The 72,089-nt window shown below is 44.7% G+C and overlaps 2 protein-coding genes across 4 annotated transcripts in view; one reads left to right on the top strand and one right to left on the bottom strand.

The window, feature by feature from the left end:
* The window catches only part of Ush2a (usherin), a 697,985-nt gene extending 679,592 nt beyond the window's left edge, over positions 1-18,393 (top strand). Inside the window, exons 67-71 of the mRNA XM_059281179.1 lie at positions 2,721-2,897; positions 5,065-5,148; positions 9,045-9,289; positions 15,873-16,094; positions 17,816-18,393. Coding sequence (XP_059137162.1) covers positions 2,721-2,897; positions 5,065-5,148; positions 9,045-9,289; positions 15,873-16,094; positions 17,816-17,905 — 818 coding nt within the window. The 3' untranslated portion in view covers positions 17,906-18,393. The remainder of the gene's footprint in view (positions 1-2,720; positions 2,898-5,064; positions 5,149-9,044; positions 9,290-15,872; positions 16,095-17,815) is intronic.
* A 5,562-nt stretch (positions 18,394-23,955) lies between these two features.
* Kctd3 (potassium channel tetramerization domain containing 3) lies at positions 23,956-66,765 on the bottom strand. 3 transcript variants are annotated; one of them, XM_059280319.1, is made up of 18 exons: positions 66,468-66,765; positions 60,835-60,888; positions 60,414-60,459; positions 59,337-59,410; positions 56,344-56,402; positions 56,040-56,120; positions 54,967-55,107; positions 54,121-54,211; positions 49,868-50,058; positions 44,465-44,580; positions 39,458-39,545; positions 39,264-39,380; positions 37,521-37,691; positions 32,998-33,153; positions 30,160-30,256; positions 27,258-27,442; positions 27,034-27,172; positions 23,956-25,254 (listed from the first exon to the last, which is right to left on the bottom strand). In XM_059280319.1, exons 1-18 carry the CDS (start codon positions 66,548-66,550, stop codon positions 24,696-24,698), a joined length of 2,448 nt encoding a protein of 815 aa, XP_059136302.1. In that variant the 5' UTR covers positions 66,551-66,765; the 3' UTR covers positions 23,956-24,695. The 3 variants fall into 3 exon arrangements, with proteins under 3 accessions (XP_059136302.1, XP_059136303.1, XP_059136304.1); XM_059280320.1 differs by having other exon boundaries at positions 27,034-27,166; XM_059280321.1 differs by lacking the exons at positions 39,458-39,545; positions 49,868-50,058.
* Between the last annotated feature and the right edge of the window lie 5,324 nt (positions 66,766-72,089).

The raw sequence follows: 72,089 nt of genomic DNA, 5'->3' as shown, positions 1-72,089 counted from the left end.
TGGTTTTCTTATCTCAGTTGTAAACCTGGCTGGAAGCCTTTCCACTTCATTCTCTCTCTTCCTTTTACTCAACTCCTCCCTTGTCCCTCTCCCCTCTTCAGTGGGGGTTCATCCACTTCAAGACTACACCCCCAAATGAAGGATGATCAGCAAAGGGTCATTTCCTACCCAACCCATTCCTAACCCTCTTCATTCTCTGATCCTCACCTTCTCAGCTCCCATCCTGGGCAAGGTGCCTTCGACTCCCGCAGAACATCATTTCTCATTTACTATAGACAACATTTAGGTTCCTGCTGTGTATATGATAATCAAAGCACACTGCAACAACTCTCTATATTTATAGTGCTTTATGCTATGCCCATGAAGCAACTATGTTGAATATTTCCATTCACTGTCAGTATTGGCCAGAAAGCCAAGGAGCATCTAGATGAGGGCTGGAGGTTACAACCGATTCTTTAGTCATGAAGCTTAGATATTTTGCTTTTGTACTGAAAAAACAAAGTGAATAAAATATTTGGTCTCCCCCACTTCCTTACTTTGCTTCCTGTCATTCTTTCACAGAGAAAAAAATAACTAGATACTAGACCAACACTAGGAAGAGAGGTCCTCTTGATTCAATAGTGAATCCATAGATATGAAAACATGCAGGAGATGACGAAAATGTGGCTCTCTAAACACTAACATGCTACATATAACTCATTATGTACACTGGAAGAAAACATGGACCAGAGAGTCCAAACTAGAATATAATTTTAAATAGTGTGGGCAATTATATAGGGATAAGAGCACATTCATGCTCACCCAACAGCTTGGGGAGCACATCCAGCCTCTGCCTGGACCACCCTTCAGTGAAGAGCAGAATGGTACAGACGAACAATAGTCAGTCCTGCCAAGAGAAAAACGTGCTTGCCCACTACTCCCATAGAGTCCGTGCTCCCACCACTGACGGTTCCAAGTGACAGCACATCAGCACTCAACACACAGATGGGAGGGGATGGGAGGGGATGATCGTTACATAATCTATCATTCTGCTACAATAGGACAAAGAACCCTAGGTGGATGGATAACCGTAAAATGTAATAAATAAGAAAAGTGCCAAGAATTTTAGCATCTATTGCCCTGTAAATGTAATCAAGTTCAGAGAGTTTAATTCCTAGTCATGGCTAACTTGACTTACAGGCCCACATGGGGCACCAAAATGTTTTTCTGATGGCACAGTGGCTGCACGTGAATCTACTGCTGTTTCAGCCAGTAACTACCCACTTCTCAGGCAAGGGCTTTGTGGGACTTCTACATCTGACCAGATCTGCCTCCTGCCACTGCCACCAAATGCAGTTTTTAACTAAATCTCTATCATTCTGTTTACCAATAAAGACTCTGGAGTCAGAGGCTGGGGTGAAAACCTGCTAGCTCAGAGAGGTTGAGGAGCAACTAGCTAACCTTCCCTCTTTGCCAGCATCTCAGAAAGAGAGTATATATTCCATCACTCCAAACCAAAAAGCATTGCCACACTCAAAGTCCCTCCCTCTTACTTCCTGTGAGTGTCTCTGTTTACTGGACTTCCTCTGACTCTCTATGATTACTTTCTGTCAACTAGTTGCTGGATCTGCCTCTTGACCCAAGGGTTGATTTTATTTAATTAACTCAAATGCAAACTTGGGGTTCACAGTGTGACCATATATCCCGCAATACTGTGTCTTTAGAATCTAAACCATATATTACAAAATGTAATTATCGCTTACTTCGTTATAATGCTCTCATCAGTAATGTAGCCAATGTATTCGCACCCACCCTTCCTTTCCTAAAAGCCAACAGGATGTATGTGAACCTTAATGCTTTAGAAATATCTTGATTATTTTGGAGAAAACAAGGTCTCCTGAAGGAGATCTCTTCCACCCTAAAAGGTGATACATTAATGACTCCATTTGTTTCTTCAACAAGTTTACATTGAAGATGAGCTGCAGTCAGGGTTTCCTGTTTTGTTGTAGCAAGGAACTTAAAAAGGAGAAGAGAATACACCTGTTCAATGCACACCAAGTTGCTTCTAGAACTGACATAATACTTAGGAGAGCCGGGTCTGATTATATACTAATGTACTCGGCTATTGATTGATTAGTCAGGGCAATGAATTATTATGCTTGGATTGCTGCTTGCAAGGCCTTTTAACTATCTTAGAAAACAAACTAACAGTTCCAGAAAAAAGCTTTAAAAATAAATGGGTGCCAAAAGGACATAATTCAGCATCTAAGCAGTTTGGTTTGGTGCAAAAAAAAAAAATTAACTTCATCTAGTCCTTGGGGCTTCATAGCAATAAATATTGATTTGATATGAAAAATAGCTATGTACTGTAGTTAATAGTGTTAAGGACACTTTATCCGTTAAAAGAGGGGGAAATACTGCAAAATATGAGCCCCAGGTTATGTTGCTAAGCAAACCCATTGTGTGTTAATAGTTTTATTTATAAAACAGTGCTCTCCATTGATTTTTGGAAGCAGCACAAAGCAGCTGAGAGCGCATTTCACATGTGTTCTGATTGGCTGTCTCCTTGCCTCTCACATCAGTTTATTATTTTTAATGGGTTTCTAGCAACACCCAGGGTTGTTTCTGTTTGGTTGGTTGGTTGGCTGATTTCATCTACTGTTGTTCACATTCTTCTAAAAGCTCCCTGTGCATCCATCCACAAGTCCCCGTCTCTAGGAGCTGTGCTTTCCTCCCCACAGGGCCTCAGTACCAAGTCCCATTCTTGGTGAACAGCAATGAATCCACGGTATGTGTAGACTGGAGTGGTACTTTCCTCCTGAATGGCCAGTTAAAGGAGTACGTGGTCACCGATGGAGGACAGCAGGTGTACAGTGGCCTGGACACCACCATCTACATACCAAGGACAGCGGACAAAAGTTAGTAACTGACTTTCTGCTCTGTGTCAGGTGCTATGGTCCCCAGCTTTATGTTAAACCAGAAAGGTGACCCAAGGAGACTTGTCATCCAAGTTCCTTGGTTTATGTGGCCCCTGGTTGCAGAAATCTTACAGCTCAGAGTAAATATGTGTCTCCTTCCTGTTTGTTACTGGATACCCCCAGTGTTGTCTCCAAGCGAGTTAAGGGGCTGCAGGAAGGAAGGAGGCCAGTGGGCAGGTTCAGTTCACAAGACAAACAGCAATAAGCTAAATCGGTGAACGTACTGAGAACTCAGGGGTTTCCTTTTTGTGGCCTCTCTTGCAAACAGCACCACCATCGGTGTGCTGGTTAGTTTTCACCATCAACTTGGCACACTCTTGTGTCATCTGGGAAGAGGGAACCTCATTGCAAGAATTGCCTCCATCAGCTTGGCCTGTAGGCATGTCTGTGAGGCATTTTCTTGGTTGCTTGATTTTCTTGATGTAGGGGCAAGTGGCATGTAGATGGTGCCATCCCTATGCATGGGAGCCCAAGCTATATCTGAAAGACTGCTCAGCAAGCCAGAGGGAACAAGCCAGCAAGCAATATTCTACCCCAGTTCTGCCTTAGTTCCTGCTCTCACGTCCCTCAATGATGGAGTATAACCTAGAAGTATAAACCAAGTAAACCCTTCCCTCCCCAGGTTATTTTTGATCATGATGTTTATCAAAGTAACAAAAAAGTTACCAGAACACCCAATGACCATCTCCAGCCCTAAATCCCTGAGTGAGGGGCTCCCCAAACCTCACAGGATCAGTCGCTACAAGAACCTCCCCCACTTTCTTCTAGGATTGTACCCCATCCCCCTCTCCAGCTGCATCTCCTATTTCTTTGTCTTGATTTTCAGTTGAAATAAGAAAGGCTCCACAAGGTACTTCAGATTTTCAGGTAACCTGTAGGGTCACAGGGCCAGTGGATACAGAATTGTTTGAAAAGTACATTGGATTTATATAGTAAATCAACCCAGGAGTGTTTGGGTCCTTGAAGGGCCTGTTTAAGCTGAAGGACGACTCCCGTTTGCATTTATAGATACCAGGTTTCACCCTGAGTGAGCCACACACTGTCACCGCTCCTGGCCACCTGGGCAGCGTGCTACAGAGGGAAGATGGCCTGACAGTTGGCGGATCTGGGTTCTACCTGAGCAAGCCTCAGACCATCTGTGTGACCTTGAAAGAGGCACAGAGTCCTGGCAACTGAAACAGGAATTTGGATCATGTGATCCCCAAGTTTCCTTCTGAGCTCCCCTGTCCAGGAAAAGGTGTAGACCAAATGCAGAACAAGACTGGCTCCTTTGTAGTCCTTGACTCCTCTGACGGGATGTTGCTTTGCCACTCTGGTGGAAGCTCTGATCTTTCCCTCCACCCTTACAGACACGCTGCCATTACACAATGGCTCTTTGCTGATTGACTTTTAATTAGAAATTTGCATCTTAGATGATAGCTTCTCATTGCTATAACAAATGCCTAAGACAGTCTTATAAAGAGAAGATATTTATTCTGGTTCATAAATGATTCTCATCTGTTATCTGCTGGCCCACAGCTTTGGGCCTGTGGTGTGGGAGCACATGGCAAGAGGCCATGGCAGAGCCTCTTCTGGGTCCCTCTCCCTCACAGCACTGCTCAGGAAACAGTTACCACTGAGATGCCGTTGGCCTTTGCAGGACCATTGGCATCTAAACTGTCGTGCCCTGGTTCACTTCTGCTGCTGTGATTCAAAACAAAAACTACCCTGACCAAAAGGGAGTTAAGGGGAGCATGGTTCCAGGTTCCAGTCCATCCCTGAGGAGAGGTCAAGGCAGCAGGAACCTGATGTAGCTGGTCACATTTCAGCCACAGTCAAGAACAGAGAGAATGAATGTATGTGTGGGGTACTCAGCAGCTTCCTCTACTCTTATAAGGTCCAGAACCCAGAACCAGGAAATGGAAACGGCACCATCCACTTTCAGGCTGGGTCTTCCCACATCAATGAACACCATCATGACCATCCCCCACAGTTAGAACTGATCATCACATGTAACATTAACACTCTGTTCGTTCTGGAGTGGTATTTTCATTGCTCTTTCAAGATGACGCCCCTGTTAGCTGGTGTTAAAGGACTAAAGATTTACCAGTTCTTTCTTTTTGTCTAGCTTTCTTCTTCCAGGTCACCTGCACAACAGACATGGGAAGTGTTAAGACTCCACTGTTCCAGTATGATGCCACTACTGGGTTTGGTAAACATTTCTCTTGTCTTACGTTTAGTGTATCAGCTACTCATTTTCCTCAAGAGACTGGCAGATGTCTGCATATAGACATTGTTGACACATTCATGGTAGCCTTTTTGAAGGAACTGTAGTATGTCATTAAAGAAGAGGAGGAGGAAGAGGAGGAAGAGAAGGAAGAGGGGGAAGAGGAAGAAGAGGAGGGAGAAGGAGGAGGAAGAGGAGGAAAAAAAGGAAAAAAGAAAAAGAAAACTTTCCAGATCCTAATGAAACTTCTACTAGACAAGGAGTTAGTATTATTTTCAAGTCAAGTCATTGAGTTGTCAATGTGGCAAATATTGGGGAGACCTGATAAAGCTTCTCTTTTGAACTAAAAATTTTATCTAAGGAATTTTATGACTTCATGTACACAAAGGTAGCAGAGAGAGAATCCAGGAAGGATGAGAAGATGGGAGACAATAGGTGGCCAATTCAGTTCCTGATGGGCCTAACAATGTCCTAGAGTCAGAGCCTACAGTGGTGAACTGGGGGCATTTCTATCTATATCCTTCACAAGTTAGGATGACTTAAGGAGATAGCGCAATGATGAAGGCACCTAGCACACATTCACAAGGACCTGAGTTTGAATCCCCAGAACCCACTTACAGCCAGGTATGGTAGTATAGTTTGTCATCTCAGTGCTTCCAAGGCAAAATGAGAAGTGGAGACAGGAGAGTCCCTAGACACTCACGGGTCAGCTGGCAAACAACAGGAGACCCTGCCTCAAATAAGGTGGAGGGCAAGGCTGTCCTCTGCCCTCGGCATGGCCCCCTCCAACACACACACATACAGTTCCAATCAACAGCTGTCCATACTGTGCATATTGGGTATACCATATAATCTCTCAGACTTAACATGACCCTCCAATATAGCTAATCTCATTTTATTCAGAGCTGCAAGACAGGAAAGAATCCATTTGATATCTTCAACAAACCCAATTTCCCAGTTGGACAGTGGAGGACACCGGAATTTATTCAGGAGTGTTCTGCAAACATCTATGGATGCTCACTCACCCAAATGTGGTCTTCCTACCAACTCCTGGACCCAGACATTTTCTTCAGCTGTGTTTCTCTGGCTTACATGTTCCTAAGAATCAGCTCTGTATGCCTGTTAATTAGATAGATCCTCAGGTTGCTGGCACATATACAGAAGGGAGGGGAATGGAGATTGTGTCTTGTAAATATGCCCTGCCCAGTGATGGTGACACTGGGGCCCAGTACCACCTGCTGACTGATCCGTACTCCACATCAACCACTGGAGAGACTCATTTGACTCCAGTTACGGACCAGGTTTTCTTGTAGCCAGCTCCCAACCACGAAATTCATCCCCTGACTATGACCCCGGCACTGGATAAGCAAGGCAGGGCCCCTTAAAGTAAAAGTGCAGTCTAAAAGGAAAAGGGGATATGAGCCACGGTCCTGTTTTCAGCCTTTATCACAGGGCAGTAACTTCCAGTCAGCTCCTGAGCACAAATGGAACTTCCCACTGCAGCCGTGGTGCTGAGGGTGGCCCTCTTGTCTAGAGGCAAGCTCTTGGCAGAGCAGAGGGAAGGAACTGTGGGCTGTGCTTGTTCAGAGATGTGCTGCCCAGCTGATCTCTCTAGTCAGTTTTAATTTTTATGATATAATTTCTAAAGAGTTCCTGTTCTGTTGCCTGGAGCAGCCTCCAAGCAGGGGAAGAGGCAGAGACTGTGTCTCCTATTGCGGTGAGCTTTTCCCTCTGAGGTTCCCCTCGGGCACCCTGCCCTTCATTCCCCATGTGGTCCTGTGCAAAGAGCACACACAGCCCATCAGATCAGTCTCTGGGGCCCCAGCCCTGTGCCCCCCCCCAACACACACAGGAACTTAACCCTTCTCGTGCACAGCCAGGGTTCAGTTTTCAAACACCACATGCTGGTTCTCACTGTGAAGGGGCTTCTAACCTGCTGGAGCTTTGTCTTCAACTTTTTCTTTCAGAAGTGAGGAGGAGAGGCCCAGGGCACTGGTGACTTTTCAAACTATGTCACTGATCAGAAGTAGAGTTAGGTTCGCAAAGGTGTACCCTCCTCTCGGGGCTCAAACTTAGTTTGAGTTGCCTTCTACGACTCCCGCTAAGTGTGCACATCAGGCCCTGGCATGTCTTCCCTGCCCTCTGGTCCTGATCTGCTGAAAACAGGAAGGTGTCCCAGGAGCAGATTTCACTGCCATCAGCAAAACTCAGCTGCTGGCATTGGCATTCAGAAGGCAAGGCTTTGGCTCTCAGATTCAGGCCAGCCCGGGTGGTGGCTGCATCACAGCTGTGAGCCTACAAGCTGTTCTCAGTGAAGGGGTGGGTGGCTGACCTAAGACCCTCTCCCACTCAGTTAGCCAGCCCGATGGCATGATTCCACTGCCTAATACCATTCTGTAGGACCCCATAGCCCCCTTTCCCTTGTGCCCCGCTTCGGTCCCCCACACAGAAGATAAGGTAATCCTACCACTGCTTACTTTTCCTATCTAGAAATCCTAAATTCTTATCATGTTGTTCAGCTTTCCTTCACCGCATCAGAAGACCCGAGAAAAACAACGTAAAGAGGAGGCTTGTTTAGGCTCACCCCTTTGAGATTTCAGTCCACGGTCACATGGCCCTACTGTCTCTGACTCTGAACACTGGTAAGAAGCATGTGACAGAGCATAGTTGCTTACCTCATACCTCATGACAACCACAAAGCAGAGAGAGATGGGTCTGAACCAAGTACACCCTTCAAGTCATGCCCACAGTGACCTACTTCCTCCAACCAGGCCTCACCGCTCAACAGCCCACTAAGCCACAAACTCAACAACGGATTTACCCATCAGTGAGGCAACAGCCTTAATGATCTAGTCACCTGTCATTGACCTATCTCTGAACACTGCTGTCCAAGGGAGCAAGCATTCCACACATATCCAAACTGGAACCTTCACTGAATGTGAACTTAGACTGGCCATGGGCTAAGAAGAGAATGCCAGCTTTAGCACACAAATCCAGGAAAGTGGTTTTACCAATACTTCCCTCCATAGGACGCTCCCCCAGTGTACTAGTGTATTTGAGATGACGGTTTGTAGAGCTTTGGGTGATTAACAGAGGCCAGGCAACAAGCCTCGGGAAAGCTGTTAGAACAGGCTGTTGACATTCACAGTTGAAAAGATCTTATGTCTCAAAATCTAGTTTACTGTCTCTTCACCACCAATCATTTTTCTAAAGTGATGGAAATCTGCAGCACTGACTGCTGGCCTCATCCCTGTAAGGTGATGGTGATCTGCAGCACTGTGACTGCTGGCCTCATCCCTGTAAGATGATGGTGATCTGCAGCACTGTGACTGCTGGCCTCATCCCTGTAAGGTGATGGTGATCTGCAGCACTGTGACTGCTGGCCTCATCCCTGTAAGGTGATGGTGATCTGCAGCACCGTGACTGCTGGCCTCATCCCTGTAAGGTGATGGTGATCTGCAGCACCGTGACTGCTGGCCTCATCCCTGTAAGGTGATGGTGATCTGCAGCACCGTGACTGCTGGCCTCATCCCTGTAAGGTGATGGTGATCTGCAGCACTGTGACTGCTGGCCTCATCCCTGTAAGGTGATATTTATCCGCAGCACTGTGACTGTTGGCTTCATCCCTGTAAGGTGATGGTGATCTGTGAACTGCTGGCCTCATCCCTGTAAGGTGATGGTGATCTGTAGCACTGTGACTGCTGGCCTCATCCCTGTAAGGTGATGGTGATCTGCAGCACTGTCCTTGAAGCACCCCAAACCATCACTCTAGCTCACGTAGTTAGAAACAAGTACACAAGACTGCTTCACTATCAAAAAACAGCACCACAAGCCACAAGATTGCCTACTGAAAGAATCTTTTCCTTTCCTGTGTTTTTCAGGCCCAGTGCTGACAACTCCTGGAGAAAAGAAGGGAGCAGGGACCAAAATCACAGAGTTCTACACTGAGCTGTGGTTCATCGTAGTAATGGCGGTGCTGGGCCTGATCTTGCTGGCCATTTTTCTGTCCTTGATTCTACAAAGAAAAATCCACAGGGAGCCATATATCAGAGAGAGACCTCCCTTAGAGCCTCTTCAAAAACGAATGACCCCACTGAGTGTCTACCCTCCAGGGGAAACCCATGTGGTATGTATGGGAAGCAAGCCCTTTCCTGGTGTGACCTGCTTTTCATCCTCATGAATTCACTTATCATTCTAATGCTTTTGGTGACGTATTTATGCATAAAATCATGCCTGCAAACATAGACAAATTAACCTCTCATCCTTTCTGATTTAGATATCCTTTAAACCTTTCTTTTGCTTCATTGTTCTTGCAAAGACTTCCTTTCAGTACTGTTAACAGTGGTGAGGATGGGTATCATTGTCTTCTTTCAAAAGAAAGCAAGCAAGCTTTTTCCTTTTGCCCAAGTATAGTGATAGCTTTATATATATATAACATTTATATATTATATATTTATATATTATATATATATAAATGTTTAGTCCATGGAAGTATGATTATATGTGCAATTATTTAGTAATTTTACCATGAATTTTATCAAACGCCTTTTCTGCAAAATGAACTATACGGTTTCTCTTCTTCCTTCTGATGATACAGTATTGCATTTCTTGATTTGTACATGTTGAACCATCCTTGCATGCCTGGGACCAATTCCACCTAATCATGGTATATGTTCTTTTTGACGTGAAAAGGGAAATGCTATTTCAAGAGGCAATTTCTAATGACTTCTAAAGGAGTTAAAAACCAGTGTCTTATGCATGTTCTCATCTGCATGCAGGCTGGAATATTGGTTCAGGTCTTACTAGTATGTAAGCATCAACTTGAACTTTGATCACTAACATGTAATGAGAATGCTTGCTTCTGTGTCCATTGCGGGGTATGAGTCTACAGTTACTTCTGTGTGCGGTAGCACTATACGCTCTATTGTATTGGGTTTTGTTTGTCTGGCTTGGGTATCAGGGTAATGTCAGCCTCAAAGAATTTGGAAGAGTTCTGGTCATTTGGGATTTTTGGAATAGTTTAAAAGGCATGAGAAGTAGTTATCCTTTAAATACTCTCAGTAAAGCCATCAGAACTGAGACAGTTTAGGGGAAAGATTGAATTTTTTTCAAAGATTTTGACTATATGTTTATGTGTAAGTATGTGCATGTGAGTTCAAGTGCCTGCAGAGGCCAGAAGGTCTCAGATTCCCCTGGAGTTGGAGTTACAGGCAGAAGTGCTGGGAACAAAACTTGGTACTCTGCAGAGCCATGACACTCCTCACAGATGACTCATCTTTCCAGCCCTAAGATGAAAGGGTCTTACTGTTTCAACATCATTTGCTGATTATTGGTCTGTTTGGATTTTCTGTTCACTTTGATTCACTTTGGGGCATATTAGATAGGCTCAAACATCTACCCATTTCTAGTTTTTCCCACTTCTGATAGGTGTTCATACTAGTTTTTATGACTTTGAATTTCTGTGGGACCTCTTGGCCATTAAGAGTATGTTATTCAATTTACATGTATTTATTTGTTCACTTTCCATTGCCTCTGTTATTCTTAGATTGTAGTTTTAATCTGTCATAGTCTGAGTAGAACTGCAATTGTTGAGTCTTGATTTGTGGTTTAACTGCTCTATCCTCAAGATTCTGATGGGAATCTGTGTGCTGCTGCTGGATAAAATGTTCAGTAACTGTTAGGAATGTGTTTCCTTTGAAGTATGGTTCTACGCTGCTGTCTCTTTGATGATTTTGTGTTTGCATGGCATGCCCAGTGAAGAAATTTGGGTGTTGAAATGCCCAGCTCCTATGGAATTAATCTTTTACTTTAGAGCTAAATTTACTTTGTATTGGGAAGCCCCATGTTGGGCATTGTCTTAGTGTTTCTTCACAGCAATAAATAAGTAACTATGACCAAGGCAACTTGGAAAAGAAAGGATTTAATTGGAGGCTTGTCTAACAGTTTCAGAGAATGAGTCCATGATTATCATGGCAGGGAGCATAGCAGCTGGCAGGCATGGCACTGGGAGTAGAGGAGAGCTTACATGTTGAGACAACCAAGGCCACACCTCCTAATCCTTCCCAAACAGTTCCACCAACTGGGGACCATTCTCATTCAAATCAGGACATTTACATATCTTTACAATTCTTTTTTTTTTTGTTTTTTGTTTTTTTTTGTTTTTTTCGAGACAGGGTTTCTCTGTGTAGCTTTGCGCCTTTCCTGGAACTCCCTTTGGAGACCAGGCTTGCCTTGAACTCACAGAGATCTGCCTGGCTCTGCCTCCTGAGTGCTGGGATTAAAGGCGTGTGCCACCACCGCCTGGCTCTTTACAATTCTTATGTCATCTTGAGCAAATCATTTTCTCACTATGATTGTCTTTGTAAAGATTTTAATATCTATTTTATCTGAAATGAATGCAGCTATTCTTGCAATACTTTTTTTCTTTAATACCAGAGACTGAACCTAAAACCTTGCACATACCAGGAAAAAACTTTGCCACTGAGCTATATCTATCCTCCTCTACCCACTCACCCATTTTTTTTTTTTTTTTTTTTTTTTTTTTTTTGGTTTTAAGATTTTCCTTAGTTGCCCAGGCTGGCCTTGAATTTGCCATCTTCTTGCCTCAGCCTCCTAATTAGCATGGATGACAGACCTGAACTAAGAAACTCTTAATTCTGCCAATCTATATTTCTTAATTGGTGAATTTTATCCACTTATGGGCAATGATGTTATTAACTACTTCCTGTCATTTTGATAACTGTATTTTGCTTTCCTTGTATTTGTTTGGCAGCATCTAATTTTAAATTTTTAGGGTGGTGTTCCAATGAGTCTTATACATTGTTTTCATAACAGCAGTTACCACCATTTACCTTCATTTCTAGGTAGAATGTCCCTGTGTTTCCTAGTGTTGGCAAAGAATTTCCTAAGTTCCTTCTTATCTGGAAAAGACTTTAGTATTATTTTAAGCATGTTTCCTCTTCTGTATTTTTAATATGTAATACTATTCTCTTCTAGCTATAAGTTTTCTGTGAAAATTCTGCTGCAAATCTGAGTAGCCCCTTAATGTTTTGAGAATTCTTAGTTATATACACAATATTTACTAAAACATACCATGATTAAGGTCTATTCTGGATGAAGCTAGTTTGGGATCTTTCAGCTTCATAAATCTGGATATCCATATCTCTGGGGATTTTTTAAATGTATTATGTTTATGTATTTATACAATTTATATTAATCATATACATTTACCATTATCTTCCTCTAATCTCCACTACCCCCATATCTTCCAAACTCCATGCTTTCCTTTTTAAATGGCTATTAATACGAACCCCCAGTACACCTAATGCTGCCCACATGTGCATGGGTATATGGGCCCATCCACTGGGGTATGGACCTACCCAAAGAAAAGTATGTTTTCCTTTCTCAGCACCCAGCAACGGCCAATAGCTCTTCTAACAGTGGTGATGCATGCTGGAATCTTGACTGGCAACAGCTGTGTCCTACCCAGAAGTCAGCATTCCACAGATCTCCTCCCCACCCACCAGCTCTTGGAAAATTGTCATTTTGTGAAATCTTTTTTTCAGTACCTTTCCCCCTTCCCTCACTTTCTATAATTCTCAAAATGCAAATACGTCACTATGGGCCTTGTAAGTTCCATCATTCTTGGTCCATTTTCATCTTAATGTCCCAGTGTCAGTAAGCTGTCTCCAAGTTCTGAATTCTTTCTTTAGCTTGTCCTATGCTACTGTGGAAAGTTTCCTTTATAATTTTTCATTTCATTCATGGAAGATTCCCGATTGGTTCTTTTCATGATTTCTATCTTTTAGTGAATTCCTCATTTACCTTCTACATTGTCTCATCATTTCTTTGTAGTATTCGTCTGTACTTAAGTCTCAATTTCTTTAGGATCGTGTTCATTGTTTTAGGCACTTTGTAAATTTCCTTCAAATTTAGATGTATTATTGGAGAATTCTTATTAAGAACTGGCCATATATCCTCTCATTTATGTCCTTAGATTTATGCCTACTGTAACATTTTTTCTTCCATTTTTATAGGAAAAGGGTTTTGTTGTTTATGAGATACTGGATGACAGTTTGGAACATTTGGTTATAAGGGAGCTTAAAAACAGTCTCCAATGCCTAGACTGCAGTAGTTCATGGTGGCACTTATTTGAGTGAGACATAGACTTACAAGGGTATGTGTCTGTAGGCCCAACAGAGTCTGCTCCAATAACACTGGGATTGGTGAGCAGCTGCCAGTCTAGGTGGCATGGGTACAGGGAGGACCAAGTTCCTTGGGGCAAGCACAGGTGATGCCAAGGATTGTGATGCCCTGACAGTTCTTGAGCCACAGGATGTAGGATGGGGCCCTTTGCAGGTACCACAGATGTCCAAAGACGGTGTTAACATCTATAGGCCAAGCAATGCTGGACTTCCCTGGGTCCTGTAGGCAATGACAGTGGCAGAAGACAGGAACAAGCACACATGGCACCAGCAAGTATGGACCCAAGTCCACAGGCTGTGAGGTTCGTTCCCTCAATCAACTAGTACATATAGCATTTTCATTAAGGCATGTGCCCTGCCATATCCACTCCTTGGGAGGATATGCAGGAAACTTCCGTTTGGTTTCACAAGTCGATATGGGCAGTTCTGAGGCTTGTGGATTTGGCCTCTAATACTCCTAGAGCTTCGGAGACTGGGGATAACACTTAGCGTTCAGGATGTAATATATGCAGACTCTTTCCTTGGTCCCCAGGGTGTCCTTGTCTACCCAGAGCTACATGTTACTGGCTAGGAGGAGAACTTCTATAGAGCCTCTTATGAAGTGCAGGTACTGACAGGTTAGAGCCACTGGTTACTATGTTCCTGAAGCCATAAGGCTTAGCACCAAAGGTACAGGTGAAGCTGGCATGTTGCTAATATTCCAACATTTCTGACTGAGAAGGGAACTCCCCTAGCTCACATGCAGTGGAAGATAGGTGTTGTGTTCCTGGAGCTGCCTACTGGGTTTTCCTGGGACTTTTATCAGCTCTAGCTATGTAGGCATGGATGAGAACAGGGATTTTCAGCAGTGGGTACAGTCCAACTGTGTTATAGAAAGATCCTCCCCAATTCATGAGCTCCTGGCCACAGCGGCTACCAGACTTTACACTGCAGGATCCTGTAAAGCAATCTTCTGCCCAGGAAGGTGGAGGTACATACTGGCCCAAGGCTTTCAATGGGTCCTATTATTTGACAGCCAAGATGTCATCAAAAGGGGCTGCTAAGGTTGCTTGAGTTCTGGGGGCAGTTGAGAGTGAGTACATTCCTTGATTCACAGGAATCACTTCTCTTTTTTAATTTGTGCTGAGACTGAACCCAAGGCCTTGTACATGCCAGTGAAGTGTTCTGTCACTGAGCCACAGCCCTGGCTGGGGAGTTGTTTTAACAACCATCAGCTCCCCGAAGTAGATTTTTCGCTTGTAAGTACTGTGGCTGTCTCACTCATGTTTGCTGCTATGGTCCACATTACTGGCACCTGCTTACATGATGCCAGCAGCATTTGGTTCCATCCTGGCCAGGACCCTGGTGACAAGGTCACACATTGCTTTTCCAGCCTCTAGGTCACCTTCCACTGATTGTTCTTGCTCTTTGGGGTTTCCACCACTTCTGATTTCTAGAATTCATTCTCTCTCCTCAAAACAGCTGCCCACTAGTGGCTCAGACTCTCTTTTGTGGTAGAGTTTTTTGAAACAGGGTTTTTCTGTGTAGTTTTGGTGCCTGTCCTGGATCTCGATTTCATACTGTAGACCAGGCTGGCCTTGAACTCACAGAGATCCACCTGGCTCTGCCTCCTGAGTGCTGGGATTAAAGAAAGGCGTGTACCACCACTGCCCAGTGAAGGGTATTTCTTGGCCATCTTGGTTCTGAACCCCTGAAACAGTGTTAAAGACTGATGTACCCATTTGCTTTTTCCTTTCAGTTTGACTCTGTGGCTGACATATCTGATGTGTCCAGCAGTGTCACCCTAAAAAGTTACACCATGCACTTTGAGGTACCTCTGTGTGTTGCATGGATGCCATCTGCTCTTTGTGCATGCTGTGTGGATTGTCCACTGAGAAGCAGAAATATTTCACTGATGGAACCATGAAATCAGAAACTTTGCATGTTTCAGTCAGCTAGAATTTACCTTAAGAGCACATCTTAGATTATAGTTATGGAGATATTTTGCCTTGCTGGTGATAACGACAGAGCTGATGATTTATGGAGTCTGGATTCCTACAAGGTAAATATGAGGAGAGGAAGAAGGGTAGGATCACTTCCTACACCAGTCCAGAACTCTGAAAATAAAATATATATTGCTCTTAGAGGGCAACCATGAACAATATGGTTCACTTTTGACAAGGGAGAAGAGAAGTTCAAGAGGCAGGCTCCATGTCAGTGTGTAGTTAGAGAGCTCCTTAATCTAGCCCCACCTCCCTGGCTTCACTGCTTGGCAGGCCTGGCCCCAGTGGGAGCAACAGCCACCAAGGCAGGACATGAGTGCCCTAGGGGTCAAGAGCACTGCCACTAACAACAGGCACATTTCTCATGGCAATGAGGGCACAGTATTCCACATGCTCATAGCTGCCGAGTTCAAGTTCTGTTGTAGGAGGCTCTAGAACATCACTCCTTTCAAGCATGATGTGTGAAAACCAGTTCCCAACCACGCTGTTACCCGTCCATCTCCAACAGCAGCTTCCTTTTCAGGGATTAGCCGACACCAGAATCCCTCGGTCTGGGACGCCTTTGAGTATTCGAAGCAGCCGAAGTGTGTCTGTACTAAGGATCCCAAGTCAAAGCCAAATCAGCCAGACCTACTCCCAGGGCTCTCTCCACCGCAGTGTCAGCCAGCTCATGGACATTCCAGACAAGAAGGGCTTGGCAGATGACTCGCTCTGGGAAACTATTATGGGCCACAGCAGTGGACTGGTGAGTTGACGGCCTCCTGTACACACGCCGCTGCCCTTGAGCACCCGCCCAATTCTGTTGTAAACCATTGACTTAACCAAAGAGCAGCAGCAACACTGTTAATGGAGTAAGACTGCTGTTGTCCTGCTAGATGATAAGACACTCAGAAAATACAGAAACTGACTAAAAGGCATAAAATGCAACCCTTGGTTTACTTTAAGAAAGCCAAAAACCATGATAACTACATTCCTGTTATTCATCCGAGACAAGGCTACATGGATCTCAGGATGACCTTGAATAGGTTTCTCCTTTCTCCACCTCCTATATGCTGCCATTACAGGCAGGTGCTTCCATGTTCTCCCTTTAAAAACAAACATGCAGCACTGGGGATTGAACCCAGGACTCTTTGTGCATGCTAGACATGCACTCTACCAACTGAGATGCATCACTAGCCCTCAGTCACCATTTATGAGTGCCATCTTTCATAAATTTAGTCCAATAGTAGGAATGACTGGCTTTGAGGGATCACCTGTCATCTTGTATCAGCCTCAAGCTCCCTAGTGGCTGAGGGGATGAACATGGTAGGATTTTTACCAATGATCCCGCTCTGTCATCGTAGACATCTACTGCAGTGCCTTTCCGTTCAGCTAGTAGAAGAAACTGGCAGAGCGCTTAGCTCTCCTCCATGTCCACTGCCTCCAAAGTCCTCTGTACTTTCCCTTCACCGAAAAGTTGGTGGCTTCCAGGAGTTCCTTTCTGACTAATGACAACATGACAAAGGGATTGTTCCTGCCATCACCCAAGTCCTTTGTGGTTATTCCGAAAGATTAAATACATAGTGAAGGTAAAAGTTCTCTTCCTGGGGCTGGGGTGGAGGCTCAGGTGACAGAGTGCTCAACATGCATGAAGCCCTGGGTCCAATCCCAAGGAACACAGTGGAGGATCAAAAGCCGAAGGTCATCTTTAACTACGTGGCAAGTTTGAGGCCACCTGGGATACATGAGACATTGCCTCACACACAAAACAAAAAACCTTTTCAAAAATCCTGATCTTGTTATAACTCAATCACATAATTCCATTCCAGATCTAGGTTTTAAATGGAAGGGACAATTAAATTGAATATTTGCTAAATGAATTTTTTTCAAAATGTAAATTTACTCCCTGTAACAATGAAGACATAGATGGAACATTACAAATAATCTGCACGCAGCCACCATCATTACAGGAGTGTAGGATCAGAGGTGGCTGGGACCTACCCTAGAGCATAAGTATCTTTTTGTGGGATTGTGATCAGAGGCTTTGCCTGTAACAATGGCCAGGTGAGTTTGGTGTTTGGTTCTAGTAAAGGGCCGTGTGCAGGAGTCAGTGGAGTCCTGTGAGGGTGCCAAGACCTGGCAAGTTACTGGTTCATTATGAAATCATAACATTAACTCTGTTGATAAATACAGTACACAGAGTAGAGAGCAACAGGGCGTAATAGCTTGTGTCCTGGCTTTTACTCTTTTAATTCTTATAAACTATATATACACAGATTGCAAATTTCCCTACTCTACAGATAAACTGAGGCTCACAGAGGCTAAGATTGTACAGTGTAACACTCTGAGTATTGAGCTAACTGGAATCTCATGTGATCCCTTCAGTGAAGGGAATTTAAAGGAAAGTCTGTCTCAAACCACATCCTAGTGTTGAACATAGGCAGCTTTTAATTCACTGAACATGATTTATGATTGCTTGCTTTTCAGTATGTGGATGAAGAGGAACTAATGAATGCCATCAAGGGTTTCAGCTCAGTAACCAAGGAACACACCACCTTCACCGACACCCACCTGTAAAGAATGGAAGTTATAACATGGAAACCTGGGGTGCGTGCTCTGTATCCTGTTTCTCCTGGTTACCACATGTCACAGAAGTTGAAAAATACTTAAAGAAAACTTTTTAATTTTTCCTAATAGAGACTTAAGAAATATTTCTCTGGTTTTCTCAAATAAGGAATTCCGTTGCCTTGCTGATTTTGTGGATGACAAAACATTTGGTTCTCTGGGTTCTGCCAGGGACACTGTTAAAGGAACAATCCAGGCCATTTCAAGATGGTGCACACTTGTTATCAGGAATGAGATGTTACTGGTTTAAAACCAGGCACGACTACGAGGAGGGTGAAATCCTATGAGCAATGCCTGCACTTGCGGTCACGGCTCCACACTGAAGCGAAGAACCGGCTCTGCACACACATGGGGAAGGTTCTAGAGTTGCTGCTGAGAGCTTCCCACAGTCCAACTACAGTCTAGCCGCACACAGCTCTCCTAGCTGTTCCTAAGGACTTAGCTCATGCATGCAAACTGGGAATGTTACAACCAGAACACCGTTGCTTGAACCCAGGTCTTGTTTCAGAACTAAAACCTGCAAGATAGTCAATTAGTACTTTTCATAAAATATGAATCTGCTGCTCCCAGAAAACCTCCTTTAGTTTTAAAAGTTTTAGGGCATTTTTCTGAGTTTATGTGACAATATCTTGTGGCCCTTTGCGAGGTACTAACTGCTTATTTTGCTGAAAAGCCACTATTTACCTATGATCCAACAGTCCAGCTGGACTTCTGGGATGCTGAACTGTCATCCAAACCTGTGGCACACATGACACCCTTAAGGGTCAAAGCAAAGAGTGGAATTAAACACTTCCACCCTTTGTCACAACTAAAGTGGCGGGGCATCCACAATGGCTGTACACATCATAACATGCATTTTCCATCTTGCCAAAAGTTTTCTACCTTTTGAAATAGAAACAGAATTGGCCAGTCCACTAAGCCTTATCTCACATCATTATTAGGTTATAGCAAAGGGGGCCTGCCTCTCATGGCTGCAGGTAGGCGCTACCAGGATCATGAGGTCCTACATCTGGGTAGCATTTTTCCAATCAGGAACAAATCATTAGTGAGAAATATTGTCTAAACAACACCTCCTGAGGACTAAGCCTAATATCTAGGGAGGATGATCCCCTGGAGTGTGATACTTTCCTGCTGTGTGTTTAGCACCATGCAGGCAGCCAACATTAATCATTTCTTTTTAACTGTCAAGGCTGAATGAGGGTCTGGTCCTCGGGTCACTGGGGCTTGCCAGTTGTCCCATCTGTGTGAGGGTAGGTCAGAAACCTTGTTCACACATATGGAGGAAATTTCCCTGCTGACATGCCTCTCTGTAGACTCAACTTGAGCTCTAACCAGTCTACAGTCACTGGGTAGCATCTCCATAGTCTCCCTGAACAAGACAACAGGTGATTCCCTAGTTATACCTCAGAGGTCCCTGGGACAAAGCTGACCTTGAGAGGGAAATGGGAAATAGCCTTCCTCTTAATCCCTCTGACCACATTAGTCTCCCAAGTAAGGTTCCCCAACACTTAAAAGTTCCACACTGCCTTCACTGGCCTTCTATCCACTGAGTAGTGTTTAGATAAAGCTTGGGGGCAAGGGGGAAATCAAACACTGAAACTTTGTTTAGATGTGATTCTGTTCTTTAAGCCAATCCTTGGAATTGCTATAGAGATAAAATAACTCCATTGATTTAAGCAGAAATTTGATATCAATGTATTAAACTCTGACCTGTTACATACCATATATAACTTGCCCAGACCCTGGTAACTTGTGTATGCTTTCTAGCTTTCTTATGAGACTTAATGACATGAACAAACCTACCTGAGATGATCTTTACAAGCTGGCTTGGTAGATGCCATGGCAGCTGCTTGGCTTCAAAGATAGTGTTGTGTAATAGCACCTTAATAAAAAAAGGTTGAATCCAAACTACACCTGTAGTAACTTAATACTACCTGTATACATGCTGCTACCCTGAGGGTGGTGAGTTCCCAGGTAAACCTTACAGAAAACACCAGTCTTCATACAGCAGAGTGATCTACCACAACAGTGAGTAGCAGATAAAGCAAACTGCAGTTCTGGACTTAACTACATAGGTGGTTTCTGGTTTTTTTCCCATTAGTTGCGTCATGATGCCTTTACTCTTTGATTCTGTGGCAAGGAGAAACAGCCAGAGGGCCAGCTTATTCAGGAAATGCCGAGATTTGGTATCTCCAGAGCTAGCCTCTCAGGGACTCAAACAGCACAGGAGAATTCAATGCACACACAAGGCATTTATTTTCTCTTCTCTAAAACTGAACAGAGTGGCTTACAATAAATAGACTTGCTGTTGAGTCCATTGACAACTAGCTGGACCCAAAATGCCTTGTCCTTATAACCCGTTGAGACTGGTTCAGATGAGTCTCATCACCTACTGGATCATGCAATGGGTACAGAGATGGAGGGACACAGAAAAGTTTTCTTTCCTTTGGAGCCTTTAAACTTTATAAAACCCTGGGTGGGCACTGGAGCACTGCTTGGAAGCCTGTACCCACAACCAATTTCTGGGTGTTTGCAAATGGAGACAGACAACCTGAAAAACTCAATAACCTGCTTTTCTTTTGGTTCTTCTCATGAGTAGGCTCCATGAACAAAGGTGGGTGTGAATTCTCCCATCATCTCATGCAAGGGAAACATCCCAGAATGAATTGGGGCTATACCTGGCAAAAGGAAATCAGGTTTTGAGTGTCTTAAGAGTCTTGTCATGTCCAGTGCTACAGGAAGCAGCTGAGTGGACGATGGGAGAATCTGGAACCCATTTGTCCTGCCTGCACTGAGACAGAGGAGAGTATTATGCCTTTCTCTGCCACCCTGTTCGTCCTGAGCAGAGGCCAGACTGCGCAGTGAGATCTCCACACCTACCTGTGCCTCAGTCCCCTACAACTCCCAGCTCCTCTCTAGTCTTTGTCAGGGTCATCTTGGCCCCTTGTCTGTCCCTGCATAAACTTGGGCCCAGGTACTCACAGTTCCATTTGCTTCCAAGATGCCACCATCTCTCAGCACACTTGGCTTACCTTAAGAACCATTTTCTATGCCTCAACGTGACATTAAGCCACGGGAGCTCGGTGCACACCAAGTGATACGTGCTGCTCTGTTCTGGCCTCACAGGATCTGAAGGCCAAGGTTAAGACATTTCCAGTGACCAGTAGTTCACCTCAGTGTACAGACCTAGAGGAGAAGCAGATGCAGAAGACAGGCAAAGAGGTTCCAGCCACTGGAGATGCAGGGCAGAAAGAGCAGTTATGAAGACCAACGGAGCCTTCCCCTCCAGCCTCCCAACTGAGTAGGATGACCTTCTTTGTTATCAGCAGCAGCTTGTCCTGCACCTGGCCCTGCACTAATGCAAACTCACATGAGCCAGGAAGGCTCTTAAGCCTCCAGGAACCAGGAAGTACATAAAGCTATGCTGCTGAGACAGGGTCCTCTGTTTCCTCCATGGGCTGACTGTAGCAGTGCTGGGAGAAAAGCTAGCCCAGGGCCTGCTACAAGTGTGTGCAATCTTGCTACTGCCACACCCCACCACAGCTCCACAGCCAGTGCTCTTCCATTGGTGTGTGTGTGTGGGGGACCTCCAGAGCCCGCTGTCTTTCAATGCCAACAGAGCTTTGCACATAGTAAGGACAGGGAGGAGAGAAGGGAGGCCAGTCTGGAAAAGGTATGTGCGTGTAGGGAGCATGGGTGAGGTCAGCCAGGCAATGCAGCTATGGGAGACCCTGTTCCTCAGCCTCTCCACACAGTATACATCTTATGAGTTCCAACGACAACAAAGACAAGCTTGCAGTAGCCACGGTATTCTGCACCAACAGCTAAAGCCCCTCTGGGGTGCCAGCACGTAAAGAAGCTTTCTTACTCAGACAGGACTTTGCCCCCTCCCTCCCTCCTAGAGGCCTCAATGGGAATTTCAGGCCCACTCCACCTCAAATCAAAGCAAGCTCTGTCGGAAATCAAGACTAAGAACTAGAATGGCTCAAGAAACAGAAAGGTGAACAAGTTTCTCTTTGTCTAGCCAGCCTAGGCCCTGGTGCCTGCACTCAGCTTAAATTCTAATGACCCGAGTGACCTTCTCCATGCATACCCAGTGAGGAATTAGCCTTCTCCCATTATTCTTCACCAGGAATATGATCAATGATTATCAATATCATTATTATTGGGGCTCATCGATTGTGTTTCTTGGCTAAGGAGTGGCAGAACTCCCCACTCAGTCACAAGATAACAGCACACCACTCTCCCAACCCACTATTCCCCTTCTCTGGGTGGGCTGAGAGCTGACTGGGTGGAGAGGACCAATGCAGGAAGGGAGCTTCCACCAAGTCCTTCTCCTGATTTTCAGTCAAGTGTACTTGCATAGATGTCACCTCAAATCCTGGATGAGCCCCCCGGGAAATATAACGGGGTGCTGGTTCTTGTCTAGGGGATCACTGAGTACTTTCTCAGGGATAGACAAAGAAGTCAACATCTGGGAAAGGCAGAAGACCCAGCTGCCAAGGAAGCAAACCGAACAGCTTTATCCCTTCAGGCTGAGAGGGACCCAAAGTCTGGGAGTCTGCTGATGGGAATCTAGGTTGTATTTTACAGGGCCCTGGGGTACTCCCTGTCTCCCTGTCTGTCCTGTCTAGACAACCTGCCCACTCCTTCCTGCCATTTCTCCTCCCACTGTCTTCATCTCAGGAACTCTTTTGCCTTCCTGTCCCTTCAACTGCCCTCAACGTGAACTACACCCACAAAGAACTCAGGCATTTACAAGTCTGTTAGAGCAGGTTATGCTGCTCTGGCACTCACGCTGGCATCCACATAACATACTACAGCTGGTGAAGAAAGCAAAGGACAGGTACAACAATGCAGTCGTAATGCACGTAAAGACGGTCAGAACAGATATTTAAATGTGAACGAGGTTTAATATACTTACGAAAGAATATTCTAGCAAGCCTGAGATACTCATAAAAAATGACAGAGGCATACCTATTAAGAAACCAGAATGTGATAAGCATGTTCTGATCCAACGTACACTACAATCAACTGTGATTCCCTTCCCAAAATTGAGTTCACTACGACACTCAAATTCAGCAAGGTTGGAATAGGGCTAGGACAACTATATTTAACACCAGGCCAGGCAATCCTAATGGGAAAGCCAAGAAGGAAACTGTAGGTTTTTCAAACAAAAGACCTCAGTCCGAAAGCTGGCTCAGCCACTGGCTACTATTACCCTCTGTGGTCTGCGCCATCTGTGAGATGAGAACAATACTTACCCCTCAGTAGAACAAAACGGCCTGCACTGTCTTCACCATGAAACTGTTTTTCCTTTTGCAACAGAGTATACAGCTATGTTTCGTTATTGCCCTTTGAGTCACAACCTTGACAAGGTAGGCACAGCGATCTAGACAAGTGGAATCCAGCTCTCCTGTAGATGGGAGACCCAAGGCTAGACCTGCAGAACGCTGCTGCAGCCATGCTTTAATGAGTTACTCTTCCATGTTGAGACAGAGGCTCACGATGTAGCCCAGGCTGGCCTCCAATTGCCAGGTTGAGATTAAGGTTCACACGATCTTTCTATGAAATTTTAGTCCCAACCAACTTTCTCTCTCTTCTTTAGTGATCTTCTTACACAGTAAGTACGTTTCTTTTTTTTACAAACACATGTGGGTACAGCTTAAACATGATACCACTGTTCCGTAAATAACTGAAGACACACTGCCTTAACCTTTCTCATTTGATTTAATTGACAAATAAATACAAGGGAATTTTTGTGAAACCACTGACAATATAGTTAATTTTAAAGAATTTTTCTAACTTCATTATACTTCTGGGAATGGGAGTTATACATTATTCACTCATGGGTTTAAATTTACATTTTCTCCATTTACAGAAATGTGTAAATCATTCCGATTAAATGAAGAAAATGTACAAAAATTTTTCTTTTGCCCTCAGAATTCAAATTAAAGTCAAAACAACAGTTTTACATATGGAAGCATTTTACTCCAAATCCTGTGAGACACTGAAAAGACACAGTGGCTCCTAAAGCGGGCAGACCAGCAAACAGAGGGATGCCCTTCTGGACACCGCTTCCCTGTTGTATTATTTTACCTATTCAGACAGACGGTTGTTCCCACGGGAGAGACTTCGGGTATCAAACACTGGTGGTGCATGCTGCACTACCTCCCAACAACAAGAATCAGAAAATGACCACAACGAAGTAAAACAACCCTAAAGACGTAGTGCACCGTGGAACCTGGGGTCCAATAATAGTGTTTTGAGTTACATGAGACTTTTTCACAACATAGCACCTCAACAAGTATCTAGTAAACACTCCGCAATCACAAGGGTTGGGAGCCACATTCCAAGGAGATTCTGTCATTAACGTTAAGGTACCACTGCAAGACAAGCCTTGGACAACTGGATTAGGAACGGGCCCACTGCCTCACCTGCTCTAAGGGCACTACCATGGTGCTGGGACAGAAGCCCGCAGAGAGGGCGGCCGGACCATGACTCCTGCTTACAAACTGCTCTTACACGTGCCTGCAGGCCTGGGGCTACTTCTGAGCTGTCCAGGAATGCATCACTGCGCCCCGAATATGCTCTGCTCCTGCCTCAGAAGAGTCGGCCCAGAAAACACTACACAGGTCAAACTGTATCCTACAGAGTTTTGATGTAAAAGCCAATGTATGGAAACCCAGGGAGTTTTGTTTTTCATGTACATTTATCAAAACTATCATGCACTTTGGTGAGTTCACAAGCTGTACTCCTGGCCCGAGGAATCACTCTTTTTGTGCCGAGGTGACGGAGTGGTCTTTGTTGGAGATGGGGATGCCGTACCAGGAGAGTCGGTCCCTCCATCGGAGGTACTTGGTGAGGACGCCAGATGGGGAACCTTCTTTCTACCAAGGAATCCTCCTGCTTCAAACCCTTTCTTCCGTAACTCCACTTTATGCTCGTTGTCGTCCTCTGATGACCTTTTCTTGGACTCTGACAAGCCTTCAGCTGCTCTCTGCACTTCGAAGCTGCCATCCAACTCTTTCCCACATCTCAGCTCTGTCCCAGGGGACTTCCTCTCAGACACACTGCATTCCCCGGCTGCCCCTTTCGCTTCCGCCTGTGGTGGACCCACGGGACCGTTTTCTGGGACAGACTTCTCTGAGTTTCTGTTGAGATTGAGAGTCTGGAAGTCCCTGTAGCTGTGGAAACTCTCGGTCCTCCTCGCTCTGGCTAACAAAGGGCTCTCCCGGTAAGGCCGTGTTGCCCCGTAAGTAGCTGCTTCATGGATGGTTTCATGGTGCTGGAGCTGAAGGCTAAAAAACAGATTTTAAAAATGTCAGTTATGATTTTACTTCAAGGTCTCAGGAGCCTATCTCAGCAGTCAAACTGCCAACTAAAACATCATAAAAACAGATAAGGCATATTACTATCCACACCTCTCTGTGAGAATGTATTTGTCTAGTAGACCGTATTACATACAATTACCAACATAATACCATACATGCATTCACAATCAAGCAACAATTCTGAACAGCAGGGAAGAAGGAAAATAGGGTCTAAAATAAGCAATCAATGTAACTCAATATTTGGCTCTTGGATTCCCAGAATTTGAAATGTTTTTGTCAATATGGTGGAAAAGGCAAAGTATTTCATTATACTAAGTACACAATGCCTTACTATGAAATTAGACAAGATAACTTAACCACTTTTCACTAGCACTGAACCTGAGCAATGAGAACAAAAACTCCACAACGTATCCAACTGATACGTGATTTTTCTAATTCAGGGGAAGGGTGACAGTGGTTTTTGGTTGTCAACTTGACTAGATTTGGAATGAACTATAATCCAGAAATGAAGGGCACACTTGGGATCCAGATCTAGCGGCTGGAAGACACAGGCTTTTGATTTGGATCTTGAGGCGGGAAGACACAGGCCTTTAACTCAGATCTTGAGTTGGAAAGGCACACCTTTCATCTGGACCACACCTTCTGCTGGAAGCCTATAGAAGGAGAATGGAAGAAGGAAGGGTTCATTCTCCGCCTGCTTGCCCTGGCCTTGTCAGCACATCCGTTCCTTCACTGGCACTGGAGCCTATTTCTCTGGGATTCCAGCAAGTACAGAAGCCCAGCTCATACACCCAGGCTTGTGGGACTGAGCAACTACTAGATTCCTGGATTTTCCATTCATAGCTAGTCATTGTTGGACTGCAGCCTGTACGACGTTATTCCAATAAATTCCCTTATATTCCGAGAGAGAGAGAGAGAGAGAGAGAGAGAGAGAGAGAGAAAGAGAGAGAGAGAGAGAGATTTTTCCTTCTATAAGTTCTGTGACTCTAGAGAACCCTAATACAGTGAATTACTGATCACATAATTGGCATTCCAACTGCCAGTCATTTCCCGAAGTGGTTGGAATGATAAATGTCCCCCATAATCTCAGGCATCTGATCACTTGGTCCCCAGTTGGTGATGCTGTTTGTGAAGGCTTAGGAAGTGTGGTCTTGCTGGGGGATGTATGTCACTGGGGCCAGGCTTTGGGAATGTAAAGCCTTGCACCACTTTTAGTCCATTCTCTCTGCCTTGTGCTTGTGGTTCAGGATGTGAGCCCTCAGCCTCTGCTCCATGCCTGCTGCCTGCCACCTGCTGCCATGCTTCCCACCATGATAGACGCTTAACCCTCTGGAATCTTAAGCTCAAATAAACTTCTTTTGTAAGTTATTTTGGTTATGGTGTTTTAGCACAGGAACAGAAAAGTAACTAATAAATTTCCAAAGAAAGTTAAAAAGCAAAAGAGAATAAGGGTCAGGCTCAGTTGTAAACAGCATGTTTGGCATGTATGAAATCTAGGGGTCAATCACGCCAAATACACGAAAGACCACAATATTTTTCTCCTTGCACATTATACATGTATGAAACTGTCAAAGAACAAACTCAACAAAAGTTTAAAATGTTTTCCTCTGAAAAGCATGTGCTATGCATACAAATAAAAATTTATTAATATTTGAACAATTAAACTGCACTCTGAAAACCCTAGCTTTTCCAACTGTATGCTTCCAGCACCGAGTCCATGAGGAGGCACCACCCACTCTGACCCACCTGGAGCTGGACTCCCGAAGGCGGCTGTGCTGAAGCACAGACGTGGCAGGACTGATGTTGGGGGTAGCGCAGCGGGACGTGCTCAGGTCACACTGGTCTAGCAGCTTGAGCAGCTCTTCCTCAGTGGGGCCACCTGCATCTTAGGAGAGAAGCACTTGTTCACATCTGAGGTCAAAGGTCAGCTTGTGACAAATATCCTCCTGCGTGGTTACCTACGTACGTACCCTTGTCCTCACTCTTGTTGACCATGTCCATAGCTGTGGTCAGATCCCACATCTGGATGCTGCCGTTCGTGTGGCCTGTGAACAAGTAGCGCCGTGGCCGTGAGCCCATCCTGCTGGAGCCCTCACACTCTCTCACGGTGAACGAGGATATGGTAGTGCAGTCGACAGCCTGGATCTCACAAATCCTGCAACGACAGGATGGTTGTCACCCAAAAGGAAGCAACTGCATACACTGTCTACATGAAATGTTTCCAAATAAACATGTATCTAACATAGTTTTCAAATGGTCCAAGAGAGTTGACAAAAAAGACAAGTCTGGTTTCTCTGAATGAAAAGAGCTTCTCATACATTAGTGTGTTCTCAACTGACAGAAAGAGGTGATTTAGTCACAAAAGCCATCCTGAATGTGGACGTCCGCAGAGGGAAGATGTGAGAAAACAAAGAGAAATGCGCCCGCGGGGGTGGGGGTGGGGGTGGGGGGTGGGTGGGGGTGGATATGAAAAGAAAGCCCACTGACTCTGAAAAAGAATAAGCTTCTGCACAACTTTACAGTGTGAACCACTCAAGTTCCAACAAGTTCCAGAACTGTGAGCAGGAGAAGCGGCTCAGCAGCAAGAAAGGCCTGAGCGGACGGAAGTGAGAGGACAAGCGCCTGAGGGGAGGCGGCATCGGCCACTGGGGGAGATGAGGCCCAGGGCCCACGTCCCATCTCGGGTAAACGTCACTATTTCCCACATGTAAGGTCCACTATGATCACTTGTAAAGACATGATTTCTCCTTTATTTCAGTTGGTACAACTTTAAAAAAGATTTATTTTATATATATGTGTTAGTGCCTAGATGTATGTCTGGTGCCCCAGGGGGCAGAAAAGGTACTTCCTGCAACTGGAGTTATAGATGGTTGTGAGCTGCCCACCAGGGATGCTGGAAACTGAACCCAGGTTCTCTGCAAAAGTAGCAACCATAGCTGCAGCACCCAGGCACTAGTATTTTAAAAACCTGAAATGACTGTGGAAGCATCAATTTCTTTTTTGTTTTTCAGAACAATCTTTTTCATTATTCATATAATGATTAACATTGTATTTATAAAGTGACTTAAATTTTTAAAACATCTGTATTTGTAGTTTATTTTTAAAGTAAAATAATCGATGTTACATGCACGAGAACAAATATGGCTTTGCCATGGTCTCCCGCCATGGTATGGAGTCCTTAGTCTATGGACGGCTCTCTGACCTACTCACTGTCAGCTCCTTCCATTTCTGTCTCCAGGGCCCTGAACTTGTTCTGTTACTGTAGTTTCCCTCTAGATCATAAAATCCATCTTACTCAGAAAACTTTCTAAAATAAACACAGAAGGGGACATTAAAATGGAACATGGATGAAACCGGACCTGTGAGAGCTGGAGTCCAGCTTCAGACAGTTTGCAGCTTCTGCACTGCGTACAAACTAACTACAGTACAAACTCTGGATTCACTTCCTAAGAACATACAATCTGTGGGATGGTTTAGGCACATTAGTCATTTTCTAGAATTCAGTCATTAATTACTAATGACTACATGCAATCTTGATGAAAATAAAACCTATCCACTCTCAGAGTATATTCATGAAAACACCATGTAACAGAGACATGCCAAAGAGAGGCAGAGGGAACTTTAGAGACAGCAGCACCACCAGCCACACTGAAAACAAACCCTGGGTCCTTAATGACTACTCATAGGAATTTTACTTGCTCACTTGTCTGACATGCAGAAGAACAAACAGCAAAACTAGGGACAATCATTTTCAAAGTGAAACAAAATGACAGGAAAGCTCATTTCTACAGCATCCCCGGCAGCCAGTGACTCTAAGGACTTCCGATCCTGTTTTTGTCACTTTACCATAAGGCACACTGCTGTGGGATGTCTTTCGGTATGCTGTGAATGTGTTGCTCTGATTGACTGATTGATAAATAAAACACTGATTGGCCAGTAGCCAGGCAGGAAGTATAGTATAGGCGGGATAAGCAGAGAAGAGAACTCTGAGAAGTGGAAGACTGAGTCAGGAGACACTGCCAGCCACCGCCATGAGAAGTAAGATGTAAAGATACTGGTAAGCCATGAGCCACGTGGCAACGTATAGATTTATAGAAATGGGTTAATTTAAGATGTAAACTAGATAGCCAAGAAGCCTGCCACAGCCATACAGTTTATAAGTATTATCAGTCTCTGTGTGTTTACTTGGGACAGATCAGCTGCAGGAGCCGGGTGGACACAAGAACACTCCAGCTACAGCACACTCTCCAGACAATGGAACCTTAATCGGCCAGGCAACCGATGAGGTCACTTAAGTTGAATTTACATAGCTAATCAAGGGCAGTATTAGAATTTAGTACGTCTGTCTGCCATGAAATCCACTGATCACCATTAAAATTAGACCAAAAAAATCATCTCCGAAGACAAAGGCAGAAAAGCAAGTCCCAACGCACTCAAGACCAGAGTGGCACCCCTGCTGTATAAGCACAGGGCACAGTGAGAGAGGCCATTCCAGGGGAGAGTGAGGACAAATGTGAACTGACACACAGCTGCTAACTGGGAGCTATGGCAGGTCTGCAGGTCACATGATCATCAGCCAAGCATGACCTTACTTTTGTTCCATGTAGAGATGGTCAGGAAATCTGTAATGTCCCATCTGAGAGACACAGCAACGTAGATAATGTTTGTGCATGATGGGAAATGTTTAAATTCAAAGGTTTGTTTTCTTTTCTATGGTGCTCTCAGTCTGTTACATCCTGAGTCAATGAAGATTTTGTGTTTCACCTTTTTAGTAGTTAACTAGCACAGAACTTTTGTCTCAATGTGGTTAGTGCATTCTTCCACCTCTAACAAAGGCAACTTCTGAATACACATCTTTCTGTGAAGTGTTACCTTTTTCCAGTGGACGACAGCCTGACAAACAGCTTGTTAGTGATGGGAACAACTTTCTGGATAAATACTTGTTGATCATCTCGTTCTCCAAAAGGTCCTGTGTCAGAAAATAGGAAGGTCAGACTGGTTGAGAAACGGTTTCCTTTACAAAAGAATATCAATTCTAACACTCTCTCCCCAAACAACCGTCATGCCTGTTGCTGTGGCACAAGCCCTAAATCAGTGTCACACACAAGCAAAGTATGTCTATCTGCACTAAATTTTACAATAGAAATATGTAACATTTGTTTTTTTTTTTTAAAGTATTTCTTTCGAGGTGTGTGTGTGTGTGTGTGTGTGTGTGTGTGTGTGTGAACATGTCTAAGAATATGTGAATGTGTGAGTGTATCTGCATGAGTGTGTGTCTGAGTGTGTCTGTGTGGGCATCTAGTTGTGTCAGTATACCACTGTACGTGTGTGTATGTGTGTGTGTCTGTGTGTGTGTTAGTGTGCCACATGTGAGAACAAGTCTACAGAGGCCAGAAGGCGGCACTGGATGCCAAGAAGCTTCCCTATGTGTACGCTGGAACTGAACTCATGTCTTCCAGAAGAGCAGGGAGTACTCTTCATTGTTAAGCCGTATCTTCAGTCCCACAATACTTCAAAATTGTATTTTATGCATTAAAGACATATAAGCTGAGGACAATCGTTCTTGAAGGATCTGCAGGAACAGTACCAGAAGGCCCCTTTGGTCCCTTTGGTTTAGATTCTGACAACCCAGACAAAGGCTTGGGAGCACGGCCTCGATCCTTAGCTCCGACAGGGCAAGAGCGGATATACACTAAATCACTTCATGTATCCCTACTACTGTTTTGAAAGCCTACAAGCAGAAATGTAACATCTTCTGAAGATTAACTTCAAAAAATGGAATGTAATGGTGCTGGTGAGATGCCCCTGCAGTTAAAGGCACTTGTCACCAAGCTTGATGTCCTGAGTTGGATTCCCACACTCACACAGCGGGAGAGAACCGACTCCACGTGTGTGCTCTGGCAAGATCGAGCACAAACACAGGAATGCCCACTCAAGTGCACACACACAAAATGTAATGTTTTTTAAAGAATTTAAGTAATCAGAAGCCTCCATCAACCACATTGCTCCTTCAGTGTTTTTCTATTTTCTCAGGACACAAAGTAAAGAAATAATTTTGCATTGAGTTCCAGAAAACACCATCAGCAGCTGCCACCAAGCAGGCATCTGCACACAGTGCCCAGCAGCACATTGTCCAGGGCTCCTGGATGACAAATTCTTCAGTTTGGAGTGTTTTGACTTTTGTAATTTTCACATCCAGAATGAGACACCTCGAGGACAGGACATCGGTCTAAACAAAGATCTAACAGGATGAAGGGACCCAAGTTTCACTGTGCGGAACTTTCCACCTTTCACACAGGGCTGAAAGAGCTGTAGAAGACTGGGATTCGGACTTCTGGACTATGGATGCTCAGCCTATTTGGGGCTGCACTCAAAGGTTTTCAATATAAAAATGAAAGGCTTCGGCTGGAGAGATGGCTTAGAGGTTAAAAGCACTTGCTGCTCTTGTAGAAGACCTGCGTTCAGTTCCTAGCTCCCACACAGTGGTTCACAACCGTATGTAACCCCAGTTCTGGAGATCAGCTGCCCTCTTCTGTCATCCAACAAATAAATACAAAATAAAAAAGACATAAAATAAAAAATACATCATTTTTTAAAAAATGACTCAATTATTTCTCCTCTATTATACTTGGCAAGGAAGTGAAGACTGAACCCAACTATAAAAGAAAATCCTGCCATGAGAAACTGAGGAAATTAATAACTCCTTCTTTATTACACTCATTAACAGAAGCTTTTCCATAAAAAGTATGTGGCACGCACAAACTTCCACATAACAAGTTCTTTGTTGTTGCTGATGTGCTGGGGAAGCAGGCTGACACCGAGTTATATCCCCAGCCTTCATCTCACATGCATGGGCACACCCACTTAACAAAAGGAACAGTGGCATTTTCATCACTAGGTGGTAAATGCTGGCTCTGTGCTTCCTAGGTGCTACATAAGGTAAGCAACCATCATCGTCCCCATTTCACAGATGAACAGTACGCAGACCGAGAATCAGGCTAACCACACCACTTTTGCTGGGAGCAGAGTACAGTGATGTGCACAGGCTGATCAAACAACTCCAATTCCATAACAACGCTGACTCTTCCCAGTTTCAATTTTATTCTCAATAATTGTTAAAAACAAAAGAAAAAATGTAAAATTTCAATTATGCACAGCAATCAATTACAACATTAGTTACAAACAAATCTAGCTAGTTAGCATTTGAAGATAACCCTTAAAGGAGGAAATGCTAGTAAGAGGAAATTGTTTATCTCAACTTCTTAAACAATAATAAATGTTTCAATAGTGTAATTTGTGAATTTACAGAACTAATAAGGAAACGACAGGACTGGGAAGACAGCTGCCTCGGTAAAGCACACAGACCTGAGCTCAAGTCCCAGAGTCCACAGGAACAAGCCAGGCCAGGCTGTGTATGAAATCCCCACGCCGGAGAGGCGGAGACAGGCAGATCCTTGGAGAGCACTGGCCAGCCAGTCTAGACTATTTGGTGAGTGCCAGGCCAGCAGAGACCCTGTGTCAGCATCATTCTGAGGTCAGCCTACACCTACACACACACACACACACACACACACACACACACACACACACACACACCTACACACACACACACACACTAAAAAAAAATACTTTGAATGACTTTCAAAATTAAAATATAAAATTCCCATGATAACCCCAGTCCTGGATTTCCAAATCTTGGAAGATGCCTACCTATGTCATTTCCAGAGGAGTAGCTGCCATGGCTTTCTGTCTCCTCCAAGGACAGGATCTTGAATGACGCTAAGGGAGTCGAGCCTGGCTGAGTGGAGATCATCCCTCTGAACCGCGTCACTGTCCACGTACGGACATGGTTGTTGTCGGCACACACTAGGAAAGAACACAGAGTCACCACACCACTCTGAAACATTGCAGCTTCTTCTACAGTAAGCAGATCATAGTACACTGTAAAAGGCAGATTGCACATTTATCTGAAAACTACTCAATTTGTTCTAGTTAACCAAAGTGGGAGAACTGGGCCTGGGAAGATGACTCCGCAGGTGGACACTTGCCACCAAGCCTGACGGCCCGAGTTCCCTCTCCAGGACTCAACGGTCAAAGGTGAGAACTGACTCCTGTAAGGTGCCCTCTGACCTCCACACACAGGCTGTGGCATGTGCAAAAACAGGTACATGCATACACACAAGACCCGTAAATAAATATAATAATAATGTTTGAAGTTAGAGAACCAAATATAATTCTCTTGCTGCAAACATGACAGCATTTAAGGAAGCCTGTGAGCTCCCTTAAAAACAGCAGAGCCAGGTGTGGAGGGAGGCATGGCACCAGGCCAGCCTGGAGACATAGTAAGTGCAGGCCAGCAAGATCTTGTTTGAAACAAACAATGAAACCAAGACACAAACGTGGAAAGTTTCTAAGTTTGAGAAAGAAGTGCTTTATGTCACTCAGACACTGACCAGCCTAAGCCAGGAGCGGCTGAAAACTGGTGACAAGCACTTTTCAAATATCTTATAGGAACCTGTTATTTATTGCTCATTCATAGTCACATTAGAGTCTACACTAGAGCTGGACGTTAGAGCTATAAAAAAGTATGCATTAATACACATATTCCAATTAGGCTTTTAAAATCTTTTAATTAAACCTTTTATTATTTGCATTTGTTGGGAGGGCGATTATGAGACAGGGTCTTTCTATGTAGCCCTGGCTATTCTGGAACTCACCATGTAGATCAGGCTGGCCTAGAACTTACAAAGATCTGACTACCTCTGCCTCCCAAGTTCTGGGATTAAAGGTGTGTGCTACAACATCTGGCTAAATTTTTTAATGTGAATGTCTGTCATGTCATGTGTGCCTACCCTCAGAGACCAGGAGGGGGTGTCAGGTCCCCTGGAGTTGGAATTACAGGCAGTTATGTGTTGCTGGAATCTTAAAGGGGCTTATTAATAAAATCAAACCTGAGGCCAGGTATTGGGGTGAATGCTGGAAGATCAGAGAAGCAGAACAAGCCACAGCTACCTCAACTTGCCATTTCCTCAGCTGATCCTGTTTCCTCAGACTGATTGCCTCTGAGTCCTCATCCAGAATGAATCTCAGCTGAACTGTGCTGTTCGAAAGCCTGAAAGCTTAACCAGCCAAATGCTTCTAGTTTCTGGTTTTCACGCCTTATATACCTTTCTGCTTTCTGCCATCACTCCCTGGGATTAAGGCTCACTTATTGGGATTAAAGGCGTGTGTCACCATGCCTGGCTGTTTCCAATGTGGCCTTGAACTCACAGAGATCCAGAGAGATTTCTGCCTCTGGAATGCTAGGATTGAAGGCGTGTGCTACCACTGCCTATCCCCTATGTTTAATATTGTGGCTGTCCTGTTCTCTGACCCCAGATAAGTTTATTAGCGTGCACAATATTTTGGGGAACGCAATACCACCACAGTTATCAGCTATCTGATATGGGTGCTGGGATCAAACTTGGGTCCTCTGGAAGACAACAAGCATTCCTAAGCATGAGCCCTCTCCATAGCCCCAGGGTGTATTTAATTTCTGACTAGAAATACGAGTTTAGGAAGTGAGTTACTTCCTAACCTTGCTCCACATTTTGTTCTAAATGGGCATGCTTATTACAAAGATATAACCCAAAACATGAAACCATTCAGGCAGGAAATATATTTTTTTGCTTGGTTTAACAAGAAAAACGAAAAACTAACTTGCCATTTTTAATGATTTTAAAAAGCATCTTCTGTAAATACTAGGAATGTAAAACTTCTATACAGAAATCACAGTTCTATCCACTTTGTATTTTGAAGAAAACTGTAGGAAGTAACTCCAGCGAATACCAATAAATAACCAATCTGCACTCTGCAGTAGTAACAGAATCCTCAGTTCTCAGAGGCCGCAGTGAAGAACAGGAGGCACGGGAAGGTGTTTAACCAGTCTCGTGGGAAATGGCCCCGACTTCTCCAAACTTAGCAGGACTGAGAAGACAAATAATTGAAGCGATTCGGGATGATTCAAGTGTCCAAGACAGAACTCTGTGCCTAAACCATCCTGCAAAGACTCATTTCAGACACTAGGAAGTACACCACAGAAGCACACAGCTGCATTTACACCAGTAGCCACCAGGGGGCAGAGGGGATGAGAACACAGAACACTCCAGACTTGTGCTTAAACTGGGCATCTTTCTTAACAACTTGTTCAGACTAATATGTAACATCCCATGTTGAAATATGAATTATTTTAGGCATTGCTTTGGCATCACACGTGACGCTAACACAGCCACCACCATCAGTTATGAGGATCTCAAAGCACTGCCCTTTAACCAGCATGGCACATCGAAGAGCTTAGTGTCACAAGACCACCCATACTGCATACACATTTCCAGCATCTTTGTGTAAAGAGCCACACTCAAGGGCTGAGAGTAGAGAGCAGAACACAAGTACTGCAGCTGCAGAACTGATCTTCTAGGAGACAGAAGACAGGCAAACAGTAACAATCACATGGCAAGCCTGTGAAGAACACACGGGAGACTCTAGCAGACAGGGTAGTTAATTTTACATAGACTGGGAGACCTGATTGAGGAGGTGTGTGAGAGTCTGGAGGACAGAGGGGAAGCATGGGAGAGTCTGGAGGACAGAGGGGAAGTGTGTGTAAGAGTCTGGAAGACAGAGAGGAGGTGTGTGAGAGTCTGGAGGACAGAGAGGAGGTGTGAGAGAGTCTGGAGGACAGAGAGGAGGTGTGTGAGAGTCTGGAGGACAGAGAGGAAGTGTGTGAGAGTCTGGAGGACAGAGAGGAGGTGTGTGAGAGTCTGGAGGACAGCACAACCAAACAAGTTGTGGAAACCTAAACTTGTCAAACAAAATGAACCAGAACAAAATAGTCTAAGGCACTCTTACAAAACAGAAAAGCCAATAGCTCAGAGTGTCACGATCCAAAGAATGTAGGTTGGCTCTAGGACAACATTTAGAAGGTAAATAAATGTAGACTTCATGCTACACAGGAAAGCCAGTGGTATTCCGATCTAGATTGTATTTCTACAGGGCCTGGGATGAGCTGTCCGGTACCTGCCGTAACCAGGAGAGAAATGACTTAAGTCACTGGATTGAGGCAACAGGAGAGATCAGTTCTGCAACACACGCAGCAGCAAGAACCATTTACTGGTGTATTGGGTACATTCAGGTTAAAAGCAAGGGGGAACCCAGGGGAACCCCCAAATTTTGAGTGGAGGTAAATAGATGGTGATGTTGTACATTATGGTGGCTTCTCAGTTCTCTATCAACGATAAAAATCTCTACTTTGCCCAAGTTTGATTTGGGATACCTGTTGAACATAATACATGAGACACAGAAGCAGGACAGGTGAGTTTTCAACTCTAGGTGGAGAAGTCAGAGCAGGACTGGAATGTATGGTCCCGACAAGTAGTCAGATCAGCAGGGAACATACAGAGAACAGAGGCTAAGAAAGCACTCTCAGATGAGCAAGGGAGCAGAGCTAGAAGGGAGAAAAGGACCAACGGCACCGGGTGAGCACTGCTTCATAAAGCACATATGGACCAGCGAGGCGCTTGACAGAGGACAAGTATTCACTCACTCATGGGTCCAGCGTTCACTGAGAACACAAGATCTTTTCGTGCTGTTCAAATAAACACAGCCAGCATATGAAAATGATGCTTATGAACACACAGAGGGCAGGGTTCCTCAAAAGCATGTGCTACAGACAACTCACAACTGAAATGTCACCACATCTGGAAATCATCTAGGAATCCCTTGCATGAATTTCTTCTATGAAACTTTACATTGTTAAAAAAGTGGCCCTTATTAAGCTATGAAATTAACATGTAATATTTATTTCATTATCTAAATATTTAAAGTTTTGTGATTACAGGGAACCATAAACACAAGTTATTTTCTTCAAACAATTTTATGTATTGTTATGAAATTTTAACATTTTATAAGGTAACCAACTATCAAAATATACCTCTAAGTCTGTAACTTTCGCTTAAAACTGAAGATAACCAAAAAAAATTACATTGAAGTTCAAACACAGAAAATCTTCTCAGCAGTGATCTGATATGCATCTTGCCATAAGAAGGAAATATCAGAGAATAAGCAGAGATACCATATGGCCTAAGTTTACATACAGTACACCCAGGCCAAGTCAAAGCCACAACCCTCCAGTCACAGGCCCAGCGTAAACCACAAGCAAAGCAGGCAGCCGAGGCAGGCATCATGGGAGTCCTCTGTACCTGACACCAGGTGCTTCTCGGACAGCATGATCTTTGTGACGGGGCTGCGGTGGACTGTGAAGGTCTGGAAGAGCTGCGGCCCTGACCCGACAGTCTCCGGGTGCTGTACAATCACTCGCACAGCTCCGGAGCTCGTACCGTAGGCGATCTCAATCCAGTTTCCGCTGACACCTAGGAGCCACAGTAAAGCAGTGTGTTGTAATGATTAAGAAAGCTGTACCGCAAGGCTCCCTGTGACAAGAGGCAGAGTGGAAATCAGAGCGCATGACCAAACCACTCACAAACACACCTGAGACTGCTCAGCCGTCACACAGTCTGCACTTCTGTGTAAGTCTTCTTGGACCTTCATTCCACAGTAGAACTGCTCCCGCCCCCCTTCTGCACTGTCGTAGGTGTTGCTGTGGCAATTCCACACTAACTCTATACTCACACATCTACCTACCTCCGCTCCTTACTGACAGAAATTGAGTCACTGGTGCTTCAGAACGCCTGAGATAGCACTAACTCAGTACAGATTAGGAAACTAATAACCTGCTGTGCCAGGCCTACCAGGGACACAGCATCCCCACAGCAGCGTTCCGTGGGACTTACAGATCCGAGTGGCCGTGGCTTTTTACTTCTGCTACAGAACTGAGCCATCCTTGAGTGAGCAAGTATCGCCTACACAAACAGCCTCAGACACCACTAAGTGGGTCAGGCACACCACCCGCAATCCAGCCTGGCTCAGCTGTAGCTCTGCATTTCTTTTCTGTTCCTTCCTATTTGAAAGGGTTCATTTTTACTTTATGTGTACGGCTGCTGCTTCACCTGCATGCATATCTGTGCCCCAGCTACATGCCTGGTATCCCTGGAGCCGCAAGAGGGTGCTAGATCTCCTGGAACCGGGATTATAAACAGCTGTGATCTGTCATCTCAGTTCTACAGACAAAACCTGAGTCCTCTGGAGGAGCAGCGAGCACTGAGGCATCATTCCTGCCCTCATAGCTTTTCTTAAACAGGCGCCACATACCACCACAAATCGAAAAACAGACAGGATCTTGCTGGCCTGCACTCTAACAGACTTCACAGGCAGAGAACTGTGGGCTCTCCCTCGTTCACCTGAAACACCCACCAAAGGGACAGAGCACACAACAGGGACACTCCAGCAAACAGACGCCATTCTCATGATTCCAAAGTATTGCCAACATGAGGAAGGACTTTGATTTCTAAAACTTCCCAAGCTCTACCTTAGTGTAAATCAGACTGGGGGTGGGAATCCATACTTCATTACACTCGTTCTAGAGCAGAGCTCAGCAAGCTTTCTCTAAAGGGACAAGTAGTAATTAAGTCTTTTAACTTCTGCTTCCCACACTGTGTATCACCACCTCTCAGTTCCATCACTGAAAGCAGCTAAGGACAGTGCAGAGAACTACTGAAAAAAGAAAGAGGGAGGCAGGGAGGGAGGGCTAGCATGTATAACAACCCATGGTTTGTGGCCCCCAGTCTAGAAAAATAGGATTTAAATTGGACTAAAACGTCAGCCATTTCAGCATGCACTATCATTCTTTAGTGCTGATGATTATTTTACCTAATAATTTCAGTAAAATACCATGTACAAGCATCACACTCAAGCACATGGTCTGTCCCCAGGTACATGTTAACATGTTAGTATTTCTCAGCATTCCTTCATTACAAGGCATCTTCCAACAGTAAACTCTAAATATACGCAGTCTCAAGAACCCCCGAGGCTGGCCATGTACTGACTTGTTTTGGGGGTGAGGTAAACACTCAGCGCAGTGATGGCATCATTGGAGGGGTCATGATAGAGTTCAGTGACAAGGAGGTCGTTATCCTTCATCCGCAATGGGAACTTCTGCATGTCTGTAGACAAGAACACGTAGTCAGAACTAGAGGTGAGGTCTCTGTGTCCTCATGTAGAAAGCATGCTGGACACTCACCTATGTAATATATCGATCCATTGTTGCATCCCAGGAGAAGGAAGGAGCCTGCCGTGTCGTAACTGGTTATGGGAACAACATCCTGCACCTGATGCAGTAAGGTCATTACACGTTAGGAAGTATCCTTCCTCGTTTCTGTTCCAATGTCCTCAAAACACTGATTCCTTTGGGTATTTAGGAAGCCTTAGATCATGAACTGTCTTTAAGCTCCAATGAATTGAAAAGCACCCACAGCTTTGAAGATACATGTTTTAACATGTTTGCATCCCACAGCAGCCCATACTCTCCCAAGTCAGATGCATCATGTCCTCTGCAAGTGATCACATCACAGCCCCCGAAACTAAAAGACCAAGGCAAACCTCCCCCTTTCCTCCCAACTCACTCATATACACTAAAGTGTCGAAGCCACACAGTGCATAACCAGAACTAGTGAACAGCACAAGTGATTTTCAGACAGAATGCAGCTGCCTGACAACTTGTTACAATTTCTTCAGGTGGACAGCGTCCTGCTTTTACTGTCCTTACTGAAAATTCTTCTGGGAAAGGGCAGAGGCAGGCTCCCGTGTGAATTGTTTTCCAGGTACTAGAATTAAATAGTGCCTCTTCAAAGCAATCAGTCTGCTTTGCAAACAAGGAACTGTGAATCCAAAGACTTAAGTTACCACAAAAAATAAAACCAAGGAAACGAAGTGACAGCAGCAGGCAACAGGATTAAATAAATGTCTACAGCCAGGCCAGAGGGCGTCGTGTCAAAGTCCTTAATGGCCTAATGATGTTGTGAAGCCGGGAGTCAAGAGGCCAGGACAGATGCCCCAGCAGTGAACTCCGCACACCGGCCAGCCCTTCTCATGCTTCTTTCCAGCAAGGGCAAGAGCTGCATGTGTTCTGCTGCATGCATGCACTTTCTTTCTGTGCTACAGCTCATCTAACAAAGCGTGCACGCAACTCGAGGAGCCTGTACCCCTCCCACAGAGAAGGAGAACCAGAAGAGAGTTCTCGAGTGTCAGGCACAGAAGCCAGGTGTGTAGTGTAATCACAGGAGGGGGAGAGAGTGGCACCTCAGCAGAGGTCAGGAGAGAAACCAGAGAGCAGAAGAGCTCTAGGATCCACACAAGAAAAGTGTCTTCCAGAACAAGAAGAGCAAGGCAGAGCCTCTGTCCTCCTCTAGCTATGGAGCAGGCACCTGAAATTAACGATTCCTCTAAGCTCTTCACACACAGGGCCCTCTGCTCTGCACACACATCTTTAGTTCCAGTCAACGCGCTGCACTAGGGAAGTCTGCAGACAACGCCAGCACCTCACCTCCACGCTGGTCAGGCCTCTCAGAGGACGTGGCAGCCTCTCCTGCTGCGGCCGGCCTGTGACTGCCAGTGCTTCCGAGTGGAAGTAAAGCCGTCTGAGAGGAAAGGCATCTTTGCCTGCCACTCACCAGCTCTGGCCCCAGCTGGCTGGATCTCTCCAGCTCCAGTACTACACAAGAACTTCCGCACCTACACCAGGGTCTCCAGAGCAGGGAGGGCAGGGGTCAGGCCCAGACTCCGCTTTGGAGTCACTTCTTGCTAAGATTGGTAGCAGCCTGGAGCTTCTAAGGCTCATCTCAGGAAAACGCTGTCTGCTGTCTACAGGAAGAGGCCTCCCCCCTGCAGGTCCAGCCTCCTCCATAAGGCCGCAGAGTTTACTCTGGATCCTTACTCAGGGTCAGTGTCTCCTCCTCAAGCTCAGCCTCCACTGCTGAGCCATGGCTGAAGCCATCTTCACTGAGTCTCCACCCTCACAATGAATACAGGAAACACTCTCCCATCTTTTCAGAGGCAAAGTATATATATATACCCCACTGCTGCTTTCCAGGACAGACATCCACAGGACTCTCCATGTTCTGATAGGAGAATAAAACGTGTGATCAATCTTAGCTTGAATCTATCTTTTTAGTGTAAGTCGAAATTTCAACTCAAAGAACTTGGGAAATGATGGTACTTAGGTTGAGCTCCCTATTTGACAATACTTATGAATGCTTTATTACTAACCCTTTGTGGCATCATGGTGTATGTGTGTGCTATGATGTATGAGAAGAGAGAGATTAAATTAACAGGGAATAAGAAATAAAGCCCAATTTGTTATCTCAACTAGGTTGGCTTTTATAACATTTCATTGGCATTTTATTAAGGCACAGTTGAGATGCTGATAGAAAACTATGAATTTTACAATGTTTTTTAAGGTTACTTGCGGATGCGAAGCTTAGTGAGTCATCTAACTAACATGTCAAATCCATCCTGACTGTACATTTAAAGTAAAGAACTCAGGGATTGCCCTGTGCACTTCCTCTGCTATTTGTGGCCAGAATGTTGCTAAAGGCCAACTCAGAGCCTAGTCAACTAGTGCTCCAGCAGTCCTGGGAGCCAGCCTGCAGACAGAGCTGTCTCCTGAGATCTGCAGACAGGAGGCTGAGGCTACAGAGCAGGCCATCTCTGAGATGCACTAGGGAGAAATCCAGCTGGGTTCTAAAGCTCGTTTGCTGCACGGGTGCACAACTTTCCCAGGGTCTTTCTGAAATGTGCAACAAATCCTTATGTCAGATATGGTTTTTAGCATGCATGCTCCAGGCATAAAGAGTCAGGTGATACACAGACAAACACCCAAGGCTAAGACCAGCACGACATCCCCAGCTCCAGTCTGGATCTCAAAGCTAGGAAAGCCTTTATGCTCAGTTCTGACATCAGTGAAAGGCCAAGAAGACAATAAACCAGCTGCTCCTTCCAGGGTCACAGGGCAGCGCTTCCATGTGTGGACAACGTGTCACACAAGTGACAGAATACAACTCCCCTAACTCACGCTCTTCTCCACAGGGCTCCAGCAGCAGGCGCTCCTGGTGACTCTCCATTCTGCATCCACTTGTCAATGCCTCTCCCTGTTCCTTGGCCTATGGCATTCACACCGACAGCCACTGCAGCGCCTTTGCTCCATTTAGTATAACCCTTCTATGCAAACCTGACTTCTATGTCTTCACTGAAACTCAAACAACTTCCCAGACTATCACCCCTTAACTGAGACTCATCCAGGGTTACCAGCTCCCCAGTTCCTCAGTCCTAAGATCTGAGGAATGTTCCTCCAGAACCTCATGTCAATCATGTCACATCCTCCCCCAGCCTGTCACTTTGAAATCCACCCTTCACCTCTGCTGAGTATCTTGTCATCTGGCTCAGCTTACGTGTACCTATTTTCTATTCCTGATGCCTACATGCTCACCCAGATGCCCCGAGGGTTCCCATTCATCAGCATGTATGCTGGGTTCAATCCAAGACCCACAACATACCAAAACCTTGGCTGCACAAGTGTAACAGACGCAGTATTTGCAGGTCACCTCTACTCCATCATCTCTAGACTCTCTAGCATTTTCTAATGTGAATGCTATTCCACCAGCTGAGCTCTGTATTGTTAGGAACAATAATAAGGAAGATGTCAATCCTGTTTTAGAATGCTCTCAATCCAGCTGGCTGAATCTATGGATTCACAACCCAGGGATATGGAGAGCTGGTTGCGTTTTCAAGTCAGCTCAACAAGAGATTCAACAGGCTGCAGTGTGAGAATGGTTCCAACCCCTCACTGCCAACGCTCTCTTCCCAATTCCTTCCAAGTTATCGATCTGCTTAAGTTCCCTCCAGTCCCCTGATATCCCATTTCTTTCCCGAGTTGCCTTCTCAGAGCTTCCTTGTTATCCTGGTCCAACAACTCTGCCATCATTCTATTTTCTCAGCCCTTGGTACGCATGCTTCATTCACCTAAACAAAACACTACACTTGCTTGCTGTGGGATGTATGGCAAATGTGTTTCTGATTAATCAATAAAACACTGATTGGCCGTTGGCTAGGCAGGAAGTATAGGCGGGGCAAGGAGGAGAATAAAGCTGGGAAGTGGAAGGCTGAGTGAGAGAGACACTGCCAGCCGCCACGATGAGAAACAGCTTGTGAAGATGCCGGTAAGCCACGAGCCATGTGGCAAAGTATAGATGAATGGAAATGAATTAATTTAAGCTGTAAGAAAAGTTAGCAAGAAGCCTGCCACGGCCATACAGTTTGAAAGCAACATAAGTCTCTGTGTTTACTTGGTAGGGTCTGAGAGGCTGTGGGACTAGCAGGTGAAAGAGATTTGCCCTGACTGTGGCCCAGGCAAGAAAACTCAAGCTACACTTGCTTTTCCCTGTTCCTGTCCCAGTTCTCAGTACTAATGGATCACTTAGCCCATGAATTCTTGTGGTCCTTGGTAACACACTCCCACATACTCTCCTTCCTCACTATCTGTCCCAGAGAACGGAGGGTCTGGATAGCCTCTCTAGCTGAGCTCTGCATCCCACACCCTCCTCACTTCTGCAGAAAAAGTCACGCTCCATCCTTCTGGTCTCCAGTGCTTTCTCTACAACTCCCCTCTCCACCTAAAACATGCTCAAGCTTCTCCTACCCTAGAAAAAAAAACAAAAAGCATAGTCCCTTAGGTGTAGTTAGCTTAGAAAGAGATCAAAAAAACCAACAAACAAACCAAAAGCAAGCAAACAAAAATCCCTGAAAATCTTTCTTGACCTTCACATTATTACTTCTGAAGCCCTTAATTTCTTCCCCCCTTTTTTCAGAATCAACTGTCAGCCACTTTTTCAGTCTGGTCTCATTCTCCTTAAGCCCTGGAAGGTGTTTTTAGCTGACTACTTATTATCTCTGAACAGCCTATCTATGTCTAGATTCAGCTATGATTTCACTCAATAAATGAAGTTTGCTTGATTCCCATGCACACAACATAGCTCTTAAAAACCTCAGGGAAATGGAAACAAAAATTGCCAAGACTCAGTTTAAAGCTTATCATTATATAAATAAAACAAACTCCCTTTAAATAGTACGATTTCTATATAGAAACAAGTCTCCCATTGGCGGGACGTACTCAACCACTGGTGGAAATTCTGTAAGAAGGAGCAGTCAGCATGAAACTGTGTTCACTTCATAATGAGCATTAGTTGAGACTAACCTGCCAATGCTGAGTGACAGCATTCCACACTCCCACTTTTCCTGTGTGACTCGTGGCCACCAATTGGTTCCCAATAAAGAAGAGGGCATCTACAGGAACACCAAGACTGAACACACCTTAAATGGGAAAAGCAAACAGACATTAATCAGGCATCATTTTTATAACCAGCTACAACCTAGATTAAAAGCATCTTTAGGTTACTGACTTAAGCCTACCGACTGTGCTCTATGCTCAATAGGGACCAGAAATAAGGCAGAACTTCGAAGTTCTTAAGCCGTTCTGGAACTCTTGAAGCAGAGGGGACTGACTGCCCAGCAATCTCCCATAGCCATGCTGTCTCCCATTGGGGTCCTCAATCCTAGCTCACCATCACAACCTGCTCGGCAGGAATAGCAAGGACTCTGTGACTATGCAAGACCTGCTAAGATCTGCTGGAAATCCAGAGGTAGCCTGCTCATAGACTAGATCTTGGGGACACTGACTAAGGACATAGACTTGGCAACCCAACTATCCTGAAGGGGTCTAAAAATGCAGAAAGAAGTAAACAGAAGACCAAAAAGTCACACTGTACTCAAAACAAGCACTTAAGCCTTTAATTACAAGCTTATTTTACCCCACCACTGTTTTCCAGTATTTACATTGCAGTCAAACTAGAGAAAAAAGGAACTGTATAAAGCAGATGATTTCTAAAAGAAGATAAAAACACAAGGAGACTGATTTTAACAGGATTTACAGTTAGTAAAGTGCATTCAACTCTAATACAAAAGAAGGATGTACAGGGACAGTAACATTGAGAAGGGTAAAGGAGACAGGTAAAGGGCTGAGGAAAAAGTCATGGGAGTTGGGTTTTCAACGGTCTACAGTGTCATCAACTGGAGAATCAGAAAGGCTAAGTTAAAACTCTGAGAACAGGGCAGTGTGATCTAAGGCAAGAGTTCGACTTCCAGGCTCCTCTCAGGTGCACATGGGGCCTATGCACTGGCCTATCTCCAGCAGTGTCTGGACAGGAAGCCTGGCTCTGATGAGTTACCATCATCGCCACACTTCCTGTTCTTCCTACGTAATCATCTATGAAAAGCTCAAGCCAAACGTCTCAGTCATCATTCTCACTGTAAAAATGGGGTGATGAAACTCGGACACCAAAATGGTGACAATAAAACATCTTATTTGAGAAACACCTTCTGGGAAATGTCTTTTAATCCAGTAATTCAGGAAACTGAGTCCACTCTATAAATCCTGCTTTGTGTGGACCATTACTAAAGCATTTCAAAGATGTGCCTGTGTGCCAATGGGAAGAATTGTTTTCAACATTTAGCTACCAAAACAAAGACTCATGAGGCCTTAAAGAACTCAGGGGGGAAACAAAGTGTACTTTAAGAAGCATAACCCAGACAAGATGACTGTTTCTCCTGGGCCTCAAAGAAGTATTGGGTGTCTCCTTTGTGTTCAGGACTATACTACATGTAAGACCAGCAGCATCGCACTGCCCATTCAAAGTTCTAAAGCAATCTGAAAAAAGCCCTGGGGCCAGTGAGATGGCTTAGGAGATAAAAGTGCAGGCAGTGCAGGCCTGACAACCTGAGTTAGAGCCACAAAACTTCCAGTGGAAGAGAAAACCGACTCCTAGAAGATTGCCTTGAGATCAGATGCACCATGGCCTATGCTCACTCTGTACTCACGCATACTCACATATTTTCAATGTCAGAAATAAAGCAGAAGAAAGATGACATAAAGGGGCAAAGCCAAAACTTCAGAAGAAAATCTGAGAAAGTCCTGTCGGGAACATCATCTCCTCTTACACTCCTCTTTAAGTGTCTGTATAAATACATATTTATACATCAGACACATGACTCAAACACCTGCCAACCAAGACAAAGCTAGAAGATACATAAACCACACTACTGCCCTCCGACAAAACCAGGTAAAGAAACAAACGGCACCAACACAGGAGGTAGCCATCCCACATTGTACATAATTATTTACACAGCGGTACTATGGTTTTGAGGCTGGACAACTTTTCAAACTGCATTTGGTCCTGCGGCAGAAATTAAAGCAAGATGATTTTCCTCTAGAGATGGTGAGGTTTGGAAAATCAAGGACGACACTGTGAATGGTCTCAGGAATTGAAAGTGTCACTCCCACTTAGGCTCAAGGATCCTGACCATTGTCTGCAGGGAAGGCAACAGCCTCTCGCATACAATACTGCCTGCAGCAACAGTCCTGGAGTCTCCCTGAGCTGTGAGGCAGAGGTGCAGCCTCGGGAGAGCCCATCATGGAGCTACCAGCCCAACAATCTTCTCCGGATGGTGTTGTCAGATTCCAAAGGACAGCACACCCTGGGGGCCCAGCTCCTACTGCGGCTCCCTATCCTCTAGTCTATGGAAACAAACTGAGGAGTAAATCTCCACTCACAATAGCTCTTGAAAGGAGATGTTCCTAACCAACTTTCTGTTTATTTACCAGCTCTCTCAGGCCTCTGGCTGCAACAAACACCACAACCAAAAGCAAGGTGGGGAGGAAAGGGTTTATTTCATCTTACAGCTTATAGTCCAACATTCCAGAAGTCAGGACAGGAGCCTGCATGCAGGAGCTGATACAGAGGTCTTGGAGGAATACTGCTTACTGGCTTGTTCTTCATGGCTTGCTCAGACTGCTTTCTTAAATACTGCAGAGCCACTGCCCAGGGGTGGCACTACCTGTAGTAGTGACCTGGACCCTTCACATCAATCACCAATCAAGAAAATGTACCACAGACTCACCCACAAAGCCAATCTGGGCACGTGGGGGGGGGGGCATTTTTGCAACCGAGGTTCTGTCTTCCAGAAAGACTCCAGCTTGTGTCAAGTTGACATAAAAAGAGCCAGCACAGCAGTGTGTATTTAATGTTAAAATGTGTTTTCTAACAAACTGAAGGAGAAGGTTATCCCATCAAGCATGATAGAATAAATGGTATTCAATTATTCCACACTGTAAAACACTAACAGCAAAACTGGATAAAACACAAGGTGACAGTTTTAAGCAATGTTCAACAGGCATCAGAGGGTTCAACATACGGGCCACTGTCTTCCTGCTGCAGGATTCCTATCACCATACTGAGATGAACACTGCGTGGTGAGACACACACACAAAGACACACACAGACACACACGTGCACACACACACACACACACACAAGCACACAGAAGCTGCACAGGGGTTCTCACTAAAGACACCCCAGGAATAAATGAAGGAGGGTGCTATGAGTGTGTGGACCGATGGGAAGTCCTAAGAGCCACAAGTAGATAAGGTACCATCTCACAGTGAGGTGTTCCTCAAAAATAAATAAAACAAACCTAATTCAAGGAAAGCACCAGATAGTATTTGTTGCCAGCTATAAAAATTCAAAGTTTCAGCCAAGCGGTGGTTTTAACGCCTTTAATCCCAGCACTTGGGAGGCAGATAGATCTCTGTGAGTTCGAGGCCAGCCTGGGCTACAGGACAGGCACCAAAACTACACAGAGAAACACTGTCTCAAGAAAAAAAAAATCAAAGCTTCGTGTTATGGGATATTCATACACTGTGTGAAGGTGTATTACTGTGAATGGTGTAATAAAAAGCTGAACGACCAACAGTTAGGCAGGAGGTATAGGTGGGACTTCCAGGAAAGGAAGAGGAGAGGGCATCTAGAGGAGAAACCAGCAGACACTGAGAGGAAACAGGAGGTGCGGATGGAAGAGAGGTAACGCCACGTGATAGAACATAAATTAATATAAATGAGTTAATTTAAGCTGAAAGAGAAAGAGCTAGTTAGGAACAAAACTAAGCTATAGGCCAAGCTTTCATAATTAATAATAAGCCTCTGTATCACTATTTGTGAGGTGGCACCTAACGTAAAACTACTACAGTTTCAAGTGAAAATTAGTAGTCTGAAGATCTCAGCTGAAGGGACCACTTGCTAACACAGGGAGTCAGATGTACGACCAGTGCTGATACCAAGGCCTGGACAGTTTAAAGCTTATAGTGAACGGTATCAGTGTCTAGAAAAGCTGCCTAACTCGGCAAGCCAACATTTCCGATCGACCAGCACAGGTATTACAAACTCAGACCTGTTCAAAGAACAAAACAGGGTGGAGGATTTCAGTTCAGCAGAGTTAGAAAGGTTTCACAATTATGGAACAGGATTCAAGGGAAAGAGCCCCAGTTATCTGAAAAGATCCAACTGTACATCTGTTTCAGGCCACCCTGTCTTTGCACACGTCTATAAAAACCATGTGTCACAGCAAACTGAAGACAGAAACAGACTTAAGATTACAGAACACATTGTACAGGGCTATGAGGAGCAACGTGCTTGTGGCATCTGCGTGAGGGCCCAAGGTTAGATCCCCAGCACACATCTCAAGTGGGAAAATGTCCTACCTGCCTGCAACCTAGCCTTAGTGGTGGGGTGTGAGCAGACAGTGGGATCGCTGGGTTTGTTGGTCAGCCTGGGCAGAACCCAGCAAGCTCCAAGTCAGTGAGGGACTCTGCCTCAAGGGAGTAAGGAGGAGAATGACAAAGCAGGACACCCTACATCTTCCTGTGACTCCAGACAGGCACACGGCCATGTAAACTGACACATTCATAGGCACGCATGCATAACCACAAACATGCACACAAAAGTTTAAACAGACATCATGGAGATCTACAAACTAACCAATATAACTTGTCTCAAAATTTTCTTTTTGGAAAACATCTCTTTGTTAACATGTAATCTGAATCACCATGCAGTGAGTTTAGCACTGCTATTCTTTATATCAATAAGTGTTGCCAGGCAGTGATGGCACACGCCTTTAATCCCAGCACTCGGGAGGCAGAGCCAGGCGGATCTCTGTGAGTTCGAGGCCAGCCTGGTCTACAGAGTGAGTTAAAGGAAAGGCATAAAGCTACACAGAGAAACCCTGTGTATAGTGAACGGTATCAAAAAACCAAAAAAAAAAAAAAGTGCTAAAAACTGCGAGTTTAATTCCTAATAAGGTAAATGCCAATAGATAAAAACCTGTTCAACACTTTCTGGTCTTGACTAACTAAGAGAGCTCTGATTCTGAGACCAGGAAAGTCTGACAAATCTGACTACAGACATGAGGCGACATGAGCTGTGCCCATCCTCGGAGTGTGAGAGCGGAGGCAAACAGCTACCACTGGGCGGACCTGAGCGAGCGACCTTCTGTGCCACATCCAGGCTCTATCAGAGCAAAGGGGACCCGGGCTCCCCTGAAGCCCTAATGTCGTCCTCTAACACACCAGCCTCCCACTGAGAGGCCGAGGGCCACTAGGCCCTCGCAGAAAGTGTCACAAGCCCCGCTGGCTGTCACACTTACAGCCAATCTCTCCTAAACCTCGACCATACATGGACGACAGCCAAGCACAGGGGAAAACTCTCCCTACCGATTTCACTGCCACTCCCTCCATCCTGGACACTCCACAGGATGATGCTGCTCTCGGAAGCGACGGCCACCATCTTGTCTTTGTCCCCATGAGGACCTCCAACCACTTTTGCATTCAGAGCCACTCGTTCAATGGTCCAGTCCAGATACGGGCTTGTGAACACTTGCTGCCACCCTGAAGACTCTTTGATCCTGGTAAGAACAGACATGCAAGGGAAACTTAGTGGCGGAAGAGAAAAAGAACAGAATCCAACAAAGCAAAAATAAATAAATAGATGGCCACACCCTCCACCTACCTATATTTACTTAATGTAACTGATACATTATCTACTGTTGTGGAATATTATTTTAACTGGGCAAAGATGTGTTACATTTGTTTATGCTGAGGAATATTACTTCAACTGTATAAAGGGGTGTTATTTTTGTTTCTGCTGCGTTTGTTTAACGATGTAAAGATGTGTGTTTAATTACGTAACGATGTGTTGCATCTGTTTCACCTTGCCTGGCTAAGACACCTGATTGGTCTAATAAAAAGCTGAATGGTCAATAGGAAGGCAGGAGAAAGGATAGGCGAGGAGAAATTAGGCTCGAGAGAAGAGGAGAATGAGAGAGACACCCAGGGCAAGAAGCCAAGCAGCCATCAGTGAGCCAGAGAGAGACATCAAGAAAGTAAGAAAAAAATCCCAGCACTTGGGAGGCAGAGCCAGGCGGATCTCTGTGAGTTCAAGGCCAGCCTGGGCTACCGAGTTCCAGGAAAGGCGCAAAAGCTACACAGAGAAACCCTGTCTCGAAAAGCCAAAAAAAAAAAAAAAAAGAAAAAAAAAAAAAAAGAAAAAGGTAAAAAGCCCTGAGGCAAAAAGTAGACAAAGAGAAACAGGTTAACTTAAAAGGGCTACCCAGAAACGAGCCTAAGCTAGGCTGAGCATTCATAACTAATAATACGTTTCTCTGTCATGAATTGGGAGCTGGTTGGTAGCCCAAAAGAAAAAGCCTGGTACAATCTACAAAGACCGTATTATTCCTCATCTTACATTTACATACATAGGACATATGACCACAAAAAAAGGACTAGAATATGTATTTCTCTAAAGAATTTGTTTTATAAAATACTTTAAAAAAAATTTAAGGTAGTTGTATTTCTCACATTTTCCCATAAAGCTACTACTGTCATTCTGCGTGGACAATGATGGCCAACAACAGTCAGAATTTTGGATGGAATTTGTATTCCTTCCTGTCAGCAATCATATTAATGATGTCACTAGTGTGATGTGGCAAGAACTGAAGTCTCTGTACCTCAGATGACATTACCTCATAACCTTACATTCCTTAGAACAAATGCACAGCGGGGCTGAGAAGTCTCCTCTGAGATGGTTTATATGAGTCTAGATGTGACACTTCACACGGCCACTTCACGAGGCCAACAAGAACATCTTTGGGCTTCTCCAGTAACTACAGGTGCCCCTTCTGGTTATCTCCTCTTCCTCCCTGGCCCCTTCGCCTGTCTCTCTTTGAGGTAAGGTCTTTCTATGTACCTGAGGATGGCATGAAGTAGAACTTACTGTGTCTCCAATTCCATCCTCCTGACTCAGACTCTCTGGCTGAGATTGTAGGCTTGTACCACCACGCCTGGTTCCCACTTTTAACAGATTTCTCTGTCCTGTGTGAATTTAGGTCTTCCAGACAGGTACTCTATCCGACTGCACAGCAAGCCTCCAGGTTTACAGCCTGCTTGTATCATCATGATGAAGAAGTCACCAAAAGTACCATCCTGGTCCTGCCTAGCAGGTTGCCCTTTCCCACTGTGGGCACCATGGGCACACGGTGAACGCTAACCTGGGTGGCCATTGGTAGAACACGTGCTGCTTAACGGGCCCACGGACAGGCACGGCCACCATTTTCATTTAAATATGTATGCTCAAGTAATAGACAACTACAGCTCACAAAATCAGGCTATAATGAGAATTAATGTTTTCCTAACTTAAGCTTCAAAGCAATAAAGGGTAAAATATATCAATTTCTCTCCATTGTAAGGTCTGCAATTACCCTTTTCAGCCACCAGATGGGAGTGATGTATTAAGATAAACATTAAAAAAAAAACCATCTAATAAACTCTAAAACAGGCAACTACTGCACAATGAAGACTTTTAGGCCCTTTCCTTCAGACTGGGCACAAAGCAGGGATTGTCCACACTTCAAGACTAATGCCACAGGCTGTGTGGCGCTGTGGCCCCAGGGCGGCTCCCAACAGATCTCAGCAGCCGTGCTGGTGGACTGAAGGACAGAAGGGTATGATCATACAAAGAAAGATATAGGAACATACACAACACCCACTTCCAGAGAGCACACTTCGTACTTGTGTGTCTGCAACAATTAGGATCTTACAGGATAAAATATTTATAATCTGGAGAGCATGACTGCACAGCTACAGAATTTAACTCAGTAAGGCAGGTGAACTTGTGTTTTCAAATTGAAATGCATGCAAAAAAATCGATTAGCTATATAATTTTCCATGTTAAACTAGACAGCAAGAACTGACAATCCAGCTCTTTACTGCTGACTCTGGAGTTAGGACGGCAGTGCAGAGATTATCGTGTTTTCCATAGTAAAGCCACACCCAAGGTTTAGTAAGTATGAAATGTACTGCAAACACGTTGTTCCTCAAAGTAACCGGGTATATTTAAGTATGATAAGCATGTAAGAGTTCAAGATACCCAAATACACAGATACACATACACATATGTGTACACACACACACACACACACACACACAAAACGCACACGCAGTGGGGGGAGCTTCACACTCAGCAGGAAGCTGACTTACATGATAAATGATGCAAACATAGTTACTCACATTCTTAAACTTTACACCACCTACAACAAAGGAAATTCCTCCCACATTGAGAGTGCAAGAGGACAGCAATTTACACAAGTTCTTCATTTATTCAAAGACTGTCAAAGTCAGGAAGAAAATGAGACACAAAACTAAAGCCCAACCACACAGAAGCCAGTAGCCTACGGGAAAACACACAGTGGCCACCACATCATTCTCCACTTTAAGGCTTTGAACTTACATAAAACTGTGAAGAAAATTATCTTGCATAAAAGACCATGATCTTAAAAAGTACTATGAAATGTCTTTGGAAATCTTTTATCATCAGTCTGTGACGGGGCAGAGCTGCCATACCACGTAACCGTCACCATCATGCACATTCCTGGACTCCCTGGCAATAATCAGTGTGCACCTAATACAAAACAACCAGGAGGCTGGCATCCAGGGACCTTTTCAGTTTAGACTCAGTGACGGTAAATATAAACCAACCCTAAAAAATCCCCTTACTAAATTAGTCTCATGATCTATAAGAGCTAGCTACAAAACAATCACCCAGAGCTCACTTCTATACTCTTTAGTAATTGAATTCAAACCTGCAAAGCGCTCAGAACAAAGCCTCACAACCAAAGGCATGTCCAAGCAGCTGGCATGCACCTTCCTCCAGAGGCAAACCCGCACGGCACACTTTCAGGATTTATAATGGGACCGGATTTTAAACTTTTAACCTTCAGCTTTTTTTCTTTTTAACCAAAGTAACAAAAAATTTCTCACTTCTTTGACTTTCCAACAACAAAATTTAGCAGGATTATATTGAGAGGATAAATTCTGGCCACCTCTCTGCCTCTGCCTCCAGAGCAGCAGCATGGTCTGTGGCCCACAGGCCAAGGCGCTTTGAAGAGTCAAACTTTCCCCAGTTAAAAACAAACTTACTTTGGACTCTGCACTCCTCTTCACTGCCTTCCAATCTAACTCAGCTACCTTAAAACGCCACACACCGCAGACACTGAGCTGTATCATACTACACACAACAGCTCTGCCTGACTACTCCCAACAGTGTGGCGGGCTATCCAGTACAGAGCTCCCCTCGCCTCTTCTGCACAGTATGAGACTGACTCATCAGAAAGAAAGAAGTTGCAGAGCTCACATTAACAACCCTGCCTAACGTCGTCGTCGTCAATGTAACAACTAAGTGAGCCGGAAAGAGCAACATATCTCATCTGCATCACAGTTTCTACCGTCTGGGAAACACAGAACCCATTAAGGCTATCAGAAAGTAGGTATTAAGTAAAAACAAACTAAATTTTTACCAAGTGAAGTGGGTGAAACATGCAGAAGAGAAACTGATGGCTAAAAGAAACAGATGTTTAACCTAAATATAAAACATAATTATCTAAAATAAAACCAAATCATTAAGGATGAGGTACCTGTAACAGACGGCGAAGTGCGCATAGGCCGCTACAATCCAGTTGTGGTGGCCAGCAACGATTAGCACCTTTCTTGGATCCACTGGAAACCCTGCAGGATTGAGAGAGGAGCATTTACATCCTAACTCAGTCGGAAAGCTCTGGCTCCAAGGCCGTCCGTTTCATTTCTCCCTGTCCGGCTGATAGGTGTCAGAGCAGAGCACGCTCACAGCTTATACTACAGAGCATGCCTTCATCAAACAGAGGCAAAGTGAAGTGTTTCCAACAGATACCACAGCCCCAAGAGCCTAAAATGTGAACACACTAGCTAGCTCGCAGCAGAAAGTTTGTCAACTGTTGCACAGAAAAAAACAACAGAAAGAAAACAAAAACAGAGGATCACATTATACTTCAAATGAAAATGTGTGTTAAATGAGATTTTCCAAGATCTAAATGATGAATCTAGATTTAAAATGGAGCCGGGTGGCGGTGGTCCACGCTTTTAACCCCACTTGGGAGGCAGAGCCAGGCGGTTCTCTGTGAGTTCTAGGCCAGCCTGGTCTACAGAGTGAGATCCAGGAAAGGCTCAAAGCTACACAGAGAAACCCTGTCTTGAAAAACCAAAAAAAAAAAAACAATAATAATAATAAAAAAATAAAATGGAAATAAAGGGCTGGGGTGTGGCCTGGTACCACAGCACTGAGTACTGTAGCCATGGGTTCAACACACAGCACCCTAAGAGAGTGTGAGTATGGGGGGCGGGGGGGGGGTCTGTGTGGAGCAAAAGAGTCATGTTCAAACACCATGGCAGCCTGTCACTGAGAACGAAGCACAAGCCTTCCTTCTCTGTGTTCTGAACCCCCTTACCCAGCCTAACAGTCTCTTCTCCATCTGCAGGGAGCACAGGCTGGGTCCCACTTCCTCGGGCTTCACCTTCCGTGGAATTTAGTCCATTCCTGGCATCCACAGAGGGTCTAGCTGTGGTAGTTATTTTACGACTGGGAATACCTACAAAGGAGAAAAGACAGACTTACCTGTTACCCTTCCAAAAATTAAAAATATCACATTTTAACAGAGGGACACGAACATCTAAACTTCGTTATATCAAAAATAGGTCTTCAAACACATCAATGTATTACAAACAATTTAACTATAAAAATAAAATAAGATACAACCCAACCAATTCCTGGTACTTTTACTATTCACAGCCCATGAGATTAAGGCTTATCATAGTACATGCCCTTTTACTCAGCTTCAGGGTACTGAGCAATCAGGATATCCAATCTAAGCTGCTCTTTAATCTTATGGTAGTCACATGTCATTCTAACTAGGTCCAAACTCACTGCCTCAAAGCTTCATTTCCTCATCCTTTCAGACAGGATCTTTTCTAAAGCAACACCTCTCAGAAGCACAATGCTGCCCAGGGAAAGGGCCAACTCTTCTCAGTAGCTGAGGGCACACTGACTTACACCTGCAGAGCTCCAGGGCTCCAGTCCTTGGGCTAAGGGTCCGTGGTGTACATGGCAGCTGTGGTGCTGCCATGGAGATCTTCTTGGGCCCTTACAGAAGGTGGCATCAACCCCTGCTCCACATACTGTGTGGTTTCACTCTCATCAAAGGGCACATGCTGATGAGGTTCAGATTTATCAAGACTCAAATAACCAAGAAGGTTTGTGTGTGTATATATATATATATATATATATATATATATATATATATATATATATTGGTTTTTTCGAGACAGGGTTTCTCTGTGTAGCTTTGAGCCTTTCCTGGAACTCACTTGGTAGACCAGGCTGGCCTCAAACTCAGAGATCCGCCTGGCTCTGCCTCCCGAGTGCTGGGATTAAAGGCGTGCACCACCACCGCCCGGCGGTTTTTATAATTTTTATGTTTGTTCTTGCTCAGTGACAAGTCTGAACAAATTTGAGCTGCAGTACCTGGTGGGGGCAAGTAGCCGTGGAATAGGACACTGCCACAGGACGACCTCTCCAGCTCCTCACATAGCAGCAGCCTTCGAACTGTAAGAGTCAACACAAGCTAGTCAGGGGGACATGCGAACACACACCTGCTCCACGTCTACTTTCTCTAGTTAAGTGTGATAAAAAGAGAAAGGAGAAATGTTTAAAATAACTCTCAGCTGAGGTCATCTTTTTACTAGGAAATACTAGGCACTGAACTACTCTCAACAGGACCTTATGGAAGACACTCTGCCCTGGTCAGTCCCAGGAGATCAACACATACCTAGTGGAGTGATCCCGTAAAACTCTGCTTCGTGTCTGAGAACATTGATGCTCACTCCCCTGTAAAGACACGAACAAAGGCTGTGAGCTCTCTAACCAACAACCTGAGCTGCCAGGAGACAACGGAGAAAACACCGGACTCCTCACAGGGACGGGGTGTCAAGCTTACATCTGTTTTTCTCATAATCTTTTTCTAATGCCATTCATCACCTGACAGTCTAAAGGAGTCACATAGAACCAAACATTCTGTTGGGCTGGAGTGATGTTAAGAGTGTATGCTGCTCTTCCAGAGGGCACAGGTTCAGTTCCCAGCACCTAAAGGCAGCTCAGAGCCACCTGAAACTCCAGTTCCAAGGGATCCAACTCCTCCTCCTGACGTCTAAGGACACACTGTATGCACACGATACACAGACACATGTGTGGACAAAACATTCATAAACATAAAACAAAATAAAAACATTTTGTTACCTAAAAACCATTTTAGGTATTTTGATGATTTGTGTAAGAGGGCTAACACAAACAAATTACCAAGAAAAATCCGACAAGAAAAAACCCTGTAGAAACCATTGTCTTACTGTCTTACAATTCTTTCTGTGCATACTTTAACCTTCCCTGTTGTACTGCAAGCACCCTGCAAGCTTAGCTTTCTTCTGACTGTGCCCAGAACAGTGCTCATTTACACACCCTGCAATATATCTGCTGGTAAAATAAAGCGAAACTTGGATTTTAAAAGGCCAGCAAGGATGTTGTATCCAGATGAAGATGGTTTTGCCACGCAGTAGTAAAGTTAGGAAATATGTAAATAAGTGAAAACGGTGAGCTCTGGAGCCCACAGCACCAAGGAGAACTCGAACACTCAGCTTCGATCTGCTCCTCCTTAGAGAAACCTTAGCAGACGGAACTGTGAGTTAACAGTTTCATTTACTATTAGAAGGTATGGACTCGGACGGGTGGGAGTAGAGCAACTGCAGCCCCAAGAGGAGGACCCGAGGGGAGGGGATTCAGATCCGTCCACATCCCAGAAATGCCAGATGGGTGTGGCAGCCCACCAGCAACCCCAGATGCAGAAGGTGGAGAAAGAAGACCCCAGAGCAGGCTGGCTAGCTAAACTAACCCAAGTGATGGTAAGATCTGGGTTCAACTGAGAGACCATGCCTGCAAATAAAAGGCAGAGAAAGAGATACAAGGTGCCTGACACCAACTTTAGTTCGGACACACAGACACACAAGAATGCCGAAAACTTCCCAACTCCCCTTTAAAACCGAAAGTCAACGGTACAGTGGCAAAGGCCCAAGACAAGGTAGGGCTCAGGACATACATGGGACTCCTCAAGGAGCTGCAGGCTGTCCCTGGACAGCTGAGAGACAAATTCCTAAGTAGTGGTACCAGCAATACAAACATGTTATGCAATCCCAGCACTTGGGAGGCAGAGCCAGGTAGATTTCTGTGAGTTCAAGGCCAGCCTGGTCTACAGAGCAAAATCCAGGACAGGCACCAAAACTACACAGAGAAACACTGTCTCAAAAAAATAAACAAAAAATAAAAACAAATGTTATGCAAGAAACAGGGTTACAACATTTTTTCACAAATTTCTTCCTTTCTTTTTAAAAGGAACCACTCACAAAATTTAAATTTGCTGGGCCTTTTTCAAGCAACCAAAGGTTCTGAGTGCTATGAAGAGAGGTGAGTAAACGGTGGGCCCTTCCTTGTGGATGTAACAGTGGGTCAGTCACAAAGAAACTTGAGTTTTTAAATAAATGAGGTGCATGAAAACAGTCTCACTCAGGAAGGTGAGGGCCTACCTCTCACCCATTCCAGGCCCAGACATAAGATGCAAACAAGTATCCCTCAATGCTCTTCTACTGACTTAACAAATGCCTGGCTTGCATACATCAGATACATTCAGCACTGGGAATATAGCAAGGAACAAATCAGACCAAAATAATGAATATACAACTCCATCTGCAAAGAACACATCTTCAGTATGAGTCAGAATTAAGTGGAGCAGCAGCTAACAGTAACACCAAGGTTCCTAAAAGTTGTCCCTACAAAAAAATTCTGAGCCTCAGGGAAGGTTTGCCAAAAATCCTAACTAAAGCTTCGCAGTAGGAAGGCAAACTGTAATTCAAGATGGCAAATTCACAGATATGGTTCAAGTGATTGTTCACGATCCATATCATCTGCAATCTACTACATGTCAGTCACAAGGCTAGACTCGGCCACATAGTGAAGAGAGGGTGCCCTTCTAGAGTTGAGATCTGCTGAAGAAATCAGCGCAAAGGTAAGTGTATACAGCAGGAGCTGAGGCACTGACAGGCAAGAAGTCTTAGGCAAACACAGCAAAGACAGACACTGGAGAGTTGCCACTGTGAGAGAAATTAAGTACAGGCAGAAGACAGACAAGCAAGACCAAACCCAAAACTATCAGCCATTTGTCCAAAAGAACCTCTCCACTCTCAGCAGAACAGCAGCCCGGTGAGACGCAGGCTGTGGGCTGCAGGACCGAATGAACTACAGGGGGACAAAGCAGGGACTGTCCAGGAAGCTGCCACAACATCCTGAGGGAAAGAGGCCTGATGGCCTGTACCATCCACCTTCAGCTGAGGATGCCTGCTGCTCACGGGGTAGATCAGAGGTGCTCAGAGGCTGGAAGAAGCAGGTAACAAAACACAGGTGGAGATTTGTCGAAGGTACACAGCACATCTGTGTCTACAGCTGTGGTCTACAATTAACTACACACTTCAAAATAACCGAGGAAGTACTAAAGGTTCCCAACACAGAGTACCATTTGAGGAGACGATGCAGTAATTACCCTGCTATGACCGTCACATGCTGTCACATGCTGTACGCCTGCATCTTACTAAGTGTCAACACGGTGTGCCATAGTAAGTACAAACACATCAACTAAAAAGCCGTCTTGGGCAAGCACATTACTTTGTGCCCAGGCCCAAACACTGGGTGCCAGCAAGGCCTCAGAAACGACGAGACTCTTACCTTAAGTCGAGTTCCTTTGTCCGAAGAAAATTTAAAATGGGGGCGAATGCTGCCGGGTCCCTATCAATAAATATCTGCAAGTGAAGAACTGTTTTATTATCAAGTCAAAAATGTATGTCCCGCCCTCAACATCTGAAACACTAATGAGGAACAGAGACTGACTAAAAGATTGCCTTGGTTTTGATGTTTCTAAAATTGAAATGGTATAGCCGTAGTCGGTGTGGGCATGTGTTTTCATTTCTAATTACTAACGACGCTTGGGGGAAACACCCGGGCAACCTCACGCTGCTCGGACAGCACCAACTGCGGTGGCCAAAGGGACTCCTGGGAATGAATGACGAGGGGAGCGCTGTGCTCTCCTGTACAGACACAAGTCGGTGCTGCCATGGCTGTCACCTGAGGACAGGACTTCCACAGCCTTAGCAGACAACCCTCACCATCTCTGCTTCACGGGCTAGGAGGATATCAGATGGAGGACCACAGAATGAAGAGGACAAAGATGCTTCCAACGGGAAAACCATGAACTGGGTTTTTATTTAATTTTGAACTAAATTTCATACAGACACATCTACTTTGCTGCTTTATTTTGCCTTCAACTCTCACCAAATAAACAACTTTAAACTGCTTCTGTGGGTTGTCACTCTCTTTCACACTAGTTATCTGAACACAAGTGCATCCACGGCCACGTTGTACGTATAAACTTTCCCGGCCTTTGTCTCCACAGGTTCAAAAAAAATTGTAGGACTTTCCCACCTGCAAGCTTCCACCACTCGAATTCCAAAACAGTTTCTTACTTATATTGATTGACTATTAAAGTTTCAATTATTGACTAAGGAACTATCCCATCAATTGTCAATGAAATCTACATCCTATAATCACTCTAATCACAAACATCTCAGACTGCTATATACAACAGTTACTGCTTAAGAGTCTCCAGTTTAGAAACACTGTATGTCCCAATTTAATAAAAACGCCATACTAAATTTGTGTTTACTACAATGTGAGCTTTCCTGTCACTATACACTGAAAATTATAAGCATTTGTTGACTGAATTTCGAAACACAACTTTATACTCACAGCACCGGTTTCATCTCGAAGTGTTGAAATTCTTCCACTCAGCAAACTAGGAGCCATTAAAACAAGCTAGAGTTAGTTACAAAAATCTGAACATAAACAACTTCCTAATGTCAAAGCCAACACAAGCAAATTTTCTGTCTCCACTTAAAAAAAAAAAATCTCAGTTTTAACCAGGAGTGAGGTGTACGCCTTTAACTCCAACAACTAGAAGGCTGAGGCAGGGGGATCAGGAGTTCAAGACCAGCCTGGGATACATAGCAAACCCCTTCTCAATAGTACAAAAACAGTAAAAATTTCTCATTTAAGAGTTAACATTTTTAATTCAAATTATCAAAAAAATCTTAATTTAACTAGTAAGGAAAATTTTCATATTTTGGCAACTAACCAAATATATAATAACATAAAAAATTACATTAGTTACCTGGAAAAAAAAGAATCTGGAATCCACATGAGAGTCTGTCTTGAGGTACTGAATCTGCAATTGAAACCGCCTTGCATTATAAATGAGAACACACCTTGAGACAGGAAGACAGTAATGCTCACAAGCTGATATGGTTACACTTGCATTGATTCTATTTATCATGTTTACTACTTTTAAATTTTACTACTTTGCAATCAGAGTTAAGATTTTCAAACAGCTCTCAGCAAAATCAAATGCAACGCTTCCTAAATCCCAACTTTTTTAGTCCATCACAACAAGCTCAACTTCTCGGCTCAGCGGTGCAAATCTTTGGTGCCGCTGCTGTCCCCCGACTTTATGTTCCTGTCCCGTGTCTCCATCCCAGCTCAATCACCTTCTTCATGTCCAACAGTCCAAGTCCCAGCCATCTTGCTGACACCATTAGCTTACCAAATCCACAATGGTGTTTCTAGACATTTCGTCCTGTATGACCTCTTTCTGAGCAACTAGTAACTCATGTAAATTATGTATTCAACACTCTATCTACAGCATTCTTGGGCTATCTCCAATTTATGAATTAAATGGGTACTGTTTGTTCCTTGTTAATTCCAGCCTATCATTCAAGGTTTCCTTCATTTTCTTTCCCATCTTCCAAGTGGCACAGCAAATTTCAGTGAACTGCAGGCCAAGCTGAGAACTGCAGAGGTTAAGTGTACACCTGAGCACTGAGACACCAAGGGCTTAAACCATTTCCTTTCTTGATAGATGATGACTCCCTAAAAACCATACAACTTCCAAGCTTACTTTCAGAAGCATGTTTAATAATCATCATCATCATCATAATAATAATAATAATAAAACTATGTTTTTAAAAAAAGTGGGTGGCAGTGTTTGGAGAATGACCTATAATCCTGTAGCCTGACACTGGCATAGACCCAAGAGCTACTTTGAAACAGAGGCACAATTAAGTGTTTTGTACAAACTGAGACACTGGTTCCTCTGCAAAACCTGTGGGCTTTATATGGCTTCAACAGGACATTTCTATATAAAGTATTGATAAACATTTCTATATAAAGTATTGATAAACAAGTTACCAAGCTGTCCACATGGCCATTGGCATGATCAGGCCTTATGTCACCTAATGTCAGTGACAGCAGAAAAAGTACAAGCTCCCTTCCATAAAATGTCTGACATAGCTCATTATCTATCTCACAGACATCATCCATTGTTATCAAAGAAAGCTTCTTAATCATAAAGAAAAAATTAACTCTGCTTCCTCCATCCACAAATTCACAGTCTGTAAGGAAAACACATCCTCTCAGTGACCTACTATGGGAAACAGGGACATAATGTTTTTTTAAAGATTGATTTATTATCTGATACGTATGAGTGTTTTACCTGCATGTATCACTATGCACTATGTGCATGCCTGGTGCCCACAGGGGGCAGTAGAGGTCGTCAGATTTCCCTGGAACTGGAGTTACAGACAGTTGTGAGCCACCATGTAGGTGTTGGGATTCAAAACTGGGTCCTCCGCAAGAGCAACAAGTGCTCTTAACCACTGAACCAACTCTCTAGCCCCAAATAATTAATTTCTTATAGATAGATCCCACATACATTCCATTAAAAGATCTTATAGACACACAAGGATGCTAACTCACAACTAATTTCACAGGTTATAATAATCTAAGTGTCAAGCAATTCCTATGCACATTATTAATATAAGAAAGGAGCTAAAAACAGGTTAGGTAGTACAAGCCTGTAATTCCACTACTCCAGAGGCTGAGGTAGGAGAATGGCATGAGCTCCATACCAGCCTGGGATACACAGCAAATTAGAGGCCAGTGGGACTTTGTCTCAAATAAAGACATAAAGACATAAATAAATAAGGAGTTCAAGAAGCAGGTCCTCAAGAAAACATGACAATTTTTCCTACCAATGTGTCTTAGCAAACTCTTTAATAGAACAAAGGTTACCACTAGTCATTAAAAGAAAATCAGTCAATCGTGAATCCACAGAAAGACTGGATTTCAGAAGGCATTAGATAACCTCAAGTAACGACGGTGGATAGTTCATCTTGATTGTCTATAACCACTATGGAAACAACCCTTCGGCATGTCTGTGAAGGAGTTCCGAATTAGATTAAATGAATGGGAAGATCCACCCATGCCCTAGTTTGCTTTCTGTTGCTTCGATAAAACACTGACCAAAATCAACCTAAGAAGAAAAGGTGTATTTAGCTTCCAGGTCTCAGTCTATCCCTGAAGGAGGCCAAGGCATGAACCCAAGACAGGAACTGACGCAGAGACCATGGAGCAATGCTGCTTGCTGGCTCTTTTCCTTGGCTTGCTCAGCTACCTTTCTGATACAGCCCATGCCTGCCTACCTAGGGATGGTACCACTCACAGCATGCCAGACCCTCCTATATCAATTATCAATGAAGAAAATGTTCCCTATGGCTCGCTCAGCTTGCTTTTTTGTACAACCCAGGGCCTCCTGCCCAAGAGAGGTACCACCCACAGTGGGCTGGGTCTTCTTCCCACATCAATCATTAATCAAGAAAATGTCCCAACGATTTGCCTACAGGCCGATCTTAAGGAAACAATTTCTCAGTTGAGGTTCCCTCTTCCTAGAAGACCCTTGCTTATGTCATGTTGACAAAAAACAAAACAAAACAAAACCCGCTAGCAGCACTCCATTGGCTGGTGTTCAGGAACTCAAGGCAGGAGTCTGGGGCAGGAACTGAAGCAGAGGTCAAGGAGCAAAGCTGCTGGTTCCGGCTGAAGGAATGAATAAAAGACGAGGGGCTGAAGAGCAGCCTGCATCACTCCGGCCTGAGTGCAGACACCCAGCGGCCCTCTCTTACCTAAACGGGTACCTAAGTAAACGGATCGTGAGTGGCACTGGGATTCTTCACTAATGCTGTAAATAATAAACTCTACCAGTTTTCAAAGAAATCCCCAAGTCCTAAGTCAAACAAAAACCTGCTCGTCCTCGCTCCTTGAGCAGCAGGCTTCTGTCTTTCTTCTACGTTCTGCACACTTGTTGCGTCTTCCTCTGTGACTTCAGAGCTTCAGGCCATGCCACAGGCCATCTCCCAGAGGTCCTTCCGGAGTCCACAGCCACTCACAGAAGGACTTTTTCTCTTAGTGACTTCTGTGACTGTCTTAACTATGTTAAACTGTTTTGTAGCTCTCGAGTGCTAACAGGGTGTGTAAGTCGATGAGGACCTAGGAAGCAGTGTCACACTTAGCATCAAATGCTGCCTTTCGTTACCTGACGTGTTCAATCCTAACAATCCCAAAGCTTAATTTTTACTTTTGTTTCATTCCCACCTAACAACTCTTATCTGTCTTCTAAAATGTCCAAACCAGTAATAAATTTATTGCCATACTTTGTATTTCTGCTAATTAGCACTTTGAAAAATTCAGAACCCATTAAGAATTAAGTCCCAGAGATAAAGCAAAATGTTCAAGACTCAAAGCTTGAGTGTGCTTATGGTCCTTGGAGTTCAGTCACCAAGACATCCACTTTCTTTTTTATTACTTTATTTTTTATTATTGATATAGGTGGCATGGGGTGGGAGGGGCATGTCACAGTGTGCATGTGGAGGTCAGAGAAGAACTCTGTGGAGTCAGTGTTCTTCTCCTTTTGTCTTTACATGGGTTCCAGGGATGAAACTCAGGTCGCCAGGCTCGCTTCCGTAAGTGCCTTTATCAGCCTAGCCATGGATGTGCTAGCCACATCCATCTCCAATACGCCACCAATAACAATACAAGGGCTGAGGCGATGGCTCAGTGATTAAGAACACTTGCTGCTCTTGTTCCGTTCCCAGCACCCATGCCAGGCGGCTCACAGCAGAACTCACTACACCTGAAACTCCAGTTCTAAAGGATCCTTTGGCCTCCACAAAAACCTGTGTTCACACACACAATTAAGACAAAACAATCTTTTCAAAAGTAACAATATAGCTTAGTTTCTGTCATAACGCTTTGTTCTTTTGAATGCCTGAAATATGTCAGCCATCTAATGTCAAGATTTTAAATGATTATAACCTTCCTTTTCCATAGTAACACACACTGCAGACCTTTTTGTGGAGTATCTCACTTTTGCAGATGAAGCTACTCGCAATACTTTCATGTGATGTTTAGGTGGGCAGGGAAACCACATTTCTTGCATGAGGAGATACACATTTGCATATGACCTGGTATGTATACAATGCAGCAGAAGTTCAACTTCTCCAACTGCTAAAACGTTGCTTTGGAGGGAAAAGGTGACAGCGCATAAAGACAAATCCTAGCTCAGAGTTCTCCGGCACCCAGAGGGCCACTGCACTGTTTTCACTGCTGTTAATCTCTAGTTTTTAAAGAAGCAAAAGGGTTACATGTTTAAAGTCTTAGACGTTGAAAAAATAGTCTTCCTGGGACAGCAAACTAGCCTATGTCCCAGAGTATCCCACTCCCTACGTCCTTACATGCCTAAATCCCAAGCTTCCCCTCCCCTCCACTAACGCTGGCACACAACCCTTTTCTGAGAAGAGTAATGTGTAAGTCAAGGCAAATACACAAAACCGATTTGGCTGTTGTTTGGGAGTTGTTGTTGTTGTTATTGTTTGGTTTGGTTCCCCGCCCCCCTCGCCAACAAACTTACTAAAAGGCACTGAATGGGGGTGGAAGGCCCGAGAGAGGACAAAGAAGAGACTCCAGCTGGTTTCCTTCTTGCCAACACCTAAGGTGCTCACAAGCCAGTTTTTAGCCACCCTCCTCTACAAGTGGAATAGGCCCTTCCTGTCATACCAAGAGAAACTCTGGAAATAAACAGCGATGTTGATCGACCCCGTTTCCTGCACTGACATCTGTATTACACAATTCCTACCGAAGCAGGCTTTCAAAGGCTCACTAGCATCCCTTGCAGAGGCCACCAAGCCCACACCTCGGTGAACCTAGAGAAAGGGAGGTCCGCTCCTAAGCAACAGCTCAAGCCCTAGACCAGGCTTCACCCGAGACTACAACCTGCTGGAATGCTTACAGCTCAGAGTCAGCATGCTTGCTTAGCAGGCAGGAGGCCCTGAGTCACTCGCTTAGGCAGGCCCAGCATGCCAACTGCGCTCCTCTAGCCTTGACACCCTAGGAACTCGGAGGAATAAAGACTGAATTCTAATAATCTGTGTACTTGACCTGGGGCCAGACTCTGAGGAATGCACAGGGCTGCTTGGACCATGCAAACGCGTCCCCGCCTACAGCGGGTACCCCACCTGGTAGTGTAGACACCGCCCTGCCTGCAGCAGGCACCCCATCTAGTCGTGAAGCCCTGCCAGCAGCGGGGGTCCCGCCTGGCTGTGCAGACGCTACCAGGGCTGGTGTCCCACCCCGCCGTGCAGTCGCCTCCTAGGCTGCAGCGGGTACGCCACCTGGCCGTGCAGACGCCGCCCAGACTGCAGCGGGTACCCCATCTGGGCGGTGCAGACGTCGCGCAGGCTGCAGCGGGCACCCTATCTAGTCGTGCAGACGCCGCCCTGACTGCAGCGGGTACCCCACCTGGGCTTGCAGACGCCGCCCCCGCTGCAGCGTGTATCCCACCTGGGCTTGCAGATGCCGTCCCTTACGGCCGCGGGTGTCCCGCCCCGCTCGTCCCCGCGCGGCCGAAGGGCTCACCTGGTCCCCCCTACGTTCAGCTGCACGATCTCCCCGCTGCTGGCCGCCGCCGCGGCGAAGCTGCCGCAGTGCCCGCCCGCCATGTCTGCGGCCGGAGCCGGGGCCGAAGCCAGGAGCGGCGGGTGGGCGGCCGGAGCACACACGGAGCACCGAGCCTCCCGCGGCGTCCCGGCTCGCACCCGCCTCCCCCGCTGCGTGCCCCCCGGCCTCCGCCTCTCGTGGCTGCAGGCCACCGGCCCAGCCCGGCCTCTTCTCAGGGCCCGCTCGCCTCCATGGCGGCCGCCACAACCGTCGGGAGGACGGGTCGCCGCGTGGGACAAAACGGCGCAGTGCGGGCGCTTCCCGGCTACGGAGCGGAGTGGGCGGAGCCAGCGAGAGGGAGGGGCTCCAGACGGCAGGCGGGTCTGGGAGGGAGGATCGAGCGCAGCTGTTGCCAAAGGAAAGATTCTTTTTTTTTTTTTTTTTGGTTGTTTTTTTTATTTCTTTCTTTTTTCCTGTTCACCTTCACACTGATTCGGGGAAGAAAGGAGACTTCGCAGTTGTTTGGGTTGCTATCTAATGCATGTGTGCACATTCAGTGAAAAGTTAGGAATCTGAACCCCTTACAGCGCGTGACCTGCAAACTCCGTAACTTCCATGCCTCCACTGCCCAGGACAGGAGAAAGCAAAAACACCCTTGAGGTGTGCAATGTCCAGCAACATGTTTCTAGAATGTAGATACACATGATTTTGTTTTGTTTACTGATTGATTTTTTTTTCCCCTCTCGGATTTTTTGCTTTCGGCAGTAATGCACCGCAGCCCCAAAACGGGAGGTAGAACATGAGGCTTTGTGCTTGCTAGGCACCACTGACCTAAATACTCAACTTTTAAACCCCTAAACCATACTTTTAAAGTCCACTATAGCAATGTACCCTAGCTAATGTGATAAGACTGAAATAACAGCTAACCTGTGTTAATTGTGGGCTTACTATAGGTGAATGGTTTACATTTATTTTTACTGTTTTACTAGAAGGACTAGGGATTGAACTCGAACTTGACACATGCAGACCGCTCTACCACTCGGCCTTAGCACCACTTCAAAAATAGAAGATGGAGGTTTAAAATCACCTGAAAACTTGCTCAGAATTACGCAGCTGGCGAAGGAGGAGAGGGGGGTGGTTCCGATCAGACTTCGTTGTGTTCGTGTATGAAATTCACAAAGAATAAGATTTTTAAATGCTGTGATGCTGCAGAGGAATAATGTTCTAGACAATGCTCTAGAGCGGCTATGGAAGGGCAGGATAAACTACTAGGCAGACCTGTGGGAGAAAGCTCATGGGAAAGAAAGCTGCCTGTCTTAGCGTTAGTTACTACTGCTGTGGTGAAACACCGCGACCAAAAGCAACTTGGGGAGAAAAGGGTATTTTTTAGCTCATCAGAGGAAGTCATGACAGGAATCCAAACAGGGCAGGAACCTGGAGGCAAGAGCTGATGCAGAGGCCATGGAGGATGCTGCTTACTGGTTTGCTTCCCTCCAGCTTGCTCAGCCCGCTTTCTCATAGAACCCAGGACCACCTGCCCAGGGATGGCTTCACCTACAATGGGCTGGGCCCTCCCCTATCCCTATCAATCACTAAGTAAGAAAATACCTTGTAGGCCTACCTAAAGCCTGATCGTATAGAGACATTTTCTCAGTTGAGGCTCCCTCGTCTCAGATGAGTCTAGCTAGTGTCAAGTTGGCATAAAACTAGCCAGGGTACTACCTTAATTGAAAGAGAAATATGGGAAGGAAGGAGTGTCCACATTGTTAAAATTCCTAGCTACTCCTCCAGCTACATGACCGCACACGCGCTGTCCAGTAGCCAAGCAAAAGGCTTAGTCATCCCAGGGCCATACTTCCTATCTAATCTGTGCGCTAAGTGATAACGTAATTTGCGCATAGTGTGATCACACAATCTATGTGCATGTGTGGAGTAGCTACGTAAGCCCATACGTGCATGTGCCGGGGGGAAACCTATAAAAAGTGGGTTCCATCTATCCCTCTCCCTGCACGACCAATCCCATAGGCCTAAGCACCACATTCTGTTTCCTTCCCTTAACTCTTATAGTGGGCTTTTCTCGCACAGTAAACAGTGCTACTTGATGAATAACATTGCGCCACTTAATGAATAACACACATAGAGAGACAGCTTTCATTATTCAGAACCAGAAATGTCAGAAAGAAAGGAGCAGATAAGGGCATTAACTTATTGTGAATTAATCTCCTACTGGCAGTAAATAACAGTCTTTCCTTAGCTGTGGTTTGAGAAAGAAATGTTCCCACAGACTCATGCATTTGAACTGCCATGCCCCACCCTCCCCGCTCCCTGCCAGCTAGTGCTGCAGTTTGTGGACCTATAAGCAGTGGAAACTCGCTGAAGGAAGTGCATCACCGAGTGTGGGCGCTGAGATTTTACAGTCCAGCCCCACTGCCTGCCTTCTCCCTGCTTCCTGTCCCTCCAGTATGTGAAGTGAGGAGTCCTGCCGCACCTGTGGCCACCATGTGCATCTGCTGCTATGCCCTCCGTGATGCACTGTGTCCCCTCAAACTGTAAGCCTTTCCGTCCTTAAGTTGCTTTCTGTCACATACTGGTCACAGCAAAAAGAAAAGTACAGGCTCTGCATAGTGAGTTTTCGCTAAAACTCAACACATCAATATACCGAAGTGCTTTGAAAATCGTTGATCCAAACCACATCATTTAAAAGAACTAGAAAATGGAGAAGAATCCAAAAGAAGTTTTTAAGTGCTCAAAATGTAACATTATGCCTGCACAAAGTGCCAAATGCTGAATCACCTCTGTCTTAGTTCCTTTTCTGTTGCTGTGAAAAGACACCATGATCAAGACCACTAATGAAAGGGAACATTTAATTGGAATATTGCATACAGTTTCAGCGGGTGACTCCATGGCCATCATGGCTGGAAGCAGACAGGCATGGAGCAGCTGTGAGCTTACACTCTGATTTGCAAGGTGGAGGCAGAGAGAGGGAGACTGGGCTTGGTATGAGCTTTTGAAACTTCACAGCCCACCTCTACCGCTGTTACACAACCATCTCAAATAAACTAGGGACCGAGCATTCTACTGTAGGAGCCTATGGGGCCATTCTCATTCAAACCACCACACTCTCTGTAGTGAATACGATTCCTTGATTACCACACAAGAATGCATTAGTAAGCCAGGCAGTGGTGGTGCACGCCTTTAATCCCAGCACTTGGGAGGCAGAGCCAGGCGGCTCTCTGTGAGTTCAAGGCCAGCCTGGGCTACCAAGTGAGTTCCAGGAAAGGCGCAAAGCTACACAGAGAAACCCCGTCTCGAAAAAAACAAAACAAAACAAAACAAAAAAAAACAAAAAAAAAAAAGAATGCATTAGTGTGATATCACATTCTTGGATGAAGTAGTAACAAATGTCATTATTTCAGAGATAACACATCTCCTTACTAGATGAATTCAAAACTGTGTGTGGTGCTGGGTACTTAAGCAAAAAAGCAAAGATTAACGCTGCCATGCTCAGTTTGGAATCTGTAAACTGTGTAAATGTAAAGTTTTGAGAAAGTACTTCTTAATTCTATGATTAAAATTAAAAAATAATAAGACATGTTTGAAGTTGTGCTCATTTTCTTCCCTCTGTCAAAATTTTAAGTCTAACTAAACAGAAAAAGTAAATAAAATACATATTTTTGCTAATAAATAAACCAGTGTTAGCCTACTTGAAAGTGAATATCTTTGATAAATAAAATTTGAATATCAGATTTCATGGATTCTTTATCCTACATGGCCAAGACCATCATTTTAAGAGATACTGGGAAGAGAGGAAAGTATTACTAGAAACCATTCTTCACACATTATATCCTACTTATTTATTTTATTTTTCTTTGCTGACATAATTTTCTAGGCTTCCTCCCTGTTTGTAATAATTAACCGTAACATGGTAGATAATGCTGTTTTAAAGAGATTTATTTTTATCTTATTTATATGAGTTATATTGCTTACACGTATGTATGTGCACTATATGATGTATTCAGTGCTAGTGCCTATGGAGGCCAGAAGAAGGCATCAGATCCCCTGGAACTAGAGTTACAGTTGGTTACAAGTTACCACGTGGATGCTGGGAATTAAATCTGGGTCATCTGCAAGAGCAGCAATTGCTCTTGAATGCTGATTCTTCTCTCTCTCTCTCTCTCTCTCTCTCTCTCTCTCTCTCTCTCTCTCTCTCTCTCTCTCTCCTCCCTCCCTCTCTCTCTCTGATGTACTGAGTACCTGTCCCACCTATGAATTGAGGTACCACCCCTAGGGCGTGGCCTCTGAGCTAGCTTAGGACCTGAAGGACATATACTCAGGCCCCTTCTTTTCTCTCCCTCTTGGGCTTGGATAGTGGAGACTGATTCAGAGGGCAGAAGCAGCATGGACCAGCCATCAGCCTTCTAGGACTCTGCGATGGATTTGCCTTATCCTGTCCAGTGAGCTATTCTCCTCAATATAATTTTTTAAATAAATAGTTCCTTTATCAGTATCTATGGATTATCTGCAATACTCTCTTTTTTGAGATTTCTAACAGTTTATGACCATTCATTTTGCAGATAACTTAGAATGAAAATTCTTCCCAAATATACTATGAGTGGCAGGGAGTAGTGGTTTTAATCTGCATGGTAGTTTCTGCCCGATGGAATAAGAACTCATCATTTAGCACTTAGTTGTGACAGAGATAAAGTAATGATTAGCTCACCGAACAGTGTAAATAGCATTACAGTTTTTCCTCCCTTCTCAACAGAGGTGACCGTTCCTATCAACCCTTTTAGTTTCTCGAGTGACATAAAACTGCCATGGTTGCATGCATTCTGATTACTCCTGACTTGAGACAGAACCACGTTCCATATACAGTGGTAAAGGTTGGACAGACATCAGCTCACAGGTGCCATCATGCACCAGTCTGACATGTCCCTCCCTCTCTGTCCCCAGCTGATGGTGCGACCTGGGAAGTTCTGGTCTAACTAGCAAAAGTAGATCCCTAGGCATAGAGCATTGGAAATTGTGCTGGTCCTTGGTTCTTGTCTTGCTCTCTGCTTCCTGGCCAACCATAATTTGAAGTGCCTCCACCACTGTTAATGGACATGTTTCAGCATGCTTTCTCCATCACGATGAACTAAAATCCTCTTGAAGTGTGAGCCCAAACAAATCTTCCCCCTTCAGCTGTTTGTGTCAACTATTTAGATTACAATGGTGCAAGAGCTAATTAACATACTTTCTAATGAGCTATGAATGGGGTTCCCACATGCTGCTTCCTCGGATTTGATTATTTTGACTGTAGGGTGCTATAGATTTGATCTTGAATGTCCCCCTCAGCCTCATAGATTAAAGTCTTGGTTTCAAGCTTAGCAACATGGGTATGAGGTGTAAATTTTTAAAGGTAGGGTGCAATGATAGCTATTTTGGTCCCTCGGGAGATAGCCTCAAGAAGGATTAGTAGACCCTAAGCCCCTTTCTTTTATTCACTTCCTGGTTATGAGATAAGTCATTTCAGACAGGAAATAAAACCTTGCAAACTCTAAGCTAAAATCAATCTTTCTCTTTACAAGTCAACCATCACATGTATTTGTTAAAGCATCA

This window comes from Peromyscus eremicus, chromosome 15, assembly GCF_949786415.1.
Source record: "Peromyscus eremicus chromosome 15, PerEre_H2_v1, whole genome shotgun sequence".
NCBI lineage: Eukaryota > Metazoa > Chordata > Mammalia > Rodentia > Cricetidae > Peromyscus > Peromyscus eremicus.
Note: the sequence above shows the minus strand (reverse complement) of the source record. Positions and strands in the feature narration are given on the sequence as shown.

What these genes read in the sequence shown, in the direction of transcription:
- Kctd3 (XM_059280319.1), bottom strand. Translation starts at nt 66,550, where the DNA reads ATGGCGGGCGGGCACTGCGGCAGCTTCGCCGCGGCGGCGGCCAGCAGC. An exon ending in CTGAACGTAGGGGGGACCAG is followed by an intron (nt 60,889 to 66,467) that starts GTGAGCCCTTCG and finishes TTTCAATTGCAG; the next exon opens with ATTCAGTACCTCAAGACAGA. An exon ending in CTTCGGGAGTCCAGCTCCAG is followed by an intron (nt 25,255 to 27,033) that starts GTGGGTCAGAGT and finishes TCTGTTTTTTAG; the next exon opens with CCTTCAGCTCCAGCACCATG.